The sequence below is a fragment of the Hyperoodon ampullatus genome (assembly GCF_949752795.1).
Source record: "Hyperoodon ampullatus genome assembly, chromosome: 1".
Classification (NCBI taxonomy): Eukaryota; Metazoa; Chordata; class Mammalia; order Artiodactyla; family Ziphiidae; genus Hyperoodon; species Hyperoodon ampullatus.
The window spans coordinates 45,495,146-45,567,234 of NC_136914.1; the positions used below are offsets into that span (position 1 = coordinate 45,495,146).

Sequence of the window (72,089 nt, forward strand, 5' to 3'; positions counted from 1 at the left end):
GGGTAATCCAGTGTTTTGAGATTAAGAAGCAATCAGCAGGGCTTCCCTGGCAGCGCAGTGGTTGAGAGTCTGCCTGCCAATGCAGGGGACACACGGGTTCGTGCCCCGGTCCGGGAGGATCCCACATGCCACTGAGCAGCTGGGCCCGTGAGTGCTCCGCAACGGGAGAGGCCGCAATAGTGAGAGGCCCGCATACCGCAAAAAAAAAAAAAAGAAGCAATCAGCAAAGGAAACTGAGAAGTAGCCAATGAGATAGATTTGATAACAAAAATTTTTTTTCTATTTACATGGACTTTGTGCTTGCTCCCTTATACGCTGCTATTTATTTTTTTTTATTACATCTCTTTTCTTGAACTACTGCAAAATGGAGAGTCCTGGATCATTTGACTTTTCACACCTGCATTCAAAAACCTGGGGTGGCCTCAGACCAATTCAGTTCAAAGAGAAAGTCAGCATTTAACCAGCAGTGTAAGGAGAAATAATAAACTACAGGTCAAGAGATGAAATCTTAACTTCTAGCCTTGTCACCAATTTATTAATTCACTAGCTCCGGGTCACATAAATCCTCTGGACCTTAGTATATGCATCTATAAAATGAGGGATATATTATTTTCTCCAGAGTCCTTTATGACTCTGCCATTTTGCCCACATATTCCATGTCACCATGGGTTGGAACTCAGGACTGGATCACATCAATTTTCATGATATGTATTTAATAGCATTCACTGATTTGTGTAAACATTTCAAGTTCCCTATTCATTTTACGTTGATTAAGAGTGATGCACTTGAAGGTAATAAGTAAAGTATGGAACCTTAAAAGGCTGTTTGGCAATAAAATGGAATGATTGTAGTTGCAGAGTTCAAGGTAAACTGTATTTACCTAATCCCTTTATAAACCTCCTCTTTTTTTTTGTGTGGTACGCGGGCCTCTCACTGTTGTGGCCTCTCCCGTTGCAGAGCACAGGCTCCGGACGCGCAGGCTCAGCGGCCATGGCTCACGGGCCCAGCCGCTCCGCGGCATGTGGGATCTTCCCGGACCAGGGCACGAACCCGTATCCCCTGCATCGGCAGGCGGACTCTCAACCACTGCGCCACCAGGGAAGCCCTAAACCTCTTTATTAGAGGGATTTAATTAACTGCAGACTCCAACTAACACATAATTTAATCATAAAAGAGACAGACAGTTTTCTAGGGCTGCTGTAGCAAAGTGCCACAAACTGAGTGGCTTAAACAGAAACATATTATCTCTGGGCTCTAGAGGCCAGAAGTCTGAGATACAGGTGTCAGCAGGGCTATGATCCCTCTGAAGACACAAGGGAAGGCCTCTCTCCTACCTTCTGTTGGTTCCTTGGCTAGTGGCAGTGTAACCCCATTTTTACATGACATTCTCCCTGGTATGTCTGTCTTCATATTTCCCCCTTTTGAAGGATACCAGTTGTATTGTTTTAAGGCCCACACTAATAACCTCACTTTAACTTGATTACCTCTGAGAAGACCCCCTCTCCAAATACGGTCACATTCTGAGGTACTGAGACTAGGAGTAGCACGTAGGTACCAATTCTAGGTGCCAGGATTCCAACACATCTTTTTAGGGGGGGACACAATTTGGCCCATAACACAAACAACTGCTGCCCCCAGCCTCAGTTCCTCTTCATCCTCAAGGACACCCACACTGTGAGTCTTCTTCTCCCAGGGCTTTTATCTCTGCCTTCTTAACCTTTTATGAATCTATTTCCTCCTCTCTGTCTTCCCTGTTTCGGCTCAGACCCTCCTAATTTGTTGTCTGGTCTAAGACAAGAATTTCCTACCCAGTTCCTCTACGTTATTCTTATGATCACCCCTACCTCAGCCCCAACTCCCCATCCTCCCCACTCCCTCCCCCCAGCACCAATTCATCCTCTGCTGAGCAGCCAGTGTTTTCTTGCTAAAATGCACCTCTGACCTTGTCACCTCACTGCTAAAATCCCTCAGTGGCTTCACATAGACCTTTTGGATAAAGTGCAATTTCTCAGCACAGATCTCCAACCTCTCCTCTAGATACTGACTACGTCTCAAGCCTCAGCTTGAACCCTAACTCGGCCGTAACAAACACGAGGTGGTTCTTTGAATAGTGCATTTTGTTTGTGCCCTATAGGAAGGCTGATCCCTGCATATCAAGAGTCTCTGTGTCGGGCTTCCCTGGTGGCACAGTGGTTGAGAGTCCACCTGCCAAAGCAGGGACACGGGTTCGTGCCCTGGTCCGGGAAGATCCCACATGCTGCGGAGCGGCTGGGCCCGTGAGCCATGGCCGCTGGGCCTGCGCTTCAGGAGCCTGTGCTCCGCAACGGGAGAGGCCACAACAGTGAGAGGCCCACGTACCGGGAGAAAAAAAAAAAAAAGAGTCTGTGTCAAGTGGGAAAAGGTACCCCATCAGGGAGGATGAATTACAATAAAGTCCCCCTTCCTCCTGTTGGAGGCGGCCTCCGTATAAGTTCATACGCAGCTTGGGGCTGGATTTCAGTGCCCAGTCCTTCTCCTTCTACTCCAGTACAGAACTAAATAATATAACCATATATGGCTTCCCGGCCCTGTACACACATGCAGTAGGAATTCCCCAGGCAAACATTCGTAAGATCTCAGGTTTGCATCTGCCAGGAAAACCTCTCTGATCTCCCAAGCCGATTAGCTAAAGAATAGAGAATTCTGTGGGAACATCAAGGCAGGACCGACTCCCAACACCTGTTGCACTGCAAGGTGGTTTCCTCAGCAGAAGGTGAGCTCCTTCAACCTAGGTGCTGGGTCTTAGTCACACTCCACTATGTCAGTACTTAGTACAGTGTGTAGCATACTCAGTACATCTCAAATGAGATTTTTCCATTTTTTTCTTGACAAGTAGAGAATCTGTGAATTCAAAAGTGCTGGAATAGCTGAAAACACCACAAGTTGCTGATGGTGAGAACCTGGGCAAAGTCCCACGCAGGCTGGCCTGCTCTGGAGGGAAGCTGCTTAGTGCCAGGGAGCCGTCCTAGATTGTGGTTCTGGTCCCAGGCCATTTACCAAGCAGCTTGATGGCTAGAGGAATCAATCACTTGGTAAAACCTTTAAAGCTCTTCTATTTTGTGGTTTTATAAGGTTCTCTTGTCCGCATTTCTCCCCTCGCTGCCTAAATTTAAAAAATTTTCTCTACTATATGCCCTAAAACTCCACCAGCTAGAAAGTGAACATGAAATGATTCTCAGTCAATCACACAATCATATGAGTTAGACTGATAAATTTAAACCTTCATATTGCTAGTTAAAATCAACAGTCCCAGAAGAAATGTACATCTTGATTTGGAGAGAGGAGTGAGGGGAAGCTCCAGGGCACAGACCATGTGAAGGTGGGAGGATCGGAGCTGGGACTGGGCCAGCCTTACTGGGAATAGTGTTGTCTGTTATTGACAAGGCTGAGTTTCCTCCATTCATCCCCTATCATCTAGGGCACATGACTGCTGACCTCCTGGGGCCCAGGCCCATTCCAAGCAAGGATAATTGATAGGGCTCTTTGTTAAGGCAAAGAAAAGAGATCCTATAGATACTACAGCACCTAGGAATTGTGCTGAAAGAAGGGGCCAATCCTGGCGGTGATAAAACTCTCTTCCTTCATGCCTTCCATGAGGGCAGAGTAAAACTCCCTTCAGGCTCTTTCCAGATGGACAAAGGACAGGCTGAAAAATTAACGCAAGGAAAACCAAGCACTGTTTGCATCATACTCTGAACTCTCTGAATAGAGGAAGTTCTATTTGTAAGATTATCTTGGTAATAGGCCTGCACTCCCATCTCCTTATAAAATTTAAGGGCAGAGCTAAGGGATCCCATCGCAGCAGGGCTGGATTTATCTGTAAGCCAAGAGAATGCTCTGAAGGAAGAAAAAGCATTTTACAAATCCTGAGTCTCTGTGGGGACATCTAAGAACCCTGTGGGTTAGCCTTATTTCTCATCTAAGTTTAAACTGTCTGAGAAAGCAAGCTGCCCTGCTAGCTCTTCTCTGCCCTGTCCAAAGGCCTTGATCATTTTTGAATACGTGGAGAAGGGTTGGTGGTGCCTATTATTTTCCAGAATTTTACGAACTTTATTTTATGGAGTCGGTTCAGGAAATTACTGTAATTAAAAATAATCCTCTGGGATTTCGCTGGTGGCACAGTGGTTAAGAATCTGCCTGCCAATTCTGGGGACACGGGTTCGAGCCCCGGTCCGGGAAGATTCTACGTTGACGCGGAGCAACTAAACCCATGCGCCACAACTACTGAGCCTGTGCGCCACAACTACTTAAGCCTGCGGTCCCAGAGCCCATGCTCCACAACAAGAGAAGCCAATGAGAAGCCTGTACTCCACAATGAATAGTAGCCGCCACTTGCTGCAACTAGAGAAAGCCCGTGTGCAGCAACAAACACCTGACCCAGCCAAAAATAAATAAATTAATTTTAAAAAATCCTCCTAGGGGCTTCCCTGGTGGCACAGTAGTTGAGAGTCCACCTGCCGATGCAGGGGACACAGGTTCGTGCCCCGGTCCGGGAAGATCCCACATGCCGCAGAGCGGCTGGGTCCATGAGCCATGGCCACTGAGCCTGTGTGTCCGGAGCCTGTGCTCCGCAACAGGAGAAGCCACAACAGTGAGAGGCCCACGTACCGCAAAAAAAAAAAAAAAAAAAAAAAATCCTCCTAGTTATCTAGTTCTATCCATTTACCTAATACTGATTTTAACAGCTAATAGTTTGTAGTTTCCCAAGAGAACAGAATTTCTTACTTCATTGTTTCTTATTAGATCTTAAATGTTTGAGTATTACAGAAGCTCCAACACTGCTAATGTCACACCTCTTTTTAAACTCTCCCGCTTGCCAGAGATTTGTTATTTACATATCCCTCTACAGTTTTCTCCCTCTTCTGAGTTGTTTGCCTTTTTCTTCTCTGATCTTTTCTCTTTTGCGGAGGTCTTCCTGGACTAGGATTCATGGAGCATTTGTAGCCCAAGGAAAGGAGGTATCCATCCTCACAAGACTGATCCATGCCCTTGCTGGTTTCCCTCCATGTAGGACTTCCTGTAAAAGGTATGTCAAATTCAGGAGTTTACCACTGTCTGGACAGTCTTCAGAGAAGGTCCCCATTTTCAAGAAATGAAATTTGACAAAATGCAGAAGTGGACTCTGATCATCACGTGTCTGGGTCTTGATATTTTAAGCCAAATAGTGATTCATTTGTGAATGACTAGGTGTGAACAGGCACTTTATATATGATTTTATCTACATAAGCCAGCATAATTGCAACAGCTGCCATGGCAAAGATGTGTTCTACACAACAAAGTATTTTTGTAGTCTTTGGAAACTATGCTTTCTTCATCTAGCACCTTTGAAATCATACAACTGGTTTTGCACAGAGGGTATTATCTGGTTTCTGGTCTGGGTAGCAATCTCTCTTTACTATAAAGAACTCTATCCAGTTGTGTGGCACGGGATTGGAGGGGGTAGCTGAGCCTTTATCACTTCTTTGTCTCCAATCAAATAGCAATTAGCCTCTTATCCCTTCCCTCTTCAAACACAGCAAACAAAACACAAAATTGCCAGACAGGAGGAAGGGAAGTTTGAAGCACAAATGCAGGATGCTGTATTTACTTGCTAATTCACCTTTCTGTCCAGCAAGCTGAGAAAGTGCTTTCCCAAACCACAGACTCTCAGATCCGGACCGGCCAGTTCTTGTCAATTAGTCCAGACCCATTACTTCCTGATGAGGACACTGAGGTCTAAAAGGTGGGGAGACTTCCCCCAAAGCCCGAGAAATCTAGGGAGGGTGAGGTTTAGCCCACAGTCCTCCCATTCCTCATCTAGTACCCTTACAGAGTGTATTTCAGACTTATCCCATGACCTTAAACAGTCAGTCCCAGTTTTTCTTTTAATGATGGATTTTTATATTGTTTTTAAAGATGGAGTTCTTGTCATGATTATTAGTTGTATACTAATAAACACAGAGGTGTGTTAATCTAATTAATAATCATAATAAAAACAAAGCCCTCAGTGCTTTGGATTTCCTTTGCTGATCTCTGAGGATAGTACCACCCATGAGAATGGATCAGAATCACTTGAATTTACGCTCATTTCCAAAGTCCAGGTATTGTAGGGGGACATGTGAGATTTATTCAACTCCAATAAAGCAAAAACCTGTGAAGCTCCAATACCAAGACTGATAACTGGCTTGCTCATGGGTTCAGCATATATGTACTGAACACACATGAACTCCCCACATGGCTCACCTGCACTTACGAGGATCCACAATCACATTGCAAAAAAATGAACAATGCCTATGGTCCTCCAGCTGCTGTGTCTCAACCAAGTTAACAACACACTCTGTTGAACTGACTTTCCCACAGTGATTCATCCAGAGAAAGATGATTTCACGCTAACTTTCATTTTCTCCAAGCAGCGTAGGTGGAAGGAGGGAAAGAAAGCAAACTTGGTTTCATGGTAGAAAACCCAATGGTTTGGCACTCTTCAAGGAACACATAATTGTCTTGCTTATTCTGAGAAATATTAGTTCCCTTCTTTAATTCTCTAAATTGTGTTCCATGAACCATTACCTAGAAGTCCTAAAATGCTGGATGTTGTGTACGTTTAAACTTAAGTACGCTAACAACTAACTATTCTAAGACAGCTGCCTCGTGCTGCCTAGAATGTGAATACACATTGGGATGTTTCATTTCTTTTTAGATAGAAGCTCAGAGAAATGAAGCAGGGTTTCAGCCTTGTGGAGTGGGGTTTAAGCCTGCTGAAGGCTGCTAGCACTAAAGAGGGAATTGGCTACCTGGGAATTTCCTCATTGCATTAAGAAAAAAAAAATGCATCCTTTAAGACGAGTTGATTCTTAAGTACAGAATTAAGGCATATTTTTTTATAGTTTTTTTTTTTTTAGATGTTGGGGGTAGGAGTTTATTAATTTATTTATTTTTGCTGTGTTGGGTCTTCGTTTCTGTGCAAGGGCTTTCTCTAGTTGTGGCAAGCGGGGACCACTCTTCATCGCAGTGAGCGGGCCTCTCACTGTCGCGGCCTCTCTTGTTGTGGAGCATAGGCTCCAGACGCGCAGGCTCAGTAGTTGTGGCTCATGGGCCTAGTTGCTCCGCGGCATATGGGATCCTCCCAGACCAGGGCTCGAACCCGTGTCCCCTGCATCAGCAGGCAGATTCTCAACCACTGCGCCACCAGGAAAGCCCTTAAGGCATATTTTGAATTAGGGTCTATTTTGCACGGAGCTGGCCTTATTTGCTAGTTTTGAATGACAGGTCCTTAATCTGCAAGGTTTGGATACATACACCTCAAACCACAGCATCTCTTCTGTTAACCTTGTGTAGAGTCAAGTGATCTTGATTACATGAAGCAGAGAACTGAGGCAATTATCTAACCATTCAAACCCAGAAAAAAATTTTGGCTTGACCTATCCAGGAAGTGCCCCAATTTTCTCTTAAAACTCTGCAAGCCCAGGTCTGACAAAAGTCTTTCCTTTTAAAATGTCTTAAGGGTAAAATTAATAGAGTCACCATCAGAATCTCTGAGTTTGATATGTTTAGTTAGTTTCCAGGAAGCACATTTTTCTCCAGGAAGCAAATTCAGGAATTCCTTTGTACCCTTAGCTCCAAAAAAAAAAATTAGCCTAACACTCTTTTCTATCCTTGGTTGTGTGCTCTCCATCAGAATATCAAGACACGTTTGGAATAGAGGCAGAGGCTTTTGTTGAGACGGGCCACAGGGTAAACAGAATGCACTGAAGTGGAAGGCAGAGCATGTCAATCATCTACAGTTGAACATTCCTGTACAGCTTAGCAACTCAGCTTCCAGTGCTGGGCTGTGCTTTCTTGGGATTCTAAGTGCAGGAGGCAGATGGGCAGAAATTGGAAAAAGAAAGTACAGAAAGAAGCAAAAGTGTGTTAAAGGTACAGGAGGGGTGAGGAAATAGCAGGGATGTCAGAGCCCGGTCCAGTGGAGAGGGAAAGCTGAAAACCTTCAGAGAGAGGCAAGTCAACCCTTTTCCAATGATTTTCTGTTAGATGAAAGGCGGGCCACAGCTGGGGAACTCAGGCCTGTGTCCCCAGAAACAAGGGACACTTCAAATTGTGAAAGGAGCTCTCTGCCTTCCCCACCCAACCCAGCTGGTTGTGAGGCTCCCTCTGGCCTCAGCTCAAAGCCTGCTGCTTAGGAATTCAGGGCGTACCTGGACAGAACTCTTCCTGAATCCACATCTAGGGGCTGACATCATGTGATGCTGCTTATGCTTGTGTTTACCCAGGCTTCCACCCGGCCACAAAAATGATCTACGCACCTAGACCCAAACCCACAGACGGTGCACAGAGGAGAATGGTGACTGATTTCCACAGATAAGTTAGTACCTGGTTTAAACCACTGGCTTATCTGGACATGAAAATGAGAGACAGGTATGAGAATGGTAACTCTTTCTGTGAAGACTATTTGTTTAAATAGCCTTAGAATCTCTAAGAATCCCTAATTTGTTAAGCCTAATCCCACTTTAGGAAAAAATTTCTCAGTAGCCACATTTATGTATCTAATGCCTTAATAGAGACCTTAGAGCATTTTTGCAAACTCATTGTAATGCTCAGAACAACCACTTAGAGAGTAGAGGTCAGCAAACTTTCTTTCTGTAAAGGGCAGAGAGTAAATATCTGAGGCTTTGTGGGCCATCCAGTCTCTGCTGCAACTACAAGACTGATTTGTAGCAGAAAGCAGCCATGAGGAAGTGTGTAAGCAAATGAATGTGTCTGTGTTCCAAACACTTCATTTATGGACATGGAAATTTGCATTTCATGTAATTTTCATGTATCATGAAATATTCTTCTTTCCATTTTTTTCAACAATTGTCACCTTGTGGCTCAAACAAAAGGGGTAGACTTGGCCAGCAGCCCATCATTTGAAGACCCCCCAACATAGAAGGCTGAAAGATGGACATTGTTGCTGTCATGGCAACACATGCAGGGTGCAGAGTTCAGGGAAAGGCAAGGCAGGGACTAGGCGGCAGTGCTGCAGGGAGCCCTGCTCCGAGGGTTCCAGGACCAGCAGCATCAGCATTGCCTGGGTCCCACCCCAGACCTACAGAATCCACAACTGCAGGTCAGCGAGATCCCCAGCTTCCTTGCAAGCTTGAAGGTTATACTGAAGTCTCAGAAGGCTTGGCAGTGTGATCTCAAGGCTGGGCTCTGGAATTAAAGGTCTAGTTCAAATCTTTGTGTCTCTCATTAGTTATATGGCCGCGGACAAATTATTATTATTATTAATATGCCTGTTTCCACGCCTAAAAAGCAAAGATGATGATCCATGACGAACACTTAGAAGTGCCTGGCAAGTGATGCTTATTAACTGTTTACTATGATTAACTTTCAAAAAATCAAGGCCCACGCACATACTCCTAAAGGCCACTTCCCCAAGGACAGACACATTTTCAGACAGTCACTTGAGTTGAACGACTGAGATTGCAGCTCCCCCAATACCCCCCACCAATCCCATCCATTAAAGAAAACAAAGACACCACAACTCCTGGCTGCAGAGTGTCAAATGTATTGATGGTTGTAAAAGGACAGCTTGGAGACATTTTAGGTCTGCTGAGATGACGTGCAGCATACAGACATGCTCTGTTTTTCTGAAACCATGTCATTAAGTTTGCAAATACATCTCTGTTTTGAACATGATGGTTTTTTTTTTTCATTAGCACAGTTTACCACTACAGTTTCTCCTAGAGTAAATAAATATAATGGCTGTTGCAGAGCCACTACAGATTTATTTAGATGTTTAACAAGGTGAACTATTTCACAATTAGTTCGACCTCTGAGTCAACAGCAAGATGTTTTTCATTTGTTTTGTTCACTGTTCTCATGGGCGGGGGTTATCTTTTCCAATCTGTTCTCTGTTCACATGTTTAGTCGCCAACAGACTATGAAAGGTAGTGAAAAATAAGTCTGTTTAAAAAATTAAACTGTAATTAGGCCATGGGTTTTTTCCCAAGACCCTTAAAGTCAGATAATTTAAATTTACAAGAGGAAAAAAAAAAAGGCATCATGGAAAACTAAGTAACAAAAAAAACTACTGAAAAACACATCTGTAGAACACAGTGGTCAGTTGTAAACAGCTCAGAAGGGTAAAGAAAACAGAAGGTCCTTCTAGAATGTTACACAGTCCAATGACAAACTCTGCTTTTTTTTCTAGTGGCTATTTTCCTACCACAGTGTTAGCTTCATTATTATATTAAATAACTTATATGGGTAAAAAGGAGTTTGCTAACCAGCAGCCAACTCAAAACCTTGTAGGAAGAGGGAGGAGGGGAATTCACAACACAGCCCACGCTCAGGGAAACAAAGTCCGCAGTTGGCATCCAGCCAGCCTGGCCCCTCCCGGCAATACCACTGAGCTGCAGTTTGGGATCTAAATGGAGGGCTTGTTTCCCCTCCCTCTTCTCCCTTTTTCTTTTAAGTTAACAAAGAAACATGGGCTTCCTAAGAGCCAGCACTCAGCTGGGCAAGTCCCATTAGCAGCAAATGTTGAACCAAATTAAAAAACACACACACACACACACACAAAAGAAAGCTCCATCCAGATGCAGAGCTGTGATTCACATGGAAATTCCAAGAGATGAATCATTGCAGAGCTGGGATCTTTAGAGGATTCTTTCTCAAGTGTCCCCAGTGAACATTTCAGTCTCACAAAATTTGAGTCAATCTGTCAGCTGTGGGGAATAAAGTCCCCATCTGCTCTTGAGGGAGCGTGCTTGCAGGGACTTCATGATTTTTTGTGGCACTAGATGCCCGAAAACAAAGGCCAGCCCCTCGATGATCTGCTTGAACGCAGCAGCTAGCAGCAGCCAGCATCCCGTGTGTTAAACTCTGCCCAGGAGGCTGGACCTGAATAATAAAGAAGATAAGATAAGAAGGAAGGTGGCAAATGATCTGAATGAGGATGAAAATCCTCACCTAATACTAGTTTCATCTTTCCCATGTTTGAAGTTTGATTTTACATAGTTTAAAGTAAGTCAGACAAAGACAAATACCATATGGTATCACTTGTATGTGGAATCTAAAAAAATGATACAAATGAACTGATTTACAAAACAGAAACAGACTCACAGATGTAGAAAACAAACTGATGGTTACCAAAGAGGAAAGGTGAGAGGAAGGATAAATTAGGATTTTGGGAATAACATAAACACACTACTATATATAAAGTAGATAAACAACAAAGAAATATTCTCAATTTTTGTAATAACCTATAAGGGAAAAGAATCTGAAAAAGAATATATATATAACTGAATCACTTTGCTGTACACCTGAAATTAAAACACTATAAATCAACTATACTTTAACAAAAAATAAATTAATTTAAAAAACATTTTAAAGAAGGACAGAAAAATATTAAGCATTTAAGTCCTTCAGGTTTTCTGGGAGAACTGCTAGTCACTTAAAATAAATATACATTAGTGGAGATGGCCAAAACTTTGTTTACAGGTAAATCTATACCTTGAGTGGCTTTATATTAACACACACACACACACACACACACACACACACACAAAGGTCATTAATGATAAAAAGCTTTTAGAACCATACTGGTCTCATGGCAGATGGGGTACTTAGTAAATCTGAACGAGTTCACATTCGGTGCCCACTGAGAGCATTTAAATATCAAGCGACAAGAAAGGTGTCTCCCCTCACAGGTGTATTTGTCATTGCCACTGCTGAACCCAAGTGTCTGAAAGAGTGACTCTTGGACCAGCAGGAGAAGCATCTATGTAAAAATATCCTACTGCCTGCAAAGCTAATGTGTGTACACGTTTTCAGGCAGGTACTATCATTCTAGAATAATGAGTCTTAGTACCTATCCACTTAGCATATGTGGGTAGATCCTTTTGCAAAGGATCACAGCGTACTTCTTTTTTATCCTCTTTGGGGGTGCTCGGCCTCAGCCAACACCTGCAGTAACCCAACGTCCTTCCTCAACAGCACAGGCGCAGGTCCAGAGCTGCGGCAGATGTGAGGGAAGACCCTGTGCTCCCCCTCAAGGGCCCACACAGCAGTAGGGAAAAGAAGAAACATCTCCACTCCTTTGCCTATCACCATGACCTGTTGTACGCATAATAATTCCAATGCCTCTGTACCTCATCCCTCCTCAATGAAAGGTTCAAAGAAGGCCTAAATTTTCCTTTGAAACAAATAAAATCACATAAAACCAAATACATCTTAGATACCCTGGCTCATGAAACTTAGCCCAAGATCAAGTTAATGAAGGCTCCCAAGTGACTATGGGAAGAAAAGAAAATGGGCTTGTCAACCTGGTACAAAAAGGCACATGGGACTTCCCTGGTGGCACAGTGGATAGGACTCCATGCTCCCAATGTGGGGGGCCTGGGTTCGATCCCTGGTCAGGGAACTAGATCCCACATGCATGCTGCAACTAAGAGCTCACATGCCACAACTAAGAAGTCCGTGAGCCACAACTAAGGGGCCCTCCTGACTCAACTAAGACCCAGTGCAACCAAATAAATAAATAAATATTAAAAAAAAAAAAAGAGGCACATATTCCCAGAGTCTCTTAGTAGAAATACACATACAGTAATTTTGGTTATAGTAATACTATATCCTGGGCTACTTTTGCCCATTAAAGCATCTCAGATGGTTAAAATACAAACCCACCTATCCTAGTTTTGTTTGAAAATACTACTAGATTAACAACATTTTTAAATTTGGAGAGATTCTGTATTACATTTAAAGTCCCAACTCTCTCCCAAACCAAAGAGGGGACCAAGATCTAGTCGACAAGTGACACACTCCAATTTACTGAACCAGCTGGTACTTGGGTCTCTTTGATCTCAGGTGAAATAAGATTTTACTGTTAGAACTATTCAGAAATACAGTCTGAACTTCTTATCTTTTAGATGAAGAAAATGTGTCAGTGCCCTTTTTAACATACCAAAGGGTAATTTCAGTTCCTCATTCCATAAAATAATGGGAGAAAGAAGAACAGAGTCACTATATATCTGCCAGTACTAAAAAAAAAAAAAAAAAGACAATAAAACTGAAGGATGGCGATGAGGATTCCAAGCCACAAAGATTCAGTTAACAGGAGATAAGCTACAGAGAGGACTTGGAACACGCAGGCAGGGACTCCCTATGACAAGCACGCGGCTTTCTTCACTTAAGGGCAACGTCTTTATTAGATCTGTACAGCAATGAGAAGCAATGAGACCTACCTTAAGGACTTCCATCTGTCTTTCTCTATATGGTTTTCAGGTCCTTCACTCTCATAGGAAGCCAAGTAGAGAGCTACAATGAACCAAAAGTACGAATGCATTAACGCTGAAGTCTTTTCCTGATACATTACCCACCTCCATCCATCCCCCATTCAACCTAAACCAAACCCTACAGCAAAACACACTCTTTAAAATATCAAATTACAACCGGGGAGCTTTAAGAACACAGAATACCACACTTTGCCCCTGACTGACCATTTCAACATAACCCCAAGGGCCTCTTAGGCCAAAAAGGCACTTGGTTAACTAAGACAATTTATGAGGCAAAAAAAGCTTAAAAAGACAAGCCACAGGATGCGATCATACACTCACATTTATGTTCTTTACAAAGAAGAGGGATGGGAAGGGGAGCCCTTCCTGTTAGCTTTTTAAAAGACATTTTAGCAGGTAAAAAGTCAGGTTTTCTAGGCCAGTTTTTCACTCTTCTAATGTTTTTCTCTTTAATACTGAGTCAAAAAGAATTCCAAAGATTTAAAAGCTTGTTATTAATCCTGTTTGTAGAGGCTAATAATAATCAAGTCCCCTCTGGAATGGGTCATATTAATTCAAGATGTTCTTTAGTCATTATCACAAACACTACCAATCTACTATGAGAAATAGTTAATAATGGTATTGATTTCTATAATATTAGGATATAACAGATTAATATAATCAATCCCCAAGTCTTTTACAAACTTTAAATTTCTGGTCAATTTTTTTGGTACACAATCACTGTTTCTGCCTCAAATTCCCTAATGTTTTAACAGGTTAAGACTTTCCACTGTTTGTTTTGACAAACAGCAGGGGCTAGCGATTGTTTTGTTCTTCAAATTACCTTGAATGTCAACATATCATGAAACACCTTTTTTCTCCATTAAAACAAGCCTAAAGAAGGGCAAGTCATCCTTCAATAACTTTCCATTTGTGCCCAAAGCTCTGCAGATCTAATATTAAAAAGAATGTTTAAACACAGAAATGTACTGCTTATCGGTGAATAGTGAGTGCCTGACTCAAATATTTTAGGGATAAACCATATGGTTTTCTGTGCAACAGAAAATTCTAAAGATGGAATAAGTCAGAAGACAGGCCTCATACTACATGAGGAACCAGGCACCAAGCATTTATATGCTGATTTCCTGATCGTAGGGTCTGTGGATGCTGGTGGCGGCCCCGGCTGAACAGGCTACCCACCATCTTCACTAAAGACTGGTACTGTGAGCAAGTACTGTAAGATCTTCCGGTCTCTCTCAAATGGACACTCCACTTGCTTCCATGTCATGAATTCACTCACTTGTTTGGCCAGTTCCCAAAATTTCTAGAAAAGAATAAAATGAAAGTTGAAGTTAAAGGCAGTTATCAAAAATCATGAGCTTGGATGAGACCACTTCATTTTAATGTTCTCCTCTGGCTTCTAATCTTCTGAACTCCATAATTTTCTTAATTTAAGAAAAATTAGCAATAGATATTTGTTACGTAGAGGTAAAAATTTACTCAAGTACCTCTGGACAATAATTTATAATAATGGTGCAGCTAATTTATTCTAGTCAGCATTGTTATCTTCTTACAAATTAGTAGGGAAAGAGAAAACTTGGCTCGAGAACTTCAGAAGCAGCTAAGATGGCCTGGGCTCTCTACAGTTGCTGGAGAAGCTAGTCCTTCTCTGGGCTCAGATCTTGCAGCCTTACCTCAAAGTTGACATGGCCGTTGGGAAGGCGGTTGGCACACCCCTCATTGAGGAAATAAATATCTTTGATTAAAAGACTGAAGAATGGTATCACAATCTAGAGAAAACAAAAAGCTCTGGTCTGTTTTGGGCAAATAAACATTTAGACTCTCATCAAATAATATAAGAAGTTAATGAACAGCATTGACTCTGGATTACAGAGTAGGCTATAATTAATTAAGACAGGTACAGTGTTTTCTTTGCCTCCCATGAGAGCAGTTTCCTTCTTTATATAGTTTTGCATAACATGAAAATGCTGTTAATAACCAAAATGCAGCAAAGACGGGTGGCACTGGGAGGCAGATTGGCTTCACATTGTTGCTAGTTTCCCCCATTTTTCTCAGGGCAATAGCATATGATCCAATCTGAGAGTTCTAACTATAATCAAAGAAAAAACATCTAAAAGAACTCTTACTTTTCATTTAGTTAGAGCAAAATATTAATAGAATACCTGCCACTGCAGGTACTGAGAACTTAAGATGTGTGACCCATCTCTCTGTGAGAAGCTGTACACTGTTTTTATCATTTAGACATCGACATTTTAGATGAACTTTTTCTTAGAGGAACATTTTCTTTTCCCTTGAAGATACTGCTCAAGATAACGTGAGAGCACAGGGTTTTTGGTAATAGTTGCTACAAACTTCCTGTTGAGTAAACCTGGCCTTCTTGTGACAGAGCAAGTAAGCACCTGTTCTCATGGGAAATCACCGAAGTGATTTGCACAATATGTTGTGAGGCAGGCCCAGGTGAAGGAGGAATATAAATGTGCAAATTAAAATTAATGGTTGTTTAAAAAACAATGAGCCTTCTTTAGTAAGACTTTCCTGCCTCACATCTTTGGTTTGATATGGTGGTATTTAATTAATTAATCTAAAATAATAATCTCTAAGAGAGTACTCTAAATTCTAGGAAGCCCAGAATGAACAAAGAACAAAGCTCTTTGTTCTTCCACTTTGTAACTTTCACTTTCTCTCAAACGCCAACATGCTTTTGAAGATTCTAAATGTGCTACAATGTAAATAATGCTGCAGACACAAATCGTGGACCTATGTTGTTTACCCAAGAGCAGGTTTTTGAAGGTTCCCTCAGCGTATGACTCATGTGGTACACCTATACTAGATGAATGACAGGTCTGGAAAACATACATTTCGGCTCATACTTAAAAACATTAAGTATCAATTTTCACTTCTAGGGAGAAATTCAGATTTTCCCCTAAAGTCATTTAAAAAGAGATAGGTTTTGATTATTTTTTGTTTCGTTGATCTCTGAAAAGAGCCAAAAGGAATCTTCAATTTCGACAGCCCTTTTGAATATACTTTTAATCATTTGCTATTGTCTGGAAGTCTCTAAACTGAATTCGTAAAGATCCCCTCATTACCTTCTCCTTCAGATATTACTGACTATATCTCTATTATTTTAGAACTAAACAGCCATGGTAACAAGGATAAAAGCACACCCGAACTTCACTTCTTTGCAAGACCACTTGTCACTGGGGGGTGCTGGGCTTTGGCTCTGCAAGACCTCAGTTTAAAATGCGGCTCCACAACTGACTGGAGTACAAGCCAGGAGTCCGCCAGCTGTGGCCCGAGGGCCAGCCCACCTCACCAACTGTTTTGGAATGGCCTAGAAGCCATACATTTTACATTTTTAAATGGCTGGGAAAATATGAAAAGAATAATCTTTCATGAGCATGAAATTAAATGAAGTTAAAATTCCAGTGTCCAGACAGCTTTACTGGAAAACATGCATGCTCATCCACTCACCTGCGTACCGTCTATGTCTGCTCTCGTGCCACCACATCTGAGCTGAGTAGTTGCAACAGAAACCGTATGGTTTACAATGCCTAAAATATTTAGGATCTGGCCCCTAAGAGAAAGAGTTCACCAACCCCTGGTATAAGGCTAAGAAAGCCTAGTTCCTCACCTTAAAATGGGAACAGTACCTCACTGACTTGTGGTGAGGATTAAATTCAACAACACAGGTTTGACCTCAATTAAGCATTCCCCCAAAACCAATGGGCCCCATACAAGGGGACAAGTATTACTGATGTATCCATAAGGAAAATGAGGACTGAATTATTATCAAGATGCAATATCTGCCTAGTGTAACAGCTTTTAAGGAAGAACTTTACTTCTGTGCTCTGTTCTGTAGTGCTGGGCTACATGGTGCTGATCACATGAATCATTTTATATACATATGTATATATATATAATGTAATAAAGAAACTGTAGGGCTTCCCTGGTGGCACAGTGGTTGAGAGTCCGCCTGCCGATGCAGGGGACACAGGTTCGTACCCGGGTCCGGGAAGATCCCACGTGCTGCGGAATGGCTGGGCCCGTGAGCCATGGCCGCTGAGCCTGAGCATCCGGAGCCTGTGCTCCGCAACGGAAGAGGCCACAGCAGTGAGAGGCCCGCGTACCGCAAAAAAAAAAAAAAAAGAAACTGTAGTATATATACTTGTACGTATATATACTATATATATGTATATATGTGTGTGTGTATATAAATATATACACACACACACACACAGAGTACAATTTCTTCATCCGTTCATCCATCAGTGGACATTTAGGTTGTTTCTATATTTGGCTTTGTAAATAATGCTGCAATGAACAAGGGGGTACATGTATCTTTTCTAAATATGTAGTGTTTTTGTTTTCCTCGGATAAATACCCAGAAGTGGGATTACTGGATTGATCCACTATTAATTGTCTGAACCACTCTTCCAAGAACACAGTGATAGAAACAATCTCCCTTATGATAATTCCTGCGCTGTTCTTTATGCCCATATGCCAGACAGAAGTCTCCCAGTCTTCTTCAACTTGTCATTTCCTCATGGATGGTTCCTTCAGATGTGCAGCCCCTACATAAATCTACCACTGTAAAAATCGGGAGACTATAAGGGCTTCGGACCTCCAGAGTGAAGGTGGATGTACAGGCTACTACAGGAGCAAAAGTTTGCTTTCTGAGAGGTCTTTCAATGAAGGCTTTAGTGGGAGAACGTCTCAAGTAGTAATGTTTTCTAATTCCCTTTCACAATATTCTTGGCAACTACACCTTAAAGGCATTTTCACTTCCACAACTAGAAATGAATGCTGATGATCAGAAATGGAATGGTGAAAGGACTGAAAACCATGCACTTGTACGAGAAGTGGTTAAAAACCAGAAGACACAAGGACTCACAGAAAAAAACAGCAATTTAAAGATCATTTAATGGCCCCGATGTGAAAGATAGATTTTTTTCTATATGGTACCTAGAGATGTGCCACATTGGCCACCTAAACATAATTCAAAGAATATCAAAGATTATATTACTTTATTCACGCTGCCAGGAAGACTTTAAAATAGGAACTGACTTAGGAATAAAGAGAGTCTACCCTCACTTCAAAAAAGAAAACAGAATCCCAATTCTCTTGAATAAGAGATGAATTTTTATCCCCAAATGTTTTCATTCATAGCCTTTGAGACCAGTTGTGAAAAAGAAATGGCGTATTGCTTTAAATTGGTGGTGGGATCATTTGTTTTACGGACTAGAGAACACAATCCATACACTCACACAAAACTGGTTAAAAAACAACAAAACTAAAGCAGACAGAATTTAGTAAATGATGGAAAGGGTAAATACTGGAAAAAGCTATTAGAGTCCCACGAGTACAACATTCAGTGAGATCTTTGTGGGAGGGCTGGACTTCAGAATTACTTAGGCTACTGCTGCAGCTCCTGACCAAGAGAGATGATTCTACAGCCTCTTCCTCGCTAAGGCAGAGGCCCTCTAACTCACGGAGGTCCTGCAGAGAAAGCCTTGCTTCCAACACAGAGAGGTGACGAAAAGGCTGCAGACAGCCTCCCACAGGTCTTCACACTTCAGGGTACTGGGATCCTCCCATGCATGTGATCATTTCCCAAAGCTTGAAAAACTTCTGATTAGATTTTTCTCAAAGTCGTCACAGGAGTACTGGGATGTGGGCAAATAAACTTTATTTTTTTCTTTTTCATCCTCCTCATACTTGTTCTTTCTCAAAGAGCTTTAACCTTTTTAAATTTTATTTATATTTTGGCTGCGCTGGGTCTTAGTTGTGGCACGTGGGATCTTCCTTGCAGCATGAGGGATTTTTTAGCTGTAGCGTGTGAACTCTTAGCTGCGGCCTGCATGCGGGATCTAGTTCCCCAACTAGGGATTGAACCTGGGCCCCCTGCATTGGGAGCTGGAGTCTTACTCTTACCCACTGGACCACCAGGGAAGTCCTGGGCAGGTAAGCTTTAAAAGCTGGTAAACACCCTCAGGCTAAATTGAGATAGTTATCTCTGCTTCATCCCTTCTCTGACCTTGTTTCTTTATCAAAAAAAAAAAAAAAAATGTATTTACAATATCTCTCAAACATATCAGAACTGATATTTTGGATTTTGTTGAGAAGCAATTTAGCATGTTTAAAAGGTGGGGTTTCTTTTTGTGTTTGTTTTTATTTTAGATCATGGTGGCTGAAGCTTTTTGGGGGAAGTGATTGAGAGGCCCTGAAATATTTTACCCTCATTTTCGTTTATTTGTTGAAAATATAGTTTAAGTTAGAAGATGGACAGAATCTAAGCAGAAAATAGCTTTCATTAAGCAACCTTCATCAGCCCATTTACTGCAACCAGGTATTTACTTTTCAAATAACATGATCTCCAAATGTCAAAATGACTTATCCTTCCCATGTATGAAATGTGCCAGTGAAGGACCCTCTGAGTCAGAAGTACAGTTGATCCAAGATAATGTGAAATTGTTTAAGGGCAGGGCAGATAGAGTGAGGATCATTCATCTCTCAGACATCATCGCTGTACTTTCTGCCACCCACATATCCAATTAGTAACAGCAGGCCTAATGCTACAGCAACTAACCTACTTTCTGAACATAAACGACTTAACCATAGGAGGTAAGCTAATTCTTTAAGAGAAAAGGTTACATTAAGTCAGCCACTTTGTGCAGAGTGTAAATGTCTGTTTTCCATTTAATCAAATTACTCTCCAATGCTATTAGTCATCTTAACATAGGACTTAATATTTACCGCTTGAAACACAACTATGACACATTACAAAATAGTCATTTAAATAATGCAATAATAATATTTGCAAATTTCTCCACCAAGTTCCCTTTCCCTCTCCTCCTTCCACCCTTCCTTTAGCACTCCCCTTCCCTCTGTGGCAAGTGATAAAAATGTCTACAGCACGCGGCCTTGCTTTCTTAGATCTAAACTAAAAGAAGCTCGGTACAGTAGTTCACATTTCAGTGCAACACATGGCAACTCTACTATAAATAAAACTCCTTTAAACCCATACCTTCTCTCTGCTGCTATGAGCAGTTAAAGACCTTTGTGCCGCCCCACGAAGAGCTGTTCGATAATTGTAGAAATTGCTTGAAGGGTCCATCTGATGCTGAAGACAAAAGAGAGGAGAGTATTAACTACACACTTCTCACCTGCAGAAAGTTTATGAGACTTTACTTTTAACACCACATAGAAAATTCCAAATAATTCAGGCGCAAAATGTTACGTAACAGCAAAACAGCAGCTCCACATACCTCAAGAACGTCAAACTTGGCTGTCTTCACTTTGGCCCAAGTTTTTTTCAGTCGAGAGACTGGGCTCATATTCATGCCAGCTTCCAATTTAAAATGGAGGGGGAGAAAAAGAAGGTGGAAATAGAGAAATAAGAGAGGTCATTCTAACCTATGTTCTGAAAAAGTGTTCATTACTAAGTGGAAGGAAGTTAACTTTATTCAAAAAACCTGCCAAACGATTTTCCAGAGTAGTGGTCCCATCTCATACCACCACCCATGTCTGAGAATTCTACTTGGTCCACATCCTCACAATATTTGGTTCAACTAGTCTTCTTAATTTCAGTCACTCCCATGTGTGAAATGCTATTTCACTGTGATTTTAATTTGTGTTTCTCTGATGACTAATGATGTAGAGCATCTTTTCATATACTTACTAGCCAACAGTATATCTTCTTTTGTGAAGTGTCCAAGTATTTTGCCCTTTTTTTCATTGGGTTATTTGTCTACTTAGTATTGCTTTGTAGGGTCCTTTATAGATTCTGAGTACAAGTTCTTTTTTAGCTAGATGTATTACAAATACTTTCTCCCGTGAAATGGATTGCTTTGATATTTTCTTAACAGTACAAGAAGGGAATTAAATAATCTTCTATTACCTAGACTGTGGATCTTTCAGGTCTTTGATGTAGATGAACATCTGTTCACTATTTTCATGGAGTAAGCCAGATAGAGACCTGAAGCTTGGCCAGTATTTTTATGGGGGAGATAAAGGGGAAAAAGAATCTTTTTAATGGAAAAAAGAATTGGTGAGAGGGATTTATTAGAATCAAAATTATTGAATTATATTTGGTAGATTCTCTGGCTTCAAACTGACCCTAACTCTGAAGAGTCAGGCAAATATTCAAATATTTACTGAGTACCTAAAATGTGTAGCATAGCCATATCATTTATCATATAAATTAGAATATTTTTTAACGAAAGAGTCATTAACCATAATTGTGGCAAGAAAACAGGTATAAATTGGGAAAACCAAGACACAGTGTTACCCCCTGCCCTATGTTTATAGAATGAACAGTCACTGGCATTAAAATCCCCATGATTTAGGGGAGGAGCAAAGTTTATACGCCGGGCTAATAAGGTCGGAGGATGATAAGTACTAGTGACTTGGGTAGTCAGAAAATGTTCCAGTTTCTCAGGCTGCCCTCTTATCTTGCTGATGGAAATCATTTGATTTAGTCCCAGATCATATATTTCTATAATGCTTGATACACAAGCTACTCAAACACTTTCTAAAATCCTTAATTTAGGCACATATCTCACGTATAAGCCTTTGTACATAAATATTCAGATGAGGATAAACTGACTAAATGTATTCCATGAATTCTTATATACTTAAAAAAGATTATACATACTTGTACCAATTTGGATATTTAAAGCATTCTGGATGTTCTGAAACAAGTCTAGATTAAACAATACAGTTTTCATTAACAAAACTGTACTATCTGCAAATTTTCAGTGGATACATTTCACAGGATCTATAAAAATAAAGGACTCATATCTCTCAGAAAACACTCACAGATTATTGCCATCAAGGAATTAAAGTTGCCAATGTTAAAACACTCCCGAGCTACGTCAATGAAATACTCAATCATCCTTGCTCGGTGCTTCTTCTTTACAGGCTGTATAGAAAGAGAAAAAAGAGGGCAGTTATCCAACATGTAGACCCAACAGATGTAAAATAAGTATGAAAAGATAATATAGAGGGCTAGAAGAAAGAGAAAATTCATTTTCTCACCATGCAGATTTCTGTAGCAACCAAGTAGCTGAGACGATTAAACCATTCCACGTAAGCTTCTAGGTTTCGTGTTTTCTTCCGTTCACTGTAGCAACTCTATAGAGAAAGGAAAGTGAGCAGATGAGTTGGAGAAAAAAAAGAGTGTATTAGGCTCTCATTTTTTCAGATGTGGGCCTTTATTCTCAGTGTGTGAATTAGGAAGGCTTTCTAGGATGAGAGCGGGGGTTGGGAGGGGAAAGAGAGAGAGGGAACCACTAACATTCTTGACTCTCCTTACAGAAATATCAAATCTCTTAGTATAGTCCAGTGAAAACCCAAAGGTCTAGAAATCTATTCTGCTGCATTCATGACAGTGCCTTCTCTTCCAGGAAGCTAAGTTACTCTCAGGGGGAACTGTCCTCAGAAACACAATTCAAAAACAAAAAAACGGGTCTTGGCTGCATTCTAAAACAATCTTGACTAATTAATGGGGTATGAATACCAATTGCTGTCCGCACAGCATGGAGAAGCTGAGAGCGCAGAAGACTAGAAAATTTTCTCTTAAAATTAAGTCTAGGAGAGAATTTTGTAACTTTGTGTAGCAAGAAACTAAATATCTTCCAAGGTAGATAAAGGGAAGCCTACATCATCCTGGTCTTTAGTAGGGTGAGTGACATATTGTTCAAAAACAAAAAGAAGTTAAGCTCATCTCAGAGTTCAAGGCCAAACTTGAACGGGTTAATTACACCCCTCTTTCCTTCCTTCCAAATGAAACAAACAAATTTCAAAAAAGTCCACTAGCCTCCTATTGCAAAACCTAATCTTCACTTCCTGTACTGAGCAAAACTATTCTAAGGGCGGAAGACAGCTGCTGCCCCTACTCCCAAAGGGGGGCTTTCATTAGTGGGTGATGCAGTCTTTGCTTAACAATTTGAAATACTTCCTGGAGGTCACTGGGGGAAAAATTTCTTATGTGTTGTGTATACAGGTTTTACAGCCCATGCCTAGTGTCAGTTTCTTTCCATATGGGCTGCATCAGGCAACAAACCTGTCATGAGGGATTCACCTTAAAACAAGAAGCAAGGCAGTAAAGACCCATCCTAGCACACTGGATGTGCATCCTGTCTTTATAGCCCCTGCTATTGTTGAATCACGAGCAGAGTGTCCTTTTGTATTTTCCTTCTGGCTTAATCTGCTAAAACCATTACCCTTTTATCTCCTACCTTCACCACCACAAATGCCCGCACCTACTCGCTTATTAAATTTCCCAATAAGGAGGAAGAGAGGTTAAAAGTTGGTGGTAGGGTAAGAATATTGTGAAGGCACTTAGAGACCAGGCTCAAGAAAAAAATGCAATGAATCAGATATGGCTAATGAAAAACAAAAAACTTTTTTTTTAGAACCTAAAACAAAATTGTTCCAATTTCTGTCTCTTATACCCACTATCATAGACTAAAGAATTCCATTGCCAATTTCAGGGCTGACCTCTGGGTAGACCAATTACCTTGTCATTGTCCAAAGGGTCCTTCTGCACAAATGCCTGAACAAATTCTTCTGGGCCAATATAATTGAGCCTCTCCTGAAACACAAACCCAGCAGGTCAACAGTATTAAACAAAAGGAGAAGAAACGGTCTTTCCGTTCTGTCTACTGACTTTTAACACTACCCTCATTTTTTAATGTAGCTTGTGAAATAAGCCGTTTAACCCTCAAAATTGTCATCACCTTCAAGGTCTGAGCAGAGGCAGTTTTCTGCTTGGGTCAGTGCTACACTAGAGAGTAAAAGACTGAGCGAGTTATGGAAAAATTAACTAGAGGGGGAACATGACGAAGGTCAATAAACTCTTCGCTCTTCAGTCTTGCTTAGTATTTATTTTAAAGTGAACTCCCAACATATCAGAAATAGTCATATTCAAATGTCTAAACAGAACACGTTCCAGCTACTTCATAGATTATTTCCCATTTGGATTATTCTAACCTATCCCTTGACATTACTGCTGACGAACACACTATCTGGTTGTCAAAGCAAATCAAGTGTGGGTTATAAAGGACAAGGATGACAACGGCCTTACCAGCTCTATGTGAGTCAGCTGCTGGGCCAACGTGTAAGGGTCACTGCAGACAGTAATAATGTCCCTTTGTATGGACTGTGGCTTGGTCTTGAGAACTGTGAGCCGATCTGTTGACGTGGAGCTGATTTTTGCCAGGACTTCCTCATACTGGCTGAGCGCGGCAAGTTTGCGGATTAGACACTGGATCATCTGCTGGACATTCTTCCTATATGTCTGCCAGGAAACAAGCAAAGGATTACTTCCTTGCACTGCTTGTCTATTTTCACCACTACACAAACTCAGAGACTCTGTACTTCAATGCTTTTACCTTCACGTTGGACAACCACCTTGGTTGAGGGCAGTTAGAGGATTCAGCTTCACTCTAATAGTTTAAAAGAGACACATACACATAAGGTGTCTTTTCAGACTTGAAAGACTTAGTTCTTTTCTCAGGCTGCTCTTGAGAGTACAATTCAAGTTGGGCCATGAAAACACCACAAGGATGATTTAGATGAGCTACTGAGGGAATCCAATATAATAAGAACCACATATAACTAATATTCTCTGGGCTGGCATAGGAATGTACTGGTTTTCTTTTATTAGGTTAAAATGTGTTGATCTCAAGTCAGAGCATCCTTTTCCTAATTCTTTTTCTTTAGGGTCCCCTTCTAGATTTGTCTCCTTCTAGCATTCCCAATCTCATTAGTCTAAGGGTACAGACAGCTACTTAACAGAAATACACCATCACTTCCCACTCAGCCTGACTTCCACATATAACATGAGTTGGTATCTGACTTCCAGTTGGTTCATGTCCATTTCTTCTGCATTCATGAGTCAGTGCTAAGGTTCACCACCAAACTCTTCCACATGGCAATTCTACCCATAATGCTACTACCAGGTGACACCTTGTTTGTTACTACATCATGCTACCGCCACAATACTTAAGAGAAATTGGTTTTAAAGCAATGCATGTATTATAGATAAATGTCAACCTCTTGACTTTTAAAATAGTTGTTAAGTCCAAGAAAGGGCTCCACAATCAACCAATTCCTAAGGTAGAGTTACATGTGTAAGTTAGGGTATTCTTTTATTCTTCCTTTTTCAGGCAAAAATTGCCAAACTAACACTTATCCTTCTGGGTAAACTGTGACGCCTGTTATCAAAGAAAGGCACACAGGCTGCTTCAATGTTAACGTGGTCCTTAGGTTAACAGCTCCAAAGGAGGACAGTCCTAGTGAATTTACAGATGAAAGCTCTATGTCCATGCTTTACTAACTAATCAGCTCCTTTTAAAAAGGTACCACAGTATCATTTTCTGAGATTAATTATCTGAAAATTAAATGGCATCTTACCTACAAGTCTAAGAACCATCTTTTTTCTACAGAAGTAATTTGGTTTACCAGAGCATATTATAAAACTTTAAATGAATCGATATTTGCATACTTAAGCCAAGGAAAATTAAAAACAGGAGGAAATGATCAATTCTCATATAGTCAAGGCAAAAAGGCACACACAACCTTCTTTCTTTTCTTCTTCTCTACTTGTCTGGTGTATATTCCTGAGTTCTTTAAATTGGTCCATTAGATGACCTTTTTCCCCTCTACATTCACAGACCACCCTGAAGTCACTAATGAAATACCTAAGTGTTTAAAAAATTGAGCCTTCAAAGAACCTATCTTCCACACAGCATTAAGGTTATCAGTTTAGAAGATGGTATCTATTTGGTAATATGGTTGTCACTCAAAGAAAATGCCTCTTTCTTTGGAATTCGAAGCAGTTAAGGCCAAATTGAGGGCTATTTTAAATCCCTCGCTGGGGGTGAGGAAAATGGGTGAGGAGGGTCAAAAGGTAGAAACTTCCAGGTATAAAATAAGTAAGTCATGGAGATGTAATGTACAAGATGGTGACTATAGTTAATAACATTGTATTGAATATTTGAAAGTTGCTGAGAGAGTAGATCTTAAAAGTTCTCATCACAAGAAAAAAATGTTGTTAATTATGTAAGGTGACCTGTTAACTAGACTTATTGTGGTGATCATTTTGCAATATACACAAACACTGAATCATTATGCTGTATACCTAAAACTAATAGAATGTTACATATCAATTGTACCTCAATAAAAATAAATTAATAAAAATAAAATAAAACCTGCATCCCTATTTCCCTTGCTTCTTCTACATTCATAATCTTGAGTTACATAAAAATCGATGAACTTAAAATGGTTTCTTCAGTCTTCTGTCCCAAATGTCATAATAAATGCTCCCTGGGTGATTCTGACATGCAGCGAAGCATATCTGGTGAAAGACTCTTATTCTACACTTTAAAAAATGCTTTTTAGGGAAAGAGGTAATGTATAGTGGAGGATTCAGCTAGTGAGCAAAATGCAGCAAAATATGAGAACATGTATGCAATAGGGTATAGGGGAAAAGCTATTCAAATAACAAAGAACGTGAGTGTGTGTGTGTGTGTGTGTGTGTGTGTGTGTGTGTGAGACAGAGAGAGAGAATATGTGTGTGACCTCTTTAAAAAGTTTGCGGCTGCCATTTGATTCCATTCGAGAAACCAAAGGTTCGTGTTGTTAAGCATGCTTTTTTACTGAATCATGGATTGCCAAATATGTACTTATTCTTTTTTATAACTTCAAATGCCAGTGACAGTAATTACCTGGCAAATAAAGACAGAATAAAGACAGGCCCCGTACGGAAGAGAAAATTTCATTGTACCCACTACAGTCATTTGTCATGTAATTGAATCATCAGTTTCATTTCGGGTTTCTTGCTGTTAAGTCCTAATAAACCTCTTCATTTTGGGCAAATCCTTAGGGAGGGGGAAACATATTAAGCCATACTATGTGGAACTGTCCTAGCAGATTCAGAAGAACTCAACTAAATTATATAGAGGGCACACCTGGATCCACTGACTGCCAAAGAAAATCCCTAAAGTCCCAGGCAAGAAGCAGCAAGTCCCAACCCAAGTGCACACTCCTTCCCATGGAGGGAGATAACTTTTCAGTGGAGGGAAATATTTTTTTTCCTATTCCAGTAACCGATTAGTTTGTTCACTCATTCGTTCATTCATTCATTTATTCAAACACTCCTGAGTGCCTATTAACTGCCAGATACTGGGCTAGGAGTTAAGGATGCTATCTGAACAAAAGGAGCACAGTCGGGAAAAACAAGTCATAAAGAAAGTAATTACTAATCCCAGAGTGCTCTGAAGGAAAGCGTGATGAAAGCCAAGAATGGGGGATGACCATGGCTGGGGAGGCCAGGGAAGGTGTCTGCAAGGAAAGACACTTAAGCACATGGCAGATAAGTGGCCTCCCAAGCACAGAACTGAGGAAAAGAGCATCCACCACAAAACTTTAGGGCTGAAAGGGACATTACTACAGGGAGGTTACCTCTATGATGTAGAAATGAAGAAGGAGCAGAGACTTTAGGGGACTTGCCAAAGCACTCAAATCAACCACTGCCAAACGTGGACCTGATTCTGAATGCTGTCTAGAAGTGACTAAAGGAATACAATCTCACTGGAAAACTCAACCTGATCATGGCAGGTGACATCTCTCCACTCAAGCCCTAGGCTTATCTTCTCATCTCTTTTCACACTCAAAACAGTCTGAAGATCTCAGGTTTATCAAGGATTTGTTATTAACACAGGATGGCTGATAAGAAGCCCAGGCACAAGGCTATTTGGTCCCCATGCTTGGTTCCATCCAATTCTTGAGTGGCTTGATCCTGTTAGAAAGAGATCGGAACCAATCTGGCCAACACAGATAGAAGTGACCCCCCCCCATGGACTCCCATGACAAGAAGGACAAAAAGCCATCCATTTGGCATTGTATCTGAAAAAGATTTTTAAGGTGTTCCTTTTGGGAAAAACAAGTCGTCATTTCTACCTTTTAAAAAGGCAACAGAAGGAAAGGAAGCTGACTGCCACATCAAGTTAAGTACTGAAACAGAACTTAACTGAAGTGAAGCACTGCCTGACTCAGAGCTCAGCCTCCACACAAGGAAAAGCCCTTATGATGCCACTAATCTTTTGAGCAGCTTGCCATAAACTTAGGTCACAGAGCCAGCATTGACCCTGCCAAGCAACACAACAGCTTCCCCTCTAAGAAAAGATTTACTACAAAACTGTGATGCTTAACTTTTGCCTTTGTGAGTGACGGACCTACCAATACCTTGCTAGAACCTGTTACACGCAAACTAGCAAAATGATAAGAATACTCATAACTTGCAGAAGGACTCAGGGAACCACTCATTCAGGCTTGCAGAAGTAATGGCTCTCTTGAGCACCAGTTTCAATATAATGTCATAGGGGAAGTGTAAAAGGGTTAATTCCATTTTCATGAAAACATAATGTGGGAAGCAAGTGCATATTTTTCAAGTGCTAATCTTATATAATTTGTCTGATTTTTTTTTAAAGTTAGGGGAAACAGTATTAAAATGTTTTCACCAGAAGTAGACAGACTAGATAGGTGTCTTGTTCCATGATCTTGACAGCACAGCACTGTAAGAATGATTTCTCCAGGTAGGTTATTCATAATGGGAAAATGCATTGCCAAATGCTTCATCTACCTTTTTCTAACACTGTATCTGTGCTTAAGTACAGAAACAAAGATATCCTTGCCCAACAAGCCTCAAAACAGAGTAACAGCCTTCCAGGCCTGCTTCAAAGAGGATAACCTTGAATTTGTCACAGCTAGGTAGCTCAATTGAGGGAAGTGATATTTATGAAAGATTATCTAGCAGACTTACTTTCCATCTCCACCTAAGTCTAGGTGCTAAGCCTTGAATCAACTTCCAGGCACAAGACTTGGATCCTTTTTTCTTTGTCTTCTCCACTCCTGAAGAATTACCTTTGCTAATTTATATATTAATCTTATGGCCTCAGTTTTTATCAAGGAGCATTTGTTATAAACACTATACAGAGCAGTATCCATGATCTCATTCACAAAGTTCTTGCAGGAAATTTTTTACAAATTTCACTTAATTTAATGCTTTGAAGGATTACTATGCTTTTTCTTTTCTGACAGTGAAAATTACATAACCAACTGTATTTCCCTTTTACCTGGAGCTTACAGTTAAAATACAGCAATCTTGTCCTACTCTACTGATTCTCAGTATTAGCACATTTGTTTTCTCCCTTCCATGATACAAACTCTCTATTTCTGATTTATTAATATATTACTTATTACCTGTTAATATATAAATGTTATTTTACATGTATTAGTGTTTATATTTCCTAATGTGATATTTATAATCTAACTTGCTAGGTCAAAACTTTTTGGAAGGAAGAAAGTTATAAATAAAATAAAATGAAAACACATTTGCATCATGAATCCTGTGCTTGAGTTGACATGAACATACCCCCAAATTACTCACATAAAACTCTAGATCACATCCCTTTGAAGTGGGATTGTATAATCATCTCCCTTTGACACACCAAACAGACCAGTATGCTATGGAGAGGACTTTCCCAAAGGCAACAACAGAAAAGAAACAGTAGAGATGCCGATGCATAATTTAGCACCACTTCTCACCAAGACCCTGCCTGGAAATTCGAGTAACTGTACTAAATTCAGGTTACCAACCTCCTCGCCACTGGCTATTCGGTGAGCCAGATCTTTTAAGTTTCTCATCATTCTTTCATCCCGAAAATCATAAGGAAATGTTTCTGTCCATTCTGTCAGGAGTTGAAGAATTTTGGGTGCAATTTTTCTTATCTGATTCTAGGGAGAAAAAGCCAATCAAATTCAGTGATATCTATCAAATAAATCAGTACAAACAGGGTTAATGGTAAACTTCTAGTGCAAAGTCTTTGGGGTTAAAGAAGACTCTTGTCCCCCTTTCCCAAGTCAATGTCAAGTGCTACCAACTTAAGGCAGGACGGAGGGATCTTCCATGGCTCTAGATTTATATGTGTTCTTTATACCTTTCCAATTCCCTCTGCATAGCCATGGTACCATTTATGGACCTCAGCCTGGGGAAAAGCTATGGTTACTGAAGGAAACCAACTTCACAAAATCTAAGCCATAAAGCTACCAAACTTAATGGAAAAAAACGTTAAGTTCAAATAAGGTATCATTACCTTATCACCACTAGGATCACTTAGTCTCTGGTGCTCAACACATAAGTGGCAAACTTTGGCCATTAGCTCATACGGATGCATAAATAACCGAGAACTCAGTAGGAAGGTAAATATGTACGTTCTCTGTGGCAAGAGAAAAAAAAAGTCATCATGGTCATATTCTCTCTGAAACTAGTATCTTTCCTATATATTATACATATAATATACATATCACTATATACATATAATATACATATCACTAAGTTCTCTTTAGCAAAGTTAAAATGCTACAGTTTCAAAAGTGATGCTTACTAGTAGTAAAACAACCTAAGATGGATTTCTCCTTTACTTTGTGATATATACTTTCCCTTAAACCATACTAAAAATAAAAGAAGTACAGGGTAAGTTTAGCTACTAAATTATTTACAGTACACTTTTACATCCATCCTCTGGGAGCCAGGATACCAGGACATATAACAGTCTAGTAAAGAATGAAATTCAGCCCAGGGAGATCAATCTAACTTAAATATACCACCCGTACAGAATCTTGTTCTGTGTCCAAATATTATGGTAACTCAATGGAAACCAAAAAATCATCCAACCCACATCAGCTCAAGAAATCTCCAGTGGGTCCAGTACGACACACTGGAGCATTTGTGTGCTTGTGTCAGAACATTCAAAGAGAGAGTTTCAAGTAATCTATTTACTTGCTCAAAGGCTAAGCAATTTGATAAAACATAATATCATACTATATACTTTTCTTTAACCACAATGTCTTCCCAGAAGCCAGTAATGAAGTAAAGCTTATTTGTTATAATAGTTTCATACTCCCAATAAGAAGAAAAATTCCATGGGTTTTTCTCCCCCTTAGGTGCCTTTTGTAGCTCATAAACACTTACAGGGCTGAACAGGGGATGCCTTTTCCTTTGATTAGAAGTTTTCCCTGTGTGGCAACATATTTGAAAATGCTATGTAACAAACCACACACACACAGAGATAACTCAGTAAGAAACATTATGGTGAACTACAGTGGCAAGCACAAACTACCCTCTGCACACCAAGGTCATTATTATATTTATAAAAACATTCGAATCTACTGTCTGGATATGTTCATAAAATCTTTATCAACAAGCAGCTGTTGCATAACAGGGGCAGCCGTAGCACAAGGGAAGGGGGAAGAAACATCACGTGCCCCAGAAATAGAAAACCTCGGTTTGAATGTTGATGCTGGGAGTGAGACCATGTGCAAATTCCTCAACATTCTGAATTTCAATTTCTTCCTCTCTAGCCTCTTGGAATTGCTGTAAAGACTGAGAAAATGTAAATGAGTTCCTTAAATTAGAAAGGCTTATCCATACAAATGTCAGTTATCAAAGTAAAACATAAACAAGCGAACCTGTCATCTGATGTCGAATCTATAAAGAATTGCATCTTGAATGTAACTCCTGTTCTCTTTTCTGTGAAGTTTCCCTGTGTAACTTCACTTTTCTCAGCATAGTTTTGGAAAACAAAAAGGCACTAACCATTCTAGGAGCATCTAATGTTCTCTGGCATTTCTATTTAAGGACCAAGGTATATGCATGAGTCAAACCTTACAGGTATTTCATTTAGATGGTCTCTGACTGACTATAATGTGATACTAACCCTGAAAGGAAAACTGATACACAGACATATCATATCCAGGTTCAATCTGATCTCAAAGCACTCAATAATCAATATGCAATTTCTTATTAGAAAAATTCTTAGTAATCCAGATAGAATTCTGAAGCATCTAGGGTCCCTGTCTATTCTATTGTAAATTCTGCTGGATACCGAGGACGTGTTTCAGGGGCACATGGATACCTACATCCGGATAGTAATCCACATTAGGTACTAAGTGCTGGATGAGTGCTTCCAGAGATCCGGAGAGGAGGTTGTTGTCATGGTAATACAACCCTCCACAGCTGTCCTCTGCAGACTGATAGAGGTTTCGGTTGTAACCACTGCTGTCAAACATTGCTGAAAAGGGAGGAGTTTGAGGCATGCTTTCCTAAAATGAATAAAAAAGGAGAAAACAGTGTCAGTAATATGCAAAGTGAAAGTAAACTTTAACAGGCATTAGGCTTTCATAATCACGAGGAAACAGGCAATTTTTAAAATAGGTTAGGTTCTGATACAATCTGAGAACCCATCAAGAAGCAAATTGCTCTTTGAATAACACATGTATGTATATTTTTGAGTACCAATGTCATCCAATAAACAATAAAACACTTGGATCAAAGGCTCCAATCTGTACTTAAATTCAAGTCTCTGGCTGCCGTGTTTAGATATCATTCCTTCACATTCGGTTATGAAGTCAGGGAGGGGAACTGAGCTTTAAGTTGCTTTAATGCCCTGAATCAAGTATTAACTTAAGGTGGAAATGTGTAGGCCTTGAAAGTTGGATGGGAAGAATTACATAACACTTAAGAAATACCAGACTATGGGGGCTTCCCTGGTGGCGCAGTGGTTGAGAGTCTGCCTGCCGATGCAGGGGACACGGGTTTGTGCCCCGGTCCGGGAAGATCCCACATGCCATGGAACGGCTGGGCCTGTGAGCCATGGCCGCTGAGCCTGCGCGTCCAGAGCCTGTGCTCCGCAACAGAAGAGGCCACAACAGTGAGAGGCCCACGTACAGCAAAAAAAAAAAAAAAAAAAAAAAAAAAAACAAATACCAGACTAGCACTGGGCATATGAGGAGATAACCAAAACAGAAGTTGAAAAAATGAAATTGTAAAAGAGGCCTAGAACTAAAGTATGTGTGTGTGTGTGTGTGTGTGTGTTTATAGATGCACACATGTATCAAGAGATTTAATGCTGACTCCCCAGCGTTCACTGGAAGATTGGATGCTATTGATTTTTACCCCTTTGTGTCAAATTCTTTTGGGGTGGAGAGCTCTATAAAGCCTCAATTCTCAGTAAACACATAGGCTGAGAAAACACCTGATTTTGGGAACAAGGGGCACTGCCTTCATCTGTGTGCTCTGCAACTCACAAAGCCCTTGTCAGAGGATGCTTGGTAGAGGCCAAAGGCTATTAAGTTATTACTTGGATTCCTAGGGACAGAGCTCCCGGCCCCAAAAACAGACTCCAGTTTCTGGCAGCATGTCTGGACAATGGAGAGAATTCAAAAGCTGCAGAGAGTGGGGGCTTCAGAGGCAAACAATGAGGGGAAGCCAAACTCCAGGGCTTGGACTGACAGGGACAGGGTGTGCAGAAGCTGCAGGAGGACACAACCTGGGCTAATCTTTCTTTTCAAGATGCTGAAAGATATCTGCATCCAAAAGGGGGAGGGGCGTGGGGCCTGTCTGAGGAGGCACATCCATTACTCCAAGTGCATCTGTTCTGGTTCCCACTAATGGGGGCCACAGCATCACAATGTGTGCGCATGCCTGGGCAGGGGGTGGCCAGGGGTGGAGTGCTGGGAAAAAACAACGTCCATTATAAGGCGACTTGGCAGGTGAAAGTGGCATTTAGGGAAAGAAGCATCAGGAAAGAGAAATAGAAAAAAGAAAAAAAAGCTTCAGTATTTTGTGCTCTGTCCCATCCACAAACCAATGCTGAGGGAGAACATAAAAGGATCCAGCACGGAGAAGGAAAGACAAACATCATACGATATCACTTATATGTGGAATCTTAAAAAAATGATACAATTGCATTTATTTACATAACAGAAACAGACTCACAGACATAGAAAACAATGCTTTGGGTTTACCAACAGGGAAAGTGGCAGCGGAGGCGGGGGCGATAAATTAGGAATTTGGGATTAACAGATGCACACTACTATATATAAAATAGATAAACAACAAGGACCTGCTCTATAGCACAGGGAACTATATACAATATCTTCTAATAACCTATAATGGAAAAGAATCCAAAAAAGAATAGATATATGTATAACCGAAACATTTTGCTGTACACCTGAAACTAACACAACATTGTAAACCAACTATACTTCAAAAAATAGCTACAAATGGGAAGAAAGTGAGAACTGAGAATCACTCTGGGGAGACTTGTCACTAACAGCGTCATCATTGCCACCCCTCTCGCTTGGGCAGGACATGGTCATAATGGCCAAAGGAGCAGGAACTGAGGATGTAAATGTTAACACAAATGCCCCCCACTCAGTTGGTAAGACCTCACACATAGGAATCATGGTTAGATGAATAACTCAATGGTAACATTTTATCAGGCAACGGACAAAGTATATTTCTATCCACTTCAAACTGCCAGTTTTCTATGAGTATGTTTCATGTGCGATATCATCTTTGCAAATGGGTTGTCCCTGGTGGGAAGAAAAACAAGAGGCTGTCTACCTTTGCCCTGAGAAACTCAAAATGTCCTAAACTGGGATGCCAGGATCTGAGATGAGAAACACCTGAAAATTACTTCTTCCAGCCTGGAAGGAACCTTCCCTCTGGATGTGGTTTTCCTGCCTCTGGCTTAAAAAAAGTGTTAGGTGGTTAAAACTACACAATATCCTTGGTATCTAGGATGACAAGTGGAACTCACTCTATTCATGCCCTTGAAGTTTTTCTTTTTTTTTTTCTGCCAAGAACCATGAATTTTCCTTGATTTCTCCACTTACTCATGACCACTGAAACCGTCCTAATATTAAGTGCTTTGGGGAGAAGGTTGGCCAGGATTTGGGAATTTCAGAAAAATGAGAAAATGTTAGAAGTTCAAAAGGACCATAGAAATCAAATGGTCCAAGATGGAAAATAGATTTCATTTCGCTTCCCAACGGCAATCAATCCAAAGTGGTTGCCAAAAGGCCGGATGAAGAGTGAGGATGCAAAGCCTGTAACCGGGTGGGGAATGTGTGCTAAGGGATTAGCAATGACTGCAAAACAGTCACAGAAGAAGCCAAGGCCCAAGCGTCATGACAATCAGGTCCACTCTCCTCTGTCCATCAGTTTGCAAACTGAGACCTTGGGCAGTGAGGTGAAGTGACCAGGCTAGGACCACACAGCCACGTGGCTACAGCACCACGTGAGCCCCACGGCACTCCTCTGAATCTTGCACCCTTGCTGCCTTTGGTTGACTGACAGGAGGCCCTAGCCACAAAATAGTCACAAGTCACTCAGAGTTCCCTTTCAAAGAATTAGCACCAAAAGCCACCAAATATATGTACTTATAATTATTTACTCCCATAAAGTGGACAAGGACTCAGATCTGGACAAGGACCCAGATTTAATGAAGCCCTAATCTAGGGCTTAAGAGCTGTGAAAACTTCGGAAAGTCACTTACTCAGCCCCTGCCCCCAGGTATGTTTTTCATCTGGAAAATTATTTCCAATTTTGCTCACTCCTTCCGAAATTCTAGATGATAACAAAACTACCAATTTTCTTTACAGCGAAGTTAGAGCATTTTTAGAGCAATGGCAAAAGGCTTTGTATTGTTCCTTGGAAATGTGTCACAGGATTTCTTTGAGGACGCACAAAATATCAACAACAACAAAAGAAACCCTCCAACCAGGCACCAAAAGAAAATACTACAAATAGCAATAGACACCAAACCGAGGCAAGTTAATTGAGGTTATAGTTTATTATACTTAAAAATCAAATTTAAGAAGAGAATCTATCATAGGTTGTTTTCTGCCTTCTAATTAGCCCAAAGTTCTGTTGCCAATCAGCTGGTTGGCCACAAACAAACTTGACTGTTGAACTTGCGTAGAGCAACAACCAATGGCTGAGATTTAAGTCACTCCAAGAGACCCAGCCCCTCACTTACATGCACAATGGTCCTATTTTCCCACCTTGCCATATACTGTCAACTCCTTAGGCCTCCACCTTCCTCAGTGTGCATCCTTATACTATGGGATCCTGTGTGCTGGAAAAGGTCTCCACAGTCCACAGCCCTTTACTTCTCTGATTCTTGCTCAAGGCTGCTCCCCTGAGAAATGCCTAGATGCACGGTATGCAAGGCTCTGAGAATGTCAGCAGCTCCCGTCTGTGTAAGGTTTACTGCCTACAAACACCTTTTTGGATATTATATCTACCTTGTTTGGCAGGGATCCTTACTCTGTTTGACTGCATAAGCACAGGTTCAGAAAAACTTCATTACTCAGCTGGGGTTACACATCGGATAAGGGACAAACAGGCAGGGTTTCAAACCTGGTCTTCCGATTCCAGGTTCAAAATTGATTACACTACATCATGTTATACTGCAAATGGTCTTCTTTGAACTTTTAATGTTTAACCATAAAATGAAAAGCCTGTCAGTCTGTCCCAAATTGCACGCTATTAGAAAAATTTACATGTTCTACATAAATCCTTGCCCCAAAGATGTACGAACGTCATTAATTACTCTTATTAAAAAGCAACACTATCAACAAAAGTATTTAAGCTACTGACCTTTGCAATCAAAGCATAGTCCTATCTAGACAGAGACTTCAGAAATTCTAATATACACTTCTTCATATTTTATTTTCTTTGAAATTGGGATGCACATAAATAGTTGAGTGATAGGAAAACCTGTTTAACTGACAGTCTTTTTTTTAGCAATATATAAAATAAAAGAGCATCTTACAATGGATGCCATCTTAGATTCAACGATATACAGTAATACTTGCTTGTACGTACTTTACAGATTTCCAGTAAAAAAGATTTGATGAGACAAATGACCAAAAGAGAGATCATGGTACATGTAACTAATTTCTGGACAATCTCTAGCAAATGGCCAGTCTAACCATTTTCAAGAAAGATCAACTGCCTTGTGTAATAGATGCATTTGATAAACGAGGGGAAAGGTCAGCAGAATGGCACAGAAAGTACTGCTTGTGGAGTGGATTTTTAAGCACCTAAGCAGATAAACATAGTAGATTTTTTTCCTCTCAAGTACCTTTCTTCTTATTACCCACATCAAGAACCACTGTTTGTTCAGCATTACTCAAATTTGACATCCAAGACTTTAGTTCTACCTGCTTCAGTTCTGAAATGAAAGAAACTGAAGTTCAGAATATTAAATATTGGCTTGGTTCTTGTTTAAGAAAACAAATTCATAGAATATCCAAGTGCTGCACGTGAGAACCCAGAGAAGCATTTAGTCCCGCATGCTATTAACTCCAGGAACCATTTGCTAAAGCTTCCCCGGTGGAAGAAGGGCCAAGTGTAAGGCGGTTCCTACTCCACAGCTTCCATTTATTTTCTTTAATCTCAACGTAGCTCTGACTTCTTATCTGCAGCAAACCTTCTCTTTACAGCTCTCACAATTACTATTTTCTGCCTGTCGGATTCTGTAAACTCTCAATTTACTCTTCTCTACCCTTTCCAACATAATCTCAACACCAACTTCTCCACTGTCTGCCATCCTTCTTTAGCACAAATTTTGCCCAACCCAATGTACCTGCTATGGGGACCTGCTGACCAAAACTCTGGTTTAGGAAAAACTGATTATTTCCAAAATGAGAATATGTGACAGCATTAAGTACTGGCCTTAATTTGCTGTTAAGTCAAACTTCAAAGTAGCTAACTCCTTTGGAAAAGGTGAGATTTATATGAGACGCTTGAAAAAGCTGCTGATTCTATTCAAATCACTACCAGTAAGGTAAGACAGAGGACAGGTTAATCTCACAAGCAATTCTCACCTTGCAAAATTTCATTTGTAAGCCAGTTGCTGGAAACTCAGAATGTATTGTTTGGCCAGTAGCTCTTAACTTTTTAGGAAGATCACAAACTTCTCCACACACTGCCCCCAGAGAAATCGACCAACAGGTTTGTATATACTTTCAGGGAGTTCAGACCCCAGATTAGGAAGCACATGTGCTGGCCTGTACAGAACCTGGATCGTATTTATCTACTTCCTCAAAGAAGGAGAACATAGTGGTTCTGAAGGGAACCTTGGTTTAACACATTGAAGACTGGCTCCTTAGAAATCAACCAATACATGTAAATATTTTCTAGTAGTACTGATCCAATGGCGTTGAAGAGAATGAAAAAGACAATTCTTTCGGTTTGCATAGAGATTTTTTTTTGCGTAGAGATATTTAAATAGCTCCCCCCCACAGACATTGAGGGAGCACTTTGGGATAAGGGGGAGGCAATGAGACAATGGGAAACAGATTTTGGTGGTTCTTCTGGAAAACTTCCCAAGGGGAAGTAAAAGATATCCAACACACGTATACAAGATGAATGTTCTTTCTTAAATTTAATTTGGGAAGCTGAAAAGTTGGTTGACAGACAAGATATCTTACGGGGGCAGCTAATTCAGTCACAAAGATATATCATGTCCTTCCAAGGACCCTGCAAAAGTTCAGCATGACATTGATCCAGCAGCAAGGAAGCAAGCTCTAGGTGATTTAAGGGATGAATGGATTTGAAAGGCATGCCTAATGGTTTCAAACCAACTAAAGCACCAGATGAAAAGCTGCCTTTTTCGAAACAACAGACTGTGTTTGAATTAGTGACTGCTTTTGCACAAGGTTATTTATGAGGAGGCAGGTGCATCAGTCTAAGGTGGTTTCAGGTGACAATTCAAATTGGAAGAGGGCCAGGAAAAGATGGGTGTGGGAACTAAATCAAAAGCCATCCTTCAACATCTGCTTTAGGTGTTTGGTAAATCTCTGCCAGGATGTCAAGTCAGCATTTCCTTTACACTCAGGAGAATGAGATAGCAAAGGTAGGAGTCCAAGAAAAAAAAAAGGTTTATTTCAGCCCCTATTTCATCATAGAGCACCTCAGTGAAATATTTAATAAATCCAATGTCTTTATATTGATCGCTATCCTTTCGCTTCTGTTCAAATGCTGGGCATGTGTCCAAACGAGGTAGAGGAAGCCCTCCCTATCACAGTTGAACTTTGAAAGCATATTTGTTTAGGGAGGAGAGGCTTAATTTAAGATCCGGCAATGACTGGTTCCCAAATTCCCATCTAAATTCCCAAGGAACTTTGCACTTTGGTGAGATGCAGCCTCTTCCTTTTTTCATTTAAGGCTCCAGAGATCGGAATGAGAAAGAGTTCACATATTTCAACTTTACTCCAGCTGGGATCTCAAGTACTTTTAGCCTCCTTTTGGCACGGCTGGATCTCAGAATACAAGTGCTGACTGTCAGCTCAGAGAGTGTTTCTCTAACTATGGATTCAAGTTGGGGAAAGTAAAAGTCAAGTCTCCCACACTGTATAAAACATGCTTATTTTGAGCTTGAAAAAAGTCTCAAAGATTATCTTCTCATTTCTTTCTAGCAGCATCTCTGGACACTAGAAATGCAGCACCTCTGCAAACCTCCTTGAAAAAAGAGGTATTGTGTTGAGATTACAAACAAAACAGAGTAGACGACTCAGAATCAACTCACTTCTTTGGCATGTGAACAAAAAGTAAGTAACTCCCAGATAAGTACATTCTTTGGAACTGAGCCCCAAATGCTTTGTAGATTTCACAGTCAAGGGGAAATAATCAGTATTTTTGAGGAAAGAAGGTCCTATTTCTCTCTACAATGATGAAATGGTGGTATTTCCTGATTTATTATAGGATTCCACATTAAAAAATGAATGTGCATTTTGCTTGATTTGTCCTAGATGCTACTTAAATTTTTCTTCACTAATTCCTAATTAATGGATGAAAGGGATTCTGACTCAAATAATTACCATCTTTGGTTTCCCTGGAAGAAAAACAAAGCTAAAATTTGTCATCTTCTGTCTTGGGAATATCTTGTCAGCAGTTTATTAAGACACAAAACAACAATTCAGTACGTGGCAACTAGAAATGGGCCTGAAGAATCATTTAAAACTTTTCTATGAGATAAATCTTTACTAATTTTTAACTGATCACAACACATGTTGACATTCTTCCTGCAACGTTTTTAATCTACAACTGCCATGCAGTTCCTGAGCTTAACAGTAGATGGCTCCACGTGCCTTGTCTTTGAAAGGATTAGTGCTTTCTAGCAGTAACAGTAGGTGCTGGTTTAGAAAAGTCAAAGGATAATTAGAGTTCTGGGGGAAAAATTTGAGAAATTGGTGTTTGGGATCGTGGAATATTATTGAACTTTGGAAAGTGGCATTGCTCATGATATACAGTTGAAAACATATAAAGCCAGTCTTATTTCCTTATGTCTTGGGTGCCTGTCTATGATGAGAATTAATTGTCATTTTCCCAGAGGAATAAAAGTGGTCTTCTGGAAAATCAGAATCACCATTATCTAATTAAGTGCTGTCAAAAAAGAACTTTCTGGAATATTGGAAATGTTCCTCTTCTGTTCAATACAGCAGCCATTCACCACACGTAGCTATTATTGAACACTTAAATGGGGCTAGGGCAATTTTCGTTTATTTAATTTAGTTAAAGTTAAGTTCATATATCCCCATGTGGCTATTTACTGAACAGCACTGGCCATTACCTTGAACAGCACAGATATAAGTAGTTGAATCATTTATACATGATAGATCTCAAGCCAAATTATAGAATATCAAATGGGGAGCATCCTTTACTAAAAGGGTTTATGTTTCTAAACCCCGTTTACCTCAGCATACTTAGTGAGGACATTCAGTAAACAAGTAGAATTTTCTATTTACAATTTATTGTGGAACATGGTTACCGGGAGAATTTTATTTTTTTGGCTGCAAGTTCTTGAAAAATTACCCTTATCCCACACCCCCCTCCATTCTTCCCTTTTGGATAAATAGAAGGATACTAGCATTCTATAAAGTGCTTTCCTTTCTTACAAGACTAATTTGTACTCTCCCTGTGTTAAACTCATTTTCATACCAGGGCTTCCTAATAAAATTTGAATCAATTGAATGACTTCCAGATATAAATGTACCTTGAAATGAAATAATAAACACACAAACCTGAGAAAAAAATGATTGGTCAAAAGACTGTTTTTTTGTTTTGTTTTGTTTTTTGCGGTATGTGGGCCTCTTACTGTTGTGGCCTCTCCCGTTGCGGAGCACACGCTCCGGACGTGCAGGCTCAACAGCCATGGCTCACGGGCCCAGCTGCTCGGCAGCACGTGGGATCTTCCCGAACCGGGGCACAAACCTGTGTCCCCTGCCTCGGCAGGTGGACTCTCAACCACTGCGCCACCAGGGAAGCCCAAAAGACTGGTTTTAAAATGACAAAATAGTAACACTGACTTAAAAAGTCCAAAAAATTTTCCTGACTCAAACTTCTTGAAAATAGCATTTTTAAATACACTTGTAGGAGAAAAACAAGAGCAAAAAACAGCTCAAGCAGATAATAAATCTCTACATAATTTTCACCAATAAGAAGAAATTTCACTCTCCTCTCTTCATTTCCACACACCAAGTAGCTGAACATCTAACTGCAGACCATTCTTCAGCCTTCATTGTTCCACAGCTAATAACGGGTGCAAATGAACGAGGTGATAGTACAGCAAGATAAATCAGTTAACACAGAGCTAAAAGAGACTCATAAATCATCTAGTTCAATACCTTGTCAATTTCACAGATCCTGCAGGTCTAGGGAGAGAGTAAGTGACTTGTTAGGGCTCCAGATTGATTAGAACCCTAGGCTCTATTCCCAAGGCAGAAATCTGCCCACAGCTCCAGGCTACATCTGTCATCCTAGGATAATCAAGCATTGCACAAATCTAATTTTTATAGATTTAACTGGAAAACCAAAAAGGACAACTAAAGGGGGGGTAACACCTGAATTCAACCACTAAAGACAAAAATCCCATCAATCTTAAGCAGTATTTTCAACAGTACAATTTGTCTCTTTAAGACCTTACAAAATGTTATAATGGTTTTTCCATTTATTATTTGTGGCACCAGAATCAAGTTTCTAAGTCCCTGCTTCAGGGATTCCAGATTCTTCTCCCAAGTAAGGGAGGATACCCTAATTTTCTCATCTCCTGTCCAAGCAGGTACTCTCTTTGGGGTCATCCAAATGCTCCTCCAAAGTCTAATTCTTCCAGGCCACCTCTGGAGATTGATAAAGTTGATCCCACCACTTCCGGTGCCATATTAGGTAACTTACCAACATAAACAGTCACCTAGCTTTGCCCCTTCAATTTTCTTACTTTTTCCTAGATAGGTGTTATTCAATTGATTTTTTTTTTTTTTTGGTCTATTGTAGTTTATTGGCCAGTAGTTAGACTGTAAGAATGTAATGTTAGTAATAATATAAGAAATGTGAATTATTATGATAAATAATAAAAATTAAAATATTTAACAATATATGCCTAAGAATGAATTAAATTTAAAAAAAAACAGTAAATATAAATAGTTTATGGTGATTTTCTGTTCCAAAAGACAGAATGATCTCAGGAATCAGATTAAATGTCTAGTGGAGCATATAAAATGGAGCAAGACTGAAAATGTACCAGGGGAGAAATCAATTCTAAGAATTTAACACTCCATTAGACCACTGAAAAGTACTACACTTAGTAGCCAGAAATACTGCCACCTCTAGGAAAACAAAGGATTGACCCACATGTCCTGGAAGAATGCCAACAAGACACTTGCTAATCAGTAGCCGATCTTCTCCACTTTGCCAGAAAACCTGCTTGAAAGACATAACAGAGCACCGCTTGTGAACCCTGACTTCTGTCAAGTGCCTTAGGTCCTCCTTGGCCCAACAATTGCCCCCCCCATAAACTAAATATTAATGATAGGACCTAACAAGCTGCCACACTTTTTAATCTGCTATGAAAATCTCGACAGCCAAGAATTTTTCTTTCCTTTTAGAAGTCAATTCTACATTTGCTCTAAACCTCACTTGACTAGTTGTTTTCCTTCCAAATCTCCAATCAGGCATATACTCTGGTTAACTGTAACCTCCTTGTTTCTTAGCACAGGCTTATCACCATGGTCCATGTTTTAAACTAAGACACAGCTATCACATGCCAAGCTCTAGCTACTGTTTTCGGGAGGAAAGAAAAATTATTCACCCCATCTGAGTCTGACTGTACCAGACATTATTAAAGAGTGCAAAACCCTGATCCCTGAACTCTTCCCCTTTATGCACTCAGTTCAGAGACCCTCTCTCGGCCATTAGAGATCATCCAGGGCTAAATATAGATCTACGCACACCAGCGGTCCCTGGCCATCGTCACATGGTGCTGCTGACGAAGAACTCCTTGGAGACGCCTTCTGCCCAAACACACATACACAAATTTCTGTGCATATTCATCCATACACACTATACCCACCGAATTCGTCGGCGAAGACGGACACATCTACATTCAGAAGAGAAAGTGGCTCCCTAGAGATCCCCTCCTGCGGTTTACTACACTTGTGCCGCCCTCCTCACTGTCAGAGGACCTAGCTACGCTGCTTTCGCCTGAGCTGCGCGGATCAGGTTGGGGTAAGGTGGGAATCAATACTCTAGTGGTTCGCAGACAGACACACACACTTTCACTCCAGCCCCCCTGTTCCGCCCTGTTCCGCTTGTACAGCACTGAAGTTGTTTCCACGGTTCCCCTAGAGAGAGGAGCTTCCCCCCGCTAGCAGCCCGGGAGGCCCCCAGGTACACACAGTTCACGTTATTATCGCCCGGCCAGGTGACCCGAGACGACTCACCTGAGCTCAGGCAAGAGCAAGGCGACACGTTGTGTCCCAAGTTACCAGCTGAACGGAGAAAGGAAAGAATATCACCTCGTCAGTGGAGAGCACGTGACCTCTGTTCCCTTGTCTCTTCCTGAGAGTCAGACCTTAGATTATAAGGCTCCGTCACCAAAAATAAGCAGGACCCCCACCTGCCCACCCACCCCCCTACACACTCACGAAAACTAGCCAAGAAGTAGAAGGAAACAACCGAGCTGTGCACAGGAAGGGAAGAGAGGTTGAAGAAAGGATGAAAGCGACTAGAACTCAGACAAATCCTCAAAAACTACCAAGATCTCGAGACAGAAGGCCTGGCTGCGGGATCGGGGCGAGAGAAGCAAAGCAAAACCCAAGCCTGTCCCCGTCCGGGCCCCAGTGGCTGGGGCCCGCACCTGCTGGCACCATGTCCGCTCCCGGGGCAGCCCCAGACGCCCTCAGCGGCCAGGCAGGAAGACTCCCCACTTCCCCCGCTTTTGCGGGACGCTCTGCACCAGCGAGCGCTCGCTGGCCAGAATCTCCCGCCGCCTCCAGGGGCACCGGCAGCCGGGACGCAGTCAGAGATCCGGACTGCTCCGCGCGCAGCTCCCGGGCCGCCTGGGAGAGCGCAGCGCGCAGCAGGGTGGCGCGTTCCCGCTGCCGGGCTCCGGTTTCTCCCGTGAGAACTGCTGACCAGGGAACAACCCACCTGCAGATGGACCCGGGGTCCTCGGCTTCCCGGCTGTTTTCCGCGTGCCCACCAACGCAACCAAAGGAGAGGAAGCAAAAGCGCGCAAAAAATTCCGTCCAACCAGTCGGGTGCCTTGTTTATACTGAAACTACTGCCGCCGCAGCCACCGCCGCCGCCGCAGCCGCGCACACCCCCTTCTCTTCGAGCGTCCGCCCCCGCCGCCAGCCCCGCCCCCCGCCGGCCCCCGCGGACCAATCACGGCGCAGCTCACCGCCCCCGGAGTCCGCGGCCAGCCCACGCGTCCCCGGGGGCCCGGGACTCCAGTGGCGCGGCTGCCGGTTGTCCTCCCACGCTGCGGAGGCCGGCGGAGCCCGGCGCAGGCGTGTTTAACTAGGCTGGTTCGGCTCGCTCGGACGGCGTGCGTTTCCTCCTGAGGGCATCTGCCGGGGGCTGTTTGTGCAGTCATGTGTATTCCTGTGTGTGTTCGTTTACCTGTGTGCTACCTGTAAATACCGGCCTGACCTGTTATACAGTATCTATTAACATAATTATGAGCTAGAGGTTACTGTCCGTCTAATTTTCAGAAGAGAGCTGAGAGAAACCACAAGAACATTCGCTCAGCAAATATTTACAGAAAACCTGAGTGCTAGGCTTTGTGCCAAACGCTGGGGGCACACTCCAGGCTGGTCCCTGCCATTAGGAAGCCTACAGTTAAGTGGTGGACAAACGTTAAGCAAATGGTCACCCAAACAAAATGTAAAATTGCGGCTGTTACAAGTTCCACGAAGAAAGGAGAACTGCTGTGAAATATGTTTCTGGAGGCAAAGAGGGGAGGTCTGACCTCAGTAAAGGCTGTGCTGTCATGGTAACCGCATGCTCTATCATTGGATACTTGATAACTATTTCAGGAAAAACGGTAAAACTTTTTTTCTAATAAAAATTTGTACGAATAAAAAGAGGCTGGAGGGAAGAAACGATGAAAACAAATAAGGGAAGGAAGAGATGCAAGGAAAGAACAAAATCTGAAATCATCAGGAGCCTCTCTTGCCTGCCATGTGACCTTGAGTAAGTAAAGTAGCTTTTCTGAGCTTCAGTTTTCCCATGTGTAAAACACTCTTCATACCTATCATATAGGGCTATAATTAAGATTACTGAGATAGAGGAACTCTTTTTGTCCCTGAGATAGAGGAACTCTTTTTGTCCCTGTGTCATCTTCCCTCCCACCTCCTCCTTGCAGGGTTGGAAACAGCATGAAGTTCACCTTGCCTATTCTTAGCTGATTCCTCCCCTTATTTTCTTCATCTGTGCCTCCTCTCACTTCTCTTTGCCTAATTATACTCCCTCCTTCTCTTCTGTAAATGGGTCTCCTGTGACTCCGTTGTCTACTCTCACCTATCTGAGCTTCTCTGCAGTTTGAAGAAGGAGCCCTAAGACCAAGAAGGCTTGGCGGGTCCAGCTGTTCAGAGTAAAGCACCAAGGCTTGGGTGGCCCGGCCCAGCCCAGCTGTTGTGTTTGTGCTGGTTGGCTAGTCTTTCAAGCTCAGTTTTCCACCCTGGTTCTGCAACAAACAAGCCATATGAGGTTGGGCAAGTCATTGACAATCTTGAAGTTCCTGATCCTGTAGCAATAAATTAAGACTTGGACTAAATCATGATTTCTTAATGGAAATATCTGACATATCCTTTGTAACCTCCGGTTACACCCACCAGCCCAGAAGATTTTGCCCAGTTTTACATTCTGAAGTTTTTTTTCCCACCAAAACAAAAGATGTTTATTTTAATTTCTCAAAAATATAAAATGGATACAGTGAGACTATTCATTCAATGCTTTACCAAACCACATTCCTGCTCCGCATTCTGGCCAATCCCCCAGGACCCCTTCCATCTCCCTATATGAGAGATAATATATACGGAGACAGCTCCAGAGTTAGGTGGCTCAAACCCTAACTCTGTCTCTATCACTTAGCCAGCGATCAAACCTTAGAAAATGCGCGGACAGATTCTGGGCCCCCGTTTACTCATCTGAGAAACAGCAGTCCTGGTTTAGAAAAGCAAATTCTTCACAGAAGAAGATTAAAAGAGATAATACACGAAGTGAGTTTGGAACAGTGTCCCTCAGAGAAGCCTTCCCTGACCTTCCTACTTAACAAAGCAATCTCATCATCCCCACTCCATCTTGTCATTCCCTTCCCTGCTGTGTTGTTTCCTCCATGGGCCTTATACCACCATTTAACGTACTGTCTATTTTACTGATCATTCCCTCCTCCCTCTCCTCACTGGAATATAAACTCCAGAAGAGCCGGGTCTGTTGTTGTCGTTGTAGTTGTTGTCTTCTTGCTGTATTTCCAACGTCTAGAACAGTGTCTCACACACAATAAACATTCAATAAGTACATGTTGGTTGGATTACTTAATTAATTAATTAATGCCTAGCACATGGTAAGCACTCAGTAAATAATAGCTGTTATGAGTATGTATTACATATTCTCTATCATGAAAATATATTCTGTCCATTCTTTACTTGTCATAGTTTCTTTCTGGTCTTTTGACTCCATTGGCTCAACGCTTGTCTCTGTAAATCTTGGTAAGCTCAGTAATACTGGTCAAATAGATGCAAATAAACCCCTGCTGAGTAAGACCTCACTCCAGTAATAAAAATAGCCACTTGTATTGAGCTTCTGCTATGTGGCCGGCTTTGTGCTGAATATTATTTTTCTTCTCCTTTCCTCTTGGACCTGAGGTTCACAAAATTAGAACAATTGTCATGACTGATCCATGTCCAACGTTCTTCCTTTTATTTCACTTTCTTTCATTTCCCATCTAAGATCCTTTTCACCATCCCAAAGGCACTTACTCCTTCACACTGTATTTAGTGTGAGTTTTTCGATCCGCCTTTCATGAACAATGGCGTATTGTTTTATGTGAGCACAAGAGTATACTTATCTAAATGTTATTGTGCAATCTGTCTCATTCTGTTTCTCACTGTTTTCTCTCTAACTTTTGATTTTGATCGTCCACCCATGTTGACATATATTGATGTTGTTCACTCCGTTTACTCACTGTTGAGTATTTCACCGTATTTGTGTTACGGTTTTTGCTTACACGTTCTTTCATCCTCACTAAAACTCTGAGATATAGGTACTGTTTTCTCCATTTCTGAGATAAGGGAATAAGGCTTAGGAAGGTAAATAACTGCCAAGGCCATTCAGCTGGAGAAGCCATGAATTAAATCCATATCTCTCTGATTCCAGTGTCCCCGTCTTCTCACTCTACAAAATGGATTTAATTACTGTAAGATTTTCGAAATAATGTCTGAAAAAAAATCCTCTACCTCTTGGTCATTTTATATGTCCAAGATATTGCTGTTAAAACTAGTAGATATGTGTATTTAAATTAAACCAGAGTCTTTTCATTGCTATTAAAACTAGTAGATATATGTATTTAAACCAGAGATCAATTCTTGTCATTGCAAAGCAGCATTTATTATGTCTCAGATGCAAGTTTAATATCATTATTTGTGATTTATGATCTTCTTAAGACACAAGAACTTTATTTTTTTTAAGAGATTGTTATAAACTTTTTTTTAAAGGTCAGTGTGAACTTTTTAATTTAATTTATTTATTTATTTATTTATTTATTTATTTATTGGCTGCATTGGGTCTTCATTGCTGCGCATGGGCTTTTCTCTAGTTGCTGCGAGCGGGGGCTACTCTTTGCTGCGGTGGGTGGGCTTCTCATTGCGGTGGCTTCTCCTGCTGGGAATTTGGGCTCTAGGGTGCATGGGCTTAGTAGTTGTGGAGTGCCAGCTCAGCAGTTGAAGACACAAGAACTTTAAATGAAAATCTCACAAAGCGTAACGGCTTTCAAATATTTAAAAATTGTCCTATCAAAGAGGAATGAGGCTCCAGAACACCAGAGAGGACTAAAGAGGGAAAAGTATAAGGGAATGGATCAAGGCTTCAGGGTAAGAAAAACATTAACGATGCTCCAAGTAGAATAGCAGCTTTTTCTCGTATTGAATTCCTTCTCTCTGGATCATAAAGGGCCTTGTGAAATGGCCAAGTAACTCTCCAAAACACTTCCATGTATTCTCTTTCATTTAGTTTCTTAGTGTCACTCTGAAATATGAAGATGAAGAGTCCAAGAATACTGAATCTTAGCCCCAGTTTATAAATGGCAGGAAATGAAGGCATTGGTCACACTAGTTATCAACAGCCAATCTAGACCGCAGCCTCAAACTTCTCACTTTCAAAGCCAAGGAAGACAAACCCATTTTTTATAAGTATGATGTATATTGCCTCTTGTGTATTTCAATAAAAGATTACAAGAATTTCATAAAGCAAAAACATGAAGAATGATCAGATGCAATTTTGAGAAAATCATTGAACAATTCCTAAGCAAGGTATGTAAATATAACTTTGTAGCTGGTTAACTTGCCCTTTAGCATTTCTGAACTAATCACAGCTTCTCTGGAACACACAAACCCAATTATTTTTTTTAAACAGGTAAGAAATAAACCCTATAATACCTAAGTACTGCACAGATACCAAAGTATTTATTTTATGTAAAAGAATGAAAAAAGCAATTGCTTTTGCACAGAGAATAGATTTAAAGGAAGATGAAGAAAAAAAAATACATGATTCTCCCCCCAGCCCTACCCCTTTCACAGAGGAGGAGGAAATACTGTAGTGGTGTGGCTAGGTAGAGACAAAGATATTTTGGAGCCAGAGGTCTCATTTCTTGGGATCTGGGTTCCATTTCTTGGGATCCTCTCTCTTTGGACTCTCTCTCCCACATGGCTGCAATGGTATGATGGGGTGTTAGTCAGGTCAGTTAGACCAGCCTGGCTCTAGACCTTAGAGAAAACCCCTTATATTACCTTGCTTTTTAGCATGATTTTCCCTGACTTCCCTTTCCTCATCCTCTGAGAGCCTAGAGTGAAAGGGGGAAGGAAGCTGCTTGGCATGCTTTGGTTTCATGCCCCCTTCCTCATTCTAGCCTGAGTAAAAGGGATTCTGCCCATGCACCAACCTAGCTTATGAGGGGGCCATGTTGGAATTTCATAGTAATAAAGCATGTATGTGTTTGACATTGACCTCTATTCATACCTTTCCCTGGAACTTGAAAGAAGGATGATGAACAACAGACATGAAAATTTAGATATTCAAGATTCCGAGTCCCGGGCCCTTCATAAATACAAAATGAATCCTGCCACTTAGGAGGAATTTTTGTGATGAAACACATGATTGGGTCAGCCTTGGAATGGTCTCCTCAATAATAATTCCTAACAATTGTTATCATTTACAGTGTTCTTTCACATCATTGTCTCATTTAGGGAGAATATTGGGTCTGTGAGGGTCAATCAAGTCTAATGGTAATCTTTACAGAGGCATATATTTTCCTTTCTTGGGATCGCTAAAAATATTACAGAGAACCATTCATTTAGATTTGCTAAGAAGATACCACTAAATAGAAGGGAATTGACTAGAAAAGATAACTTCAGGGAAGTTTCTTCCACACATCTAGGTGAGCCTCTTTCACTGTCACTTTTTGTCTACCAGATCTTAAAGCTGTACAAAAGAATGTAACAACTGCATGGGAAATTCCACAACAGATATAGTAGGTTTTCAACGTCCCCTAAGAAGATGTACAAAGTTACCATATGCTCATTTATACTAGACAAGAACTGTTGACCAGCAAATTTATTATTTTTCCTTTATAAGCATCGTTGTTTTGCTCATTTGCCAATTTTTACTTACTCTTACAAAGTAATTAGTTGTAATAAACTCAGGAGGGATATTGATATTGAGAAGTAATAGTACTTGGCCTGATCATAAGGTTATGAGACAGTCTTATCATCATTGATTATATAATGCATAGTGACTTATTTTTTCTATACGGACAAAGAAATATTTCATAACCTTAAACACATTTTGATACAATGTATCATTCTTTTTTTTTTTTTTTTTTTTTTTTTTTTTTTTTTTTTTTGTGGTACGCGGGCCTCTCACTGTTGTGGCCTCTCCTGTTGCGGGGCACAGGCTCCGGACGCACAGGCTCAGCGGCCATGGCTCATGGGCCCAGCCGCTCTGCGGCATGTGGGATCTTCCCGGACCGGGGCACAAACCTGTGTCCCCTGCCTCGGCAGGCAGACTCTCAACCACTGCGCCACCAGGGAAGCCCACAATGTATCATTCTTTTGAGTGGAAATTCAATTATAAACATGAGTTTCTTTGTATAAATATTCTTTATCCTGTAAAATCCTTACAGTGAATAGTAAATACACATATATTTCTCTAGTTCTCATTTCTCTTTCTAGCGGTTTTTGTCTGGTTTCTTGTGAGTGAGTTGATCTTATAATGAATTAAGAAAAGGTTTTTCTGTTTCAGATTCTTATAGCCTTCAATGTTAAGTCTGATTATTTTGCTAGAAGGTCCCCTCAGTTTTGACTAATTACCAATCTATGTCCTAGAACACTGAGTGGGAGGGAGAAAATGAATAATAGAATAATAAAATTTTAGAGCTGAGAGAAATATTAATGATCATCTCTTTTCGTCTTTCCCCACCCCAATGCCACCAACCAAGGCATTCTTGAGGTGAGGAAATTGAATCCTAGAGAGATTAAATTATCTCTCTAAGGCCATCCAGCAAGATAACAGCAAAGTTACACAAGTCAAAGAGCCTGAATGATAAGCCCCAAACTTCAAAAACTATGATTTTGCATCCTAATTATTCCTGCAGGGCTGAAATTTATGGAGCTACTTTGACGTTATAGAAGTACAATTTGTTTTCAAATATTTATGACAAATATTCTCTACTAAATACGTCTTGATGAAATGATAAAGGAGAATTCTTTAGGTGTTGCTAATAGCTTTTATTAGAATTCTCTAAATATTGCTAATATCATTTATTTTATTTAATAGTCAAGATAGTAAAATCTTGGTTGCTTTATCATTAAAGTAACCATAGTCTAGACTATTAATCAGACTTCATAAACTATATTCAAGAAATTATGTTGGGCTTCCCTTGTGGCGCAGTTGTTGAGAGTCCACCTGCCGATGCAGGGGACACGGGATCGTGCCCCGGTCCGGGAAGATCCCACATGCCACAGAGTGGCTGGGTCCATGAGCCATGACCGCTGAGCCTGTGTGTCCAGAGCCTGTGCTCCTCAACGGGAGAAACCACAACAGTAAGAGGCCCAAAAGAAATTATGTTGATCAAAAACAGTATTTGCTGTTGTCATCATGAAAACATATACCTAAGGTATTTTCTGTTTAATGTAATAAAATAATTGACTTTCATAAGACTGTATCATCTTTTATAAATATTATAGCATTGTTGTGACTTCTAGATAATTCTGTGAAGTTTAATTTTGTAAAATGTCCAAACACTTTGATTCATGGTTAATCATTGTTTTCATAGTAAAATCAACATTTCGGTACAATATATGTAGATATTGCTGTGGATAAACATAATGCTAAGTATATTTTTCTGCACAAAAACAAATGGAGCAGATCACAGTTTAACTATTTCACTGAATTAGAACGTCCGTCTCTGGGAAGGGGTCCGGGTGGGATTGGGGATGGGAGACAAAGGGGACTCCAACTTTATGTGTAGTGTTTGTTTCTTTCATAAAGAAAGACATAAAGCAGACATGACAAAGTGTTCAACATTATCATTTGTAAGTGGTGGGTACACAGGTGTCAATACTTTTTTTTGGTGGAGGGGAATTTCTCCAAAAAAACCAAAAGATTTTTCTGGTCAAAATTGGATGTTGTCATTTAACTATGTTATACAACCTTAAACTTCTATATTTAAAGCTTACATTTTAAGGCAATATATACTGGCAAAGTTATTGTTTTACCTTTTCCTGCTCACTGATTAAATCACATTTATAAAGTATGACTGTTCATCAAAAGTCCAGAGAATTTGATTTTGTCCTACTATACAAAAGTATAATATGTGAAAAGTTTGTTGAAAAATGTTATGCATCTCACAGTTTATCAAAATTAGCCTCCGCTTTTTTTTTTTGTGGTACGCGGGCCTCTCACTGTTGTGACCTCTCCCGTTGCGGAGCACAGGCTCCGGACGCGCAGGCTCAGCGGCCATGGCCCACGGGCCCAGCCGCTCCATGGCATGTGGGATCTTCCCAGACTGGGGCACGAACCCGTGTCCCCTGCATCGGCAGGCGGACTCTCAACCACCGTGCCACCAGGGAAGCCCAAAATTAGCCTCCTCTTGCTTTTTGATGTAATGCTGTGTATACTCTCTTAGACTGTGATGTGTATTATGAGTAAACACACAAAAGAGCTTTGATTTTTGACTGAAACCTGCTTTAAAGTCAAATCTTTTTTTAAATTTTTATTTATTTATTTTTATTTGTGGCTGTGTTGGGTCTTCGTTTCTATGCGAGGGCTTTCTCTAGTTGTGGCAAGCAGGGGCCACTCTTCATCGTGGTGTGCGGGCCTTTCACTGTCGTGGCCTCTCTTGTTTCGAGGCACAGGCTGCAGACGCACAGGCTCAGTAGTTGTGGCTCACGGGCCTACTTGCTCCGCGGCATGTGGGATCTTCCCAGACCAGGGCTCGAACCCGTGTCCCCTGCATTGGCAGGCAGATTCTCAACCACTGTGCCACCAGGGAAGCCTAAAGTCAAATCTTGCACAGACTAACACCATTAGTGTATGACTAATATTTCTAGGGCTTGGAATTAACTAGTGATAATTTTGGAATCTACAATTACCCACATAATTATCTCCAATTAGCTATCACTGAAGAGTGGACAAGAACTAAAGGAAAGGGCTTCCCTGGTGGCACAGTGGTTAAGAATCCGCCTGCCAATGCAGGGAACATGGGTTCGAGCCCTGGTCCGGGAAGATCCCACATGCCGCAGAGCAACTGAGCCACAACTACTGAGCCTGTGCTCTAGAGCCCGTGAGCCACAACTACTGAGTCTGCGTGCCACAACTACTGAAGCCCACGCGCCTAGAGCCCGTGCCCTGCAACAAGAGGAGCCACCGCAATGAGAAGCCCACACACCACAACTAAGAGTAGCCCCTACTCGCCACAACTAGAGAAAGCCCGCGCACAGCAACGAAGACCCAACACAGCCAAAAATAAAAACAAATAAATTAATTAATTAAAAAAAAAAGAACTAAAGGAAAATGGAGGTTGAATATATGGAAATATATCCCTATTAGTGGAATAGTCCACTTACTTCAGGTCTGTTGAGAGAGTCAGGGTGCATGCTTATGAGATGTGTTTGGATGAGTAAATGAGGTGGAAAAACATGTCTGCTGCCTGTAGAGGTGAAGTTTGGAAAGAATTGGAAGAAATGGGAATTTTCTGGCCCAGACTGTGTTGCTCTGTGACTTTAAAGAGATTATCTCTGAAGGAAAAGCAAGTAAGGAAATAAGCCAAAGAAAGACCAAGGCCTTCTCTGTGGAGGTATGAATTTAACACCTCTCACAGCAAGAAATTCATAACGGAAGCTCAAATAAAATGTCTTAGTCTGGATAGAGTTCCCCAGATAAATAAAACTATTGTCTTCAGTAAGAACTCATACAAACTCTCTTTGAAACACCCTGCCTTCCTAAGTTAAAAGTCAAACACCAGCTGTTACGAAAGGCAGTTGTGAGCCCAAACTTTCTAACTTCCAAGATACTAACAAGCTGTACTTTTCCACCCAAAATAGTTGAACTAGGACATACTTCTAAATAGATGCGATTTTGGTTAGCCCTGCCCCTGCTCTTGCATTAAGGCTAATGGTAGACAATTGTCATTTTTTGATTCAGAACATAGAACAAAATAAAAATGAATGTGAATTTTGGACTGTGCCTTTCCATTGGTGAGGAAAAAACCCATATATATTGCCAGAACCAAGACTTTAAAGTATGTCACAGTGACATAAAATCCAGGAACATCTAGCCTGATGAGGTGCCTATATTAGGCTTCACAAATTTATATTGGAGTTTTTAGACTTTCTTTCCTTTTATTTTCTCTTCTTTTCTTTTTCTTTATTTCCCTCCCCCTCCTTCCTTCCTCCTTCCTCTCCCTCCCTCCCTCCCTTCCTCCCCATCCCTCCCTCCCTCTCTCTCTTTCTCTCTTTCTTTCTCTGCAATTTACATAGTGGTGAAATTTTTTACTCTAAATCTCAGAGTAACCAACCCATGATTCAACAAAAAGGTAATGTTTGAACCTGTTAGACAGTTATTTTAGGGACAACCAACCAGTATATTGAAATAAGTCATTTGCAAAAAGGCTAGCAGAACTTGTTCCAGAGCACACAAAATGAGGAAGAAAATGCAAAACAGGACAGCCTGTTGAGAGCAAGCAATGGAAGGGACTCATTTTCTCACCTGTAGAGTGAAAGCAGTGACCATTCTTTCAAAGGGACCCTGGTCAGTGTAGGAACAAATAACAAGGATCCTATAGATCTTGGCTCTCTGTTGGTGAAGTTAACATCTCAGATTCTTAGTTTCCTCAACTGTAAAAGGAGGGGATTGGAGATATGATTTCAGAGGTGTTTTCTAGCTGGCAAAAGCTACTTCATATTAAGACTGTTTTTAATTGTCAGCTTTTAGACTGGTTCCATCTGGATACCTCAGCAGCCGGCCAAGAGGCTTGAGATGGCCCAGAAGTGATGGACTTGACCCAACTCCACTGACTTGGTTATGGTTATGGTCATGGTTATGGGCTATCTTTCCCTGGAGTTCAATGTCTGTCTTATTATACTGATTATGATGCTTGAAAGAGTCCCTAGGGATCTGCTTTCGCTTTCCCCTAAAGCTCGGCCTACATTAGAGGCAATAACTGCAACTAAACATCCCATGGCATAGTGATACCTCTGCTCTGGGTCTGGTTTAATAAGACTTGACATTCAGCTTCAGTGATGGAAGGTCTGTGATAAATTTTGGGGACTAATTTCTTATCCAATGGATATGCATTCCATATAGGGTGACCAACCATCTCAATTTGCCCAGGGCTAACCTGGTTTTAGCCCAGAAAACCCTATGTCTTGGGCAAACCCTCAGCTCCTGGCAAGCTGGCATGGTTGCTCACCCTAATTCCACAGATATTTACTGACGACCTTCTATGGGCCAGGCCCTGGAAAAAGGAAACCCAAAGAAAAGGAAACAGACAAGATTCCTATCATCATGGGGCTACCATCCATGTGGGCAAGACAGACATTAAACAAGGGAATAAATAATAACCAATCACTACAGATGATGATCAGTCCTGGGATGGAGAAGAGCTGTGGGACTCTGCTTAGAGGGGTCAGGGAAGATTCCTCTTAAGTAAGCCCTGAAGGATTCGGAGTCAGTCATGAGTATTGGCAGGACAGGTAAGTTCTAGGGCATTTCTAAGAATGAAGAGGCACTTCAAGAAAACCTTAGGGGAATATTATCACTCTCTAAAATTATCTTATTTATCTATTTATGTGCTTACTATTAGAATTAGATTTAGAATACAAATGCTAATAGAATAATTAAACTAAAAAATGCACTCGAGCAAAGACCCAATCTATGCCAACAGTACTCACAATACTTGGTATTTAGTAGGTGTTCAATGTCTATTGAATAAATAAAGGAGTGAAATATTTCGATCTACAATTTAGCTCCCTGAAACTTACTTTCCCCCAATTATATCCTTTTTCTCAACCAGACTGTCCATAAAGCAGATGGAGATATAGATCCTATGGAAACACTCATAAGCTTCAGGCTAGGGCTATTCTAAGCCAGTCTGTGCCTACTGGCTCCAAGAGAGACTTTTCAAGCCCTTTCCTTTGCTCTGTGCCGAGGTATCAGCTCATAGGATGTTAGGTGTTTTGCTACCTAAGTTAAGGAGAGAGAGGTCTCATCTCAAGTTTTAAGGCTTCAGCTTTATGATGACCTGCTTCTATCGGTGGGTTGTGGTGGTACTAATTAAAAGAAAGCAGAGGTCTAGCAAACTCACCTTTTCCATTAGGACATTTCTCACATCCCTTGAAACAGCTCACTGTTAACGACTCTCTCACTTCTGATCATGGTACCTTTATTTTCCCAGTTACTCAGACTTGAGACCTCAAGGCCAGCTTGGCCTCTTTATCCAGGCTTGTTGCCTATATCCAGTCAGCGGCTATATCCTGTTGTTTTTGTACCCCCCAAATTTCCCTTGTTTTCCCTTGCCATTTCCAGTCCCATTGCATTCAGAGATTAGAGAAATGACCACCTACTTGACTGCCACCCCTGCATCTGTCCAACAAGACACATACAGATACACATACAGTATACTTCTAGATTAGACTAGCCCTGATATGTGGTCTCTCAGGAACTTGAGTTGTTCACTTGCTCCAAAATTGATGGTGGTTTGCTATATTGAAGCATGAAGGCTTTCAACCAAACTTTCCAATCTTACCTCTTTTTAAATTTAATTTTATTTATTTTTTTATATAGCAGGTTTTTATTAGTTATCTATTTTATACATATTAGTGTATACATGTCAATCCAATCTCCCAACAATCTTACCTTTTATTTATGCTTTTATATACATAGGAATCCAATTGAGTTCACTGCCTATCTCTGGAAAAAAACTTTTCATTTTCCCATTTCTATGATTTTTCTCACACTGTTCCATTTACCTGAAAGTTCCATTTGAACTTTAATAGTCCCCAAATATATTACAAATAACTGTTTCTGCCTGAATTTTAGAAACCCATTGAAAATATCTTAATCTTAAGTTCCTAGAGGGAACTTTTAATACCTGACACAACCTAATAAAGTCACAATGGCTATCATACTGATAATTTAATACTAACAAACACATTTTGTTTAACACTAGTTGAGTTCTGTTGTAGGTTTTAGGGATTCAAAGCCATGGACCCTGATGCCAAGTTGATAGGTAATGGATACAATTGCAGGATCCAGCATTGGCAATCATGGAGCATCAGGGGTTTCTCTGTATAAGCAGAAGTCCTTTGTGGCCATCTAAATTAAATTTTTTAAAAGGTGGGGAGAGGGGAGGGGCTTCCCTGGTGGCGCAGTGGTTGAGAGTCCGCCTGCCGATGCTGCTGATGCAGGGGACGCGGGTTCGTGCCCCGGTCTGGGAGGATCCCACATGCCGCAAAGCGGCTGGGCCCGTGGGCTGCGTCCGGAGCCTGTGCTCCGCAGCAGGAGAGGCCACAGGGGAGACATTTAGTGAGCATTTACTACATGCCAGGACTGTGCTAAGTGCTTTCTCTAGATATTTATTTAATCTGCATAACAATCCTATAAGGCACTTAATATTATGTCCATATTCATAGAAGAGGAAACCAAAACTGAGAGAAATTTTTAAAAATTGCCTGAGAACAAACATCTAATAAATGACAGAGCCAAGATTTGGATCCAGGTGGGCCTGACTCCAAAGATCATGGTCTTTGTATGACAAGGAGGACAGAGTCTATAGGGTAGACACATAAGCATTAGGTGGGTTTGCTTGCATTTTAGTCAGTGCTGTCATGGAAGTAAATACAAAGCGCGTGCACTCTCCTTTACCACATAAGTGGTTACGGTGCAGTTTGGGGGCGGAGCAATGCTGCGTAAAGATCAAGATCACCCACAGTGGAAACAGGAAGAGCTTGGTTCCAAATCTGGCTCAGTGTGAACTTGAACAAGCTGTTTATTCAACCTTCAGTTTTCTCATTTGTGACATTAAAAAAATAATGCTTGCTTTAAAAATGAAATAATACCATACGTATAAAGTCATTAGTACAGTATCTAGAACAGAGAAGTCAATAAAAAGTAGTTAATTAAATATAATTATCATCACTATACAGCAGCCTCTTTCATCTGTAACACCTCAGGCTCTTCCAAACTTCTTAAAAAGATATGACTATATTTTTTTATCTGTATGTGTGATTCCATTTTGGGTTGTTGAAGAACCATTTGAAAGTTGCTGACACTCTTAAATACTTCAGTATGCATCTCTTAAATATAAGGACATTCTTGGCATAAATATTGATATATCTAAACTCCTAAGAAAAATCAGAAATATTAATTAATATCATCTAATTTCTAGTATATAATTTAAATTTCCTAAACTGTCCCTCAAAATTATCCCCAAGAATTCTTTGAACCAGGATATAATCAAAGTGTTGTATTTGGTTGCTGTTTCTTTATTCTCTTTCAATCTGTACCAGTCCCCACCCCACTCCCAGGCCTTTTCTGCTTTTCTTGACCTTGCCTTTTGTGAAGAAACCAATCAATTTGTCATGGGGAAAGAACCACTTTCTGGAATTGTCTGATATTTTTCCTCAAGGTGCCATTTAACTTGTCCTTCTATCCTCTAAGTTATCTATAAATTGGAAAGCGGGTCTTAAAGCTTTGTTTTTAAGTTAAACATGGCAAGAATGCTTCAAAGTTGATGCTACGTAGTTCATATTACATCACAGCAAAATTTCCATGACCACTTCCTCTTCAAAATATTTTGTGGTTTCGTAGCTACCTCTGGGGGTATGGTTAGACCAGTGGTTTTCAACTCCGGCTTCACTTAGAATCATCTGGGGAATTTTAAGAAATATTTGTTCCTCAGTTGCATCCCTAGCATTTCTTGTCTCAGGCCCAGGCATTGGTATTGTTGTAAAGCTGTTCCAGATGATTCTCATTGTAATCAGGGTAAAGAGAGATGGGTTTAGGACACCAGCTCTGAGAAGGCAAGGGGCATACCTTCCTTATTTACATATTCGCAGTGTTCAGTGGAAGGCCTGGTGGCTCATAATTAATGCTCAATAATACATGCTCAATCAATCAACCAATCAGTGAATATTCAGCACATAGGCCATCTCATCCTCCTCTCTTACTCCAGCTTTTCCTTGTTTTCTACGTGGTGTACTAGGAAGCCAATAGGTTAATTTTACAGCATGTTTAGAGAAATCAGAACATGCCATTATTTTTCCAAGTTTCTAAAAACTGTAAATCGATTGAAAAGAAATTGGTTTTCAAACTTCTAAGGGAGGAAAAAAGAGCAAGCAGTCATTTAGTGATAGTATTAGATTCATTCTTTGTAGACAGTTCCGTGTTTGTTTGTTTGTTTTTCTTTTCACATTATCAGTTCTTCCAGTTCTTATTGTAAGAACGGGTGAAATGATTTTAAAATGACTTACAGGGGAAGAAAGACTGGGAGTTTATCTTAGTTGAAAGTGTTGTTTCTTTCAAATATATTGAACAGATTTCAACCATGTGGAGGAGTGCAATAGAAAGAGAAGGGCTTTGGGGATAATTATGCTTCTATTTGTTCAAATTCAACTTTGGTCAAATCTTAAAAACAGAAAGAAAAGATGCAGGGTTCGTTAGGGCTTGCTGAAACTAACCACCTATAGCTTCAAATACAAAGGAGGTAAGAATGTCCACCTTCTCCTAACAAAGATGCTTATCCCATAGCAAAGTTAGGAAATAGTGAATATACACTTATTTAATTGTACTTGTTCTGAATGAAAATCATCATCAGTCCAAGAGAAAATCAGCAAAGGACATGAGCACACAGTTTGTATCTGAAAAGGCTTTTACACAAATGAAAAATGCTCAGTTTGACTCATACTGACAAAATTAAAACTATACTGAGATATCTTTTTCTTTCACTCTTCAGATTAGCAAAAATCCACTGTCATGGAGGATTACAAGCTCACACATCTTTTGATCCACCCATATGAGCTAAGGAAAATTATCCTGTAGATACACTCCACTCAGTATGTGAAGTAACACATGAACAAAGTGATTCATTTCCTCAGGTAAAATATTAGAAACAACTAACTGTCCATCATTAGAGAACTGGATAAATATGTTTTGATACATTCACAGAATCAAGCACTTAGTATAATAAACAATAATAAGGAAACTATGTACTGATATAAAATGTTCATATACTGTTTAGTGAAAAAAGGTACAGATTATTATGTAGTGTGTGCTATAATGTATATAAAAGAAGGAAACAAGAAGGAATATATATTTGTATTGTATTATTTTTTACATAGAAAAATCTTTGGGCAGATAAACAAGGAACTGATAGTGGTTAACTATTTGAGGGAAGAGATGGGAACTACATAGGTGGAAGGCAGTGAGAGGGAGAGACAGGAAGGAAACTTCTCAAGACACCTTTTCATGCTTCACCATGTTTGAATTGTGGGAATACATGATACATTAAAAATTTTAAATATTCCTTAAAAGCGCTACCAAAAGTCCTAAGAAAATGTAATTTTTTAATAGAAAAAATTTAATAGAAAAAAAAAATCCCAGACATTCTTTTAGTGTTTATTCTTGTTGTGGAGTTTCAAAGTCAATCTATTGCTTCTCAATTTCACTAAAAATGAAACCAAAACTCTGCATACTTTTCATACAATCAGACCTAAAACACGGGCTCAAGAAAAAACTCATGGGGCTTCCCTGGTGGTGCAGTGGTTGAGAATCCGCCTGCTAATGCAGGGGACACGGGTTCGAGCCCTGGTCTGGGAGGATCCCACATGCTGTGAAGCAACTGGGCCCGTGAGCCACAACTACTGAGCCTGCGTGTCTGGAGCCTGTGCTCCGCAGCAAGAGAGGCCGCGATAGTGAGAGGCCCGCACACCGCGATGAAGAGTGGCCCCCGCTTGCCACAACTAGAGAAAGCCCTCGCACAGAAACGAAGACCCAACACAGCATAAGTAAATTAATAAAACTCCTATACCCACATCTTCTAAAAAAAAAAAAAAAAAACTCACAAGAACATTATCAAGATAATTTCCAATGTTGGTTTTTGTTGTGCTACAGAATTTCAAATTATGTATCAAAACATACACTATTTAAAGTCCAAATAGACCATTGTTGAAAGATACCCATCCCAAGGCTAGTGCTTTCATAAAATTGAAGTAATAATATAAAGTAAAATTAATCTCTTTCTCCCATGGAGCTCTTCATGGAATCCACAAGAGATAGGGCTATGTCACACAACAATAGGGGAATTCCACCTAAGGAACAGAAGGGATTCTTTCTTCACAGGCTAATCAATAAGATGAAAAGGAATTGTGGTTTACTCATTTGGCTCTTAACAACTATTACCTTCGGATATCAGTTATCTTTGTGTGTGTATTCTATTACAAGAAAGTATGGGACTGTTGTTTTACTGCTAGCGCTTGGCCCAGCGCAATGCATATCATGTACCATAGAAGTCTGACAGACCACAGTCAAATACATCTGTGTTCTAGGGTCTCTGTGACCTTGCCAAGTCATATATCCTCTCCCTGTCTTAGCTCACTTTCCTTATCTGGAAGTGGAGTGATAGTGTCCAACTGGAAAACCTCAGAATTTTGATATGGTGACCAAATAATATGAAAGATTCTGGAAAGTGTAAATTGAAAACAGTACTACTGTTACTGCTGTTATGACACAGATCTAAACAGATAGGGCAGAGGAAGGAAAAAGCAATTTCAGGGCTTCCCTGGTGGTGCAGTGGTTGAGAGTCCACCTGCCGTTGCAGGGGACACGGGTTCGTGCCCCTGTCCGGGAAGATCTCACATGCCGCGGAGCGGCTGGGCCCATGAGCCATGGCCGCTGAACCTGTGCGTCTGGAACCTGTGCTCCACAACAGGAGAGGCCACAACAGTGAGAGGCCCGCGTACACCAAAAAAAAAAAAAGCAATTCCAGAATATGCTTCATGGAGAATTAGTCTCGTTTTCACAGATGGACAACAGGAAACCTAGAAAAGTTAAATAACTTGCTCAAACCCAAGTAGCCAGTCAGAGCAGACCTGAAGACAAATTCCCGTTCAGGCGTTTTCATTGACTGTCTCATTTTTCTTTTCACTACTGCACTTCTGTCACTTTGAGCATTGAGAGCACATGGAAAATGTGAAGAAGGGCCACCTGATGACTGTTGTCCTAGGAAGACTGGAGAAACATTAAGAAGTGATTAGAGAAGGCACAAAAGGATAGCAGAATATTGGTCCAGGTCCTAGTTGGGATGTTTATTAGAAAATAAAAGGGAGTAACAGATACACACTACTATATATTGGGTTGGCCAAAATGTTCGTTTGGGTTTTTCTGTAAAATCTATGGAAAAACCCAAATGAACTTTTTGGCCGACCCAGTGTAAAATAGATAACCAACAAGGACCTACTGTATAGCACAGGGAACTGTAATCAATATTTTGTAATAACCTATAAGGAAAAAGAATCTGAAGAAGAATATATATAGTATATGTAAAATATATATTTTATATTTTTATATATATATATATAACATGGAATCACTTTGCTGTACACCTGAAACTAACACAACATTGTAAGTCAACTATACTTCAATAAAAAATTTAAAAAAAAAAGAAAAGAAAACTTTTACTAAGCATTTCTGACTTACCAGGGCCTGTAGAACTTTTTCTCATATAACCCTCACAACCATCTAGTAAATATCATCTCCACTTTCTAGTTGAGGAAACATGACAAGAAGCAGTTACCAGACTTACACAGGACCAGACCGCTAATCGGTGGCAGAGCTGTGATGAAATCTGGGACTGTGGGACTCTGGGTCAGGCCCCTGATCATTCTGCCTCATTCTATGATCAATGATAAAAGATTGTAGAGGATTTGGGCCCAGTTGGGAGAGCATTAGGTATTTTTAAAGGGATATTTATAATACATGCTCAAAATTTTTTTTTTTTTTTTTTTTTTTTTTTTTTTTTGCAGTACGCAGGCCTCTCACTGTTGTGGCCTCTCCTGTTGCAGAGCACAGGCTCCGGATGCACAGGCTCAGCGGCCATGGCCCACAGGCCCAGCCGCTCCACGAGTATTTTTAAATAATTTCACTAAGTATTTTCTTTCTGAACTTAAAAGGTGAAAGATTAGTAAAAATCTCAAGATGAACTCATGTTGGGTATTTTCTGTTTGAGATGAAAAACCTGGGGCCACATCTTTAAGATGAACACCTTTAGGATCCTCCTCTAAGAAGGACCAAAACAGGGGGTTTGAGCTAATGAATAAACACTATCACATGGGAGTCTTTGAGTGAAATTAGCCTGGGGCATTTTATTTTTCTGTACTAAGTAAGTTCCTGAATAATGATAATATCTAATGTATACACAGAACGTTCTAAGCACCATGCACTGTTCTGCACCGTTCTATGAGCACAATGCACACATTCATTTAATCCTCATAACTCTATGAGGTGGGTTTTATTACTATGTTCATTTTTCAAATGAGGAAATAGACACAGAGAAGTTAAGTAACTTGTCCAAGATCAAACAGCTAAAAAGTGGTGGAGCTGGGATTCACACCCAGGCCATTGAGCTGGTACTTCTCAATGTGGCATATTATATAGCACTTTGCATATTCTGTCACCTAGGACTTCATTTAAAAAGCAATTTTGCTTAAAATAAATAAATAAATAAGAGCAATTTTACTGCCTAATCTAAAACTCTCACATTCTGGGGTTAGATAAAGACTCGTTTATTCACTAATTAAGTCATTTCATTATTTATTCATTCAGTATGTATTATAATCCTACTATATACCAGGCTCAGTAATAGCAAAAATAGACATGGCTTCTGCTCCCCTAGAATCAGAGTGTAGTGGGAGAAATACTTTAATCAAATAATTATAGAAATAAATGTAAAATTACAAACTCTCATAAGAAGTATGAAGGAAAGGTACAAGATATTATAAGATTATAAGAACATTTAAAGAGGTATGTGTCCTAACTGAGGGTGGTTCCCATGGAAATGACCTTGAGCTGGGATTACAAAACCTGAGACCTTGAGCTGTTTAACGTTTCTAAGCTTCAATCCTCACCTGTAACATAGGGGTAGCGGATAGTCCTAAAATCTTAGTGAGACTGTGAAAAGATTAACCCAGTACTTAGTAAGTACTTAATTAATGACACAGTTTGTTGGCCTCATTATTTTCATTTTTCTCATTACTCCCTGACCAGTATCCAGTTAGAGAACAGGATAAAAGGAACAAAGATTTATAATAATAGGAATCATAAAAGTAGAAAGACGGGAAAAAAAGAAAATATTTTGAAAATGCTATGGATTTTAAGTTTTTAAAGATCAAGTGTTTCAGTAAAACGAGCAGTATATTTTAAGTAACCAAATGGGAAAATAAATGCATACAGGAAAACTAGTGCTTTGATAATGTTTTACTGACACCTCTAGAATTTTGTCCTAATATTGCTTAGGTCGGCTGATAGCATGTTTTCCTGTATTTTTAGGTATTTCTTTCAGCTTTAGTCCTGGATTGATTGATTGATTGACTGATTGATATGCTCTTTTACCCAGAGCTTAATATTGCAGCATATAGGAGATGGGGTTAGACTGACTTTACTTGGGTGTGTAAAGGTGGCAGGGGCCGGGGTGGGGGGAGGATAAAGAACCTGTAGCACTAATGAGGAGAGACGTTTCAAAGCTCATGTATGGATCACAGAGCATCCAACCTGATGCTCTCTGCTTCAACTTAGCAAGGAAAAGAAGGAAAGCTGTTGTAAATTCAGCCAATAGAAATTATTACCCTTTGCTGAAATGTGAGGTGTCCCTGGAAGCATGCCTCGGGGGATGGGTTAAGTAATGCCACATTTTTCAGAGAGAAATTTGCCGATGTCCCCTTGGGGAGAGCACTTCAAAGGTTCGGAGGACACCGCCAAAGGCCAGGGGCCTCACCCACCACTAGAGCATGAAGGTATGCGGTATGTGCCCTGGAAATCCAGGAGTACACAGCTGGAGTGGCAGGGGTCGGGGTGCTCCTGAGGGGCTGTGATGATGTGGTCTGAACACATTCTTGTCCAGAATCCAAACTCCACACCGAGTCATCTGAACAGTTGGGACAGGAGGGGAGGCATAGAGGGGCCCACGGGAGCCATTGGGCCATTTCTCTGTCCAGGCCAAGTCTAGACTTCAGCTTTCACCCCATTACACCCAGCCCGTTTCACTCCCATCAAGTCCAGTCCTTGCATCAGCATCTTTCAGCTTAGTTGACTCAGGTACTGTGGGAGGAAGTTCCCTGTCCTTGATTCCTGGAAGTTCCTGGAAGTTCCTGGAAGTTCCAGGAAGTTCCCTGTCCTTGAACCACCTTTAAATGCAATGGTGGTTTTCTCATTATCGGGAATAAACATCAGAGGGGTCTCATGTTTCCAGGGTGTTTCTGAGGGACCCATCCTTTCACCTACAAAAGGTAAGTTTTATAACCACGTGTGCATTTCCCCCCTTGTAATTAGACTGTTGTATTGGCCAATGACATCAGTATTTTTGCCCCCTCCTCTTCCAAGCACACACATATACATACACAGAGGGATGGGGTCTTTACTGGTCTTTATAAAGACCAGTAGGACAGGAACAGAGCTTTACAGGCACAAGGAGGCAATAAATAGAATCAACATAGCAAATCCAGAACTAAGAGAAGATTTTAAAGGCAAAATGGCCTTTAAGCCTCTTTCTCCAAAGCTCTATTCCCCAAGTCTCCTCACCACACAGGCAAGAAGACAGGCAGGCGCTGTCAAAGGTACATGGGTGGGATTCTACTTGATTCAAATTCTTAATCTGAAAACCACACAGCAAAGATGAAGCCTTTGCCTCCCCAGCATTTCAAGGATGTGTTTTTAGATACATTTCTGTGTACATGGAGTTGTTGGGTTACCTACCATGCCTGGCACATAACAGTAGCAGGTAGTGAGTAAGTCGTTGCCTAATGAAATATAGAACGTATGGAAAACCGTATGTGTTTCCTGATGACCAGGGAACTGACTCTTGCGGCCTTCTCAGGTAAGAACTTGAATTATTTGTCGTGTGTCAAAACCAAAAGCCCCCAGCCATGCAGCGCTTATCCTTAAGGTCTTCAGAAATAGGAAACAACTGCTTGTTTATTTCTTGACCTATGACTGCTGTATCTGGTGTTTAGCTCTAGAAATAAAAGGCAAATAAAATATCTTGAAACAATTTATATTAAAAAAAAAAAGGACCCTCCCCCAATGTTGTTTGCTGCCACCTTCTTTTTTTCTCTGCTTCCTCGTTTTCAGCTTGACATCCTCCCAAACGCTACCTGACAGACTGCGGCAATCACCCTGTGAATGTAAGTAATTTCCTTATTGACAGCCTCCCATTCTCCCTGACATCTGCCAGCACTCCCTGACACTTGAATAAGCATTAAGACATTAACAGTCTGGCACAGGCTTAAGGGCTGGAATAGTAATGTTTGGCAGCCCTGCTGAACAAAGCCACATTCTAGAGACCCCACTTATTCAACTCTGCTGTCCTTCTGGCTAGAAAATGTGGCAGAGCCCAGCCTAAATGCCGATTATTCGCTCGACTGCTCTGGTATTTTGGTGTTTCCTTTGACAGGTCAGATCGTACGTTCAAAGAAAAGGAAAGAAAAACAAGAAAATGCCTGCTTGTGAGACAGTGTAAGTGAGGAGTGGATGTTCATGAAAAGGCAGGTCTCTGCTCTCTGCGATGAGTTAATATTTTTAAGAGATTGACTTAGAATGAGAAACAAAGTCATGCTTCCCTGACTTATACAGAGAACAATTTGCCTCATGCTTTCTTCTGATCATATCAAATTCTTCCCAAATACTAGCTGACAGATGCCACCTTTGTGCCGTGGATTTTGGAAGCCAATTTGTCAGATCCTCACACAGAAAATTATTAGAAAAGAACACCACAGTAGACTTTGTTGCCAGAATCTGTTCACTGAGAAATGGCAAAGCTTGATATTAAACTGTTAAGTCAGTCAGAGAGCTGCCTCCATTCTATCCTAAGTAGGGCTTGTTTTGGATCAGAAACCTGTAATCTGCACAGGTAATGCTAAAATTAACATCAAAATAGAAGGGGCAGAACTGTGAATGTGACACTTTTTCTTGAGTGAAAAATGACTCAATATAGCTGCACTTGGGAAACAAAAGAAGAGTTGAAATAGATTGTACACAAGTTCAAGGTGTCTAATTAAAGGGTCAGGCGAGATGTTTTCCTTGGGATCATTCTGTGGCTCAAGACTGACAAAATCTTCTGGGGGCTAAGAGCCTAGATTGTCCCTATGCCTCCAGTTGGCCACCAGTAGGACAGAAACGTCACAGGGAACAGCCACTATTTTCTTTGTGATTCCTTCTGCAAACCACCTTATTTTTCTCTGTTGTTTGATCTGAGCCTGGGATCATTATCTGATTTGCAAATGAGGGAGAGAGACAGGCTCAAAAAGGATAAGGGTCTTTCCCCAAATCACACAGGTAGTAAATAGTGAAGGCCCAGACTGAACCTGGGTCTTGACTTCTTGGGCTAGTATAATATATTTTCACTGCATTGGCTCCCAGACCCAAGGAGCTTGGTCAAAATTACTAGAAAAAGATATAGTACATTTCCAGAGCCAAAAGAGCTGTCAGTGATTGTAAGTATCTGAGTGGAACCACAAAATCTGCTCCAATCCACAAAAGGTGCTGTTCAGATGGGCAGGGTGGTTCCCTTCATAAGTATAGCAGGAGAGACTTCCCTGGTGGCGCAGTGGTTAGGAATCTGCCTGCCAATGCACGGGACATGGGTTCGATCCCTGGTCTGGGAAGATCCCACATGCCGCGGAGCAACTAAGCCTGTGCGCCACAACTACTGAGCCTGCGCTCTAGAGCCCGCGAGCCACAACTACTGAGCCTGCATGCTGCAACTACTGAAGCCCGAGTGCCTAGAGCCCATGTTCTGCAACAAGAGAAGCCACCACAATGATAAGCCGGTGCACCACAACGAAGAGTAACCCCCGCTCGCCGCAACTAGAGAAAGCCCGCGTGCAGCAACAAAGACCCAACACAGCCAAAAATAATAATTAAAAAAAAAAAAAAAGCACAGCAGGAGAATCAGGGCCAGCCTCGTGGAGGTGTCTGAGTGTGGATGGGCAGGGGAGTTAACTGTTCTTAAACTAAATGAAGTGCCACCTCTGGGTTTGCCAGTCCAAACTTTGAATGTTCAAGTCAAGGGGACCCAATGCAAGTTCTGCCTCTCATCAGCCGTGTAGACTAGGCTAAGTTTAGAAACGAAATCTATTTCTTCATTTTAAAATAGTGATGACAACCATGTCTTCCTTATAGGCTTGCTGGGAAACTCTTTGAGTTAAAGGTTGTTAAATGTTTAGCACAATAGATGCTCAAAAAATAGACATGAATGTACTGTCATTATTAATTTACGGGCTTGTGTAAGGCCTCCCATCTTTCTGATTGTCCACTCAACATCTCTCTTTGGATGTCCTGCAATTATTTCAAATGCATACCCCAAGCCAGTTCATCTCCCATGTAACCATAATAATCACAACAAAAAGTGATTGAGAGCTCAGTCTGTGTTCTGTGCATTATATTTATCATCTTATTTAATCCCGCAAGTTAGGGGTTATATTTTTGCTTTTCCAGGTGGGGCCATTAAAGCTCAGAGAGGTTAAACAATCTCCCCAAAACTTCACAGCTGTTAAGAGTCAGGCCATGGGCTTCCCTGGTGGCGCAGTGGTTGAGAGTCCGCCTGCCGATGCAGGGGACACGGGTTCGTGCCTCGGTCCGGGAAGATGCCACATGCCGCGGAGTGGCTGGGGCTGTGAGCCATGGCCGCTGAGCCTGCGCGTTCGGCCGGAGCCTGTGCTCCGCAACGGGAGAGGCCACGACAGTGAGAGGCCCGCGTACCGAAAAAAAAAAAAAGAGCCAGATATACTTCTGGCCTAAACCACCTTGCTCCTACCAGAGACTAGGCTGTGCACCTCTCTCTTCCTTGTGGAAGACTTTCGATGACACCCCACAGTCTTCAGAAGAAAAACGAGACTAGTCAGCTTGACAATCAAGGTTCACTTCCTACGTAAATGTGCAATCTAGTTTTTTGGTTTTCACTAATCTTTGTGTATTCAGCATACTGCAGACTCCATGGGGGCAGAAATTTGTGCCTCTTGTTCACTGCTTCATCCCCAATACCTAGAATCAAGGCTTGTTTATAGTAAGTGTTCATTAAGTATTTGTTGGTTGAATGAATGAATGAATGAATGAAAACAATTTTCCCAGCCAAAATTATGTAACTTTCTTTCCACCAGGCTTTTTACTGTAGAGCCTGTTGGGCATTGAAAGATATAAAATCTGCTTTCATTTTTTGAGGCTGTTGGTGTATTTTTTTTAAATGAAGAAAAACCAAAACACGATTTTTAAATGTTTGATTATTTTAGAAGGTAATGTTTATCAAATTAATGCTTTTCGGGCTTCCCTGGTGGCGCAGTGGTTGAGAGTCCGCCTGCCGATGCAGGGGACACGGGTTCGTGCCCTGGTCTGGGAAGATCCCATGTGACGCAGAGCGGCTGGGCCCGTGAGCCATGGCCGCTGAGCCTGCGCGTCCGGAGCCTGTGTTCCACAACGGGAGAGGCCACAGCAGTGAGAGGCCCGCGTACCGCAAAAAAAAAATTAATGCTTTTCATGTTTATTAAATGCAATGGAATATAATTGTGCCATTCAAAGATAATCACAGGAGTTATAAAAATATTCCTTCTGAGTTACTATAGGTAGTGTGACCCAGTATTAGAACCAGTTTAAAATAGGGTAACAAGGTCCTCTGTACTTTTGCCAGGGTATGCATTGCTGAGACAGGGCACAGAGTCTTCTGAGGCCCCAGCTGAATGTGTGCCTTGAACTAATGGCTCTGCTGCCCACTGCACCCCCCCAGGCCCTATCTTCCTGCATCCCATTCCTTCCCCTCCATCTGCACATCTTCATACCCAACCCCTCCTTCAAAGGCCAAAGTAAATGCCCCTCTCCCATTCTTTTCTAGGCCTCCCTCCTCAGAAGAAATCTCTTGTAACTTCCCCATAGCAATTAGCAGTAGGTTCATACGTGTTGATGATTTCTTACTTTATACCATGCATTTTAGTTATATATATCCTGACTAGGTTTCTGAGAACAGGGCCCATCATCTATTTCTGATTTATCTTTGTAACCACTCTCTGCCTACTGCTTTGTATCATGTCATGTTCACAGATGCTCCATATCTATTTTTTGAATAAATAAGTGAATATTGCAATGCAGGTAAAAATAACAGATGGCTGAAGTCTCTGTGTGGGGCATTAGGCAGACTTTACTAGTTGGTAGAGGGAGAGGCGGAGAGGGGAAACGTATCAAAGGGTTATTGAATTAAAGCCATCTTAGTATGAAAAGTGGCATAGCCTATTGATTAAGTGTGGCCTCCTGAGCCAGACTGCTTGGATTCAAATATCAGCATTGTCTCTTAAATGTTGTATAAACTTTGAATATCAAATGATATTTTTACCTACCTCACAGGATTTTATAAAGATTAAAGGAGATAATAAACATGAAGTGGTGATTCCATTGTGGTAGATTGCAATATTGTTTCAAATACTTTGCTGCCTTTCATGTTGAAAAAGTACACACACACACATACACACACACGCCCATTGTCACATGACTTGCTGTGTTCCTTTCATTGGCATCAGGCTTGGCCTTATGACTTGCTTTGACATGTGGAATTTGAATGACATATGCCATGACTGAGCAGAGGCTTTCAGGGGCATTGTACCCTTTTTCTTCTGCCACAAGGCTAATCTATCTCAAATAGGGTCATCTCATTCATGCTGGATCCTGAATGAAGAAGCCATGTGGAGCAGAACCTCAACCATGACAACCAACATACAACACACAAGAAATAAGCCACTGTGTTATAAGGTCACTGAGATTTGGGGTTATTATTGGAACATAACCTGGTGAGTTGACTAACTGCCCAGTGATAGAAGTTCTCCAACCATGTAAAGGACCTAGAACAGTGCCTGGAACATAAGAAGGACTCAATAGTGATTCTCATTGCCAGTGTGCTCTGACTTTTGACACAACTTCCTAATTTGCCCTTGCTTGTCTTCAATTAAAACCCTCATCTTTGGATACTTTGAAGTATTTTGTTGTAGATAATCATCTGGCTAAAAGTCAGAAAGTGTGGGTTCCAGTCCTAACTTGCTTCTCCTGGGGCTGTTTTCTCATAGATAATTGTCAAGGTTCCTCACAGCTCAAAGAAGTTTCAGAGTCTACAGACAAGCACTGTGGAATTTTACAGACCAGTAAATGAGGCTTGGCTCTACTAGTTACAAAGCCAGGTGATTTGGGGACCTCCTTTTCCCTTCACAGGGTTTATGTTAGGCTATTGCCCTTGTCAGTTTTCAAGGCAATGGCATTTGCACAGGCTGCTGCATAACAGCACTGGTTTTTTTTTTCTTCTTTTTTTTTTTTTGGTTTGGTTTGGTTTGCTTTTCATGAGATTAAGTTATGTTGCAAAACTCTTAGCCAGAGAAAAAAGTGATTTCCTAGAAAAGGTGTTACGAAAAATCTTTGGCTAACCAAGTATGTATTTAACTTAAAGAACTTAAAATAAAAAGCAGGGTGCAATTGGAGAAAAAAGCTAGGTTGCTGTGATGGGCAGAGCTCAGGCCTAAAATCTAAAGCTTTGGGTTCCAGCCTTCTTTCTGCCATCCATCAGCCTGGTGACCTTGGGCAAT

The 72,089-nt window shown here is 40.9% G+C and overlaps 1 protein-coding gene across 2 annotated transcripts; it reads right to left on the minus strand.

Annotated features, from left to right (window-relative positions):
* Positions 1-10,877: 10,877 nt before the first annotated feature.
* Positions 10,878-44,746, minus strand: RASGEF1B (RasGEF domain family member 1B; the record flags this gene model as incomplete). 2 transcript variants are annotated; one of them, XM_079709075.1, is made up of 14 exons in its annotated part: positions 44,644-44,746; positions 32,283-32,465; positions 30,458-30,580; positions 29,943-30,098; positions 24,385-24,597; positions 23,818-23,892; positions 22,335-22,430; positions 22,116-22,218; positions 20,564-20,643; positions 20,323-20,418; positions 14,969-15,064; positions 14,475-14,598; positions 13,245-13,317; positions 10,878-10,902 (listed from the first exon to the last, which is right to left on the minus strand). In XM_079709075.1, exons 2-14 carry the CDS (start codon positions 32,457-32,459, stop codon positions 10,878-10,880), a joined length of 1,437 nt encoding a protein of 478 aa, XP_079565201.1. In that variant the 5' UTR covers positions 32,460-32,465; positions 44,644-44,746. The 2 variants fall into 2 exon arrangements, with proteins under 2 accessions (XP_079565201.1, XP_079565200.1); XM_079709074.1 differs by lacking the exon at positions 44,644-44,746 and having other exon boundaries at positions 29,961-30,098.
* Positions 44,747-72,089: the final 27,343 nt, after the last annotated feature.